At 51.7% G+C, this 69,935-nt stretch overlaps 1 protein-coding gene and 1 pseudogene across 3 annotated transcripts; both read left to right on the top strand.

Moving 5' to 3' along the window:
* Nucleotides 1-24,569: 24,569 nt before the first annotated feature.
* Nucleotides 24,570-25,357, top strand: LOC118975048 (60S ribosomal protein L10a-like; annotated as a pseudogene).
* Nucleotides 25,358-26,916: 1,559 nt separating this feature from the next.
* On the top strand, nucleotides 26,917-61,994 carry SLC25A37 (solute carrier family 25 member 37). Of its 3 annotated transcripts, none has more exons than XM_037028669.1 (4): nucleotides 26,917-27,126; nucleotides 56,850-57,078; nucleotides 59,036-59,092; nucleotides 60,842-61,994. In XM_037028669.1, the coding sequence occupies exons 1-4, from the start codon at nucleotides 26,917-26,919 to the stop codon at nucleotides 61,360-61,362; spliced, it is 1,017 nt and encodes a 338-aa protein (XP_036884564.1). In that variant the 3' UTR covers nucleotides 61,363-61,994. The 3 variants fall into 3 exon arrangements, with proteins under 3 accessions (XP_036884564.1, XP_036884565.1, XP_036884566.1); XM_037028670.1 differs by lacking the exon at nucleotides 26,917-27,126 and adding an exon at nucleotides 33,233-33,253; XM_037028671.1 differs by lacking the exons at nucleotides 26,917-27,126; nucleotides 56,850-57,078 and adding an exon at nucleotides 57,159-57,646.
* The last annotated feature ends 7,941 nt before the right edge of the window (nucleotides 61,995-69,935 follow it).

Genomic DNA, 69,935 nt, shown 5'->3' with positions numbered 1-69,935 from the left:
AAACCTTCCAGGATGCTGGGGGTGACGAGGGAGCAGGGCAAGGACTGTGTCCTCTGACCACTGCTCAGAGTTCTGGAGGGAAGGGTGGATGGGGGAGGGAAGGGTGGATGGAGGAGGGAAGTGGAAGCTCAGAGTGGTTTCTTTTACCCCACTCCCACCCCTCACATCTGAGGGTCCTGGGGCTTCGGGCTGAGCCTGAGTCAAAGGAAGAGCACAGTATGCTGCCATCTTTCCTCCTTCCTCTATGCTTTATAACCATTGGCCTGCACTTGGCCGTGCACTTGGAGGAGGGAGACCTGCTTTCCAGCTGGCTGCAGCAGAGAGAAAGTGCCTCTTTTTCCACACCTTCTCTCTGCCTTACATGGTGGCAAAAGTTAGGCTGCTTTGTATTTCTTCAGTGACTTAACTTAGCTGTGTAAGGGGACATATGTAGTTTACCTCAAAATAGATCTTATGTAATAAGAGACAAATTAATAGAAAACAATGCCCCCCCAAAAGGTGAGGTGGGCTGGGCCCACTGACAACAAACTAGTTGAAGGGGTTTCTGTGTTCTGGGAGATCCTAGCTTCTCTTCTACCAATAGAAGCTCATGAGGGTGCACCTTCCCCTACCCCTTGTCCCGCCTCCACTCTCCCCTGAAAATCAGCGTTTAGTTCCTGACCTAACTGACTATGGTCAGCACCAGGAATTGGGGTAACAGAGAAAACCGAGGTCCAAAGCTCTGTAATTAGGCCTAGATTTCATGCAGGGCCAGTTTGTGAATATGCCTGATTTTTCCCACCTGAAGGCAGCAGGAGAGGATCAGACTCAGGTAGGGAGGCTGCCAGTTCCCACTGCTGCAGTGTACCCTGGGGCCATGGCTCCTCAGAGGAGTCACTGTAGCCCGGGCCCATACCTGTGAGCCTGCTGGGGTGCTGAGGGCCTTGCTCCCAGGTGAGCAAAAGTGAGTGAAGGGGGGCACCCCAGGATGAAGCTGTCTGTGAATCAGAGGGAAGCTTCAGGGAGGGTCCGTCAGAAGTTCAGATCCCAGGATACCAAGGGTCCTAGATGCAGAGTAATTGGAGTCCTGTGTCTTAATTTCCATTTGGCACACACATAGACATAAACAAGACAGAAATGTCAGCTCTCACTGCCCCTGACCCGTCCTGAGAAACAGGAAGTCACACTGAAAAGTGGTGACAATGGGGCTATTAAATGCTCAGTCTGCCGGGCAGAGGCCTGTGCTGAAGTGAGGTCCCTGGAACCGATGGGCCAGCGGCATCTTCGCTCTGAGTGGACGGGCCCCCCGCTCTGTGACATACCCCAGGGACTTGGGCCCAGGCACAGGAAGCACTAGGTGGCCAGCAAGCCAAGTTAAGACCAGGTGGTCAGAGGAACTCATGCGAAAATGTTGTCACCACCTTCTTTCTACTCAAAACCTCGAGGCAGCTGATTTTATCTTCCTCTAGCTTCCTGCTTGAAGGACTCACGCAGATGTGCAGCTGATCAATGTTTGCCGCTGTATTAGGACCTTCCTGGGGTGGTGGTGATGGGCAGTAGGACATCTTGTCCTCGCAGCCCAGGCACCAAACGCAGTCACCACACAGTGCAGCTAGCAAGTGAAGTCCCTTGACCTTGAGATGGATAATTCTGCAAGCCTGCCTTTTTCTCAAAGCCCACCTTTTCATGCAAGCCCACTTTGTCCCCGCTCCCAAAAGCGGAGCAGAGCCAGCCCTGAGGCAGCTCAGTGGCCCTTCCCTTCCTCTGTGTGACCTCCCTTGTGCTCCAGCGCAAGCTCCGAATGTCCAGCTGGAAACTTCACCGGGTTCCCTCTCGACAGCACCAGTCACCCCTGAGCACAGAGGCTTCCACAGTCCCCACGTTCCACGACAAGGGTTCTCGAGTGTTTACATGGAAATGCCTTTTGTTTCCCAATTCCTGGCTTTGAAGCCTCCTCCAAAATTTCACCAAAGCCTGTTGTTAGGAGTTCATTGTCCTCTCGCTCATATGAAAAGGGCTGAAGCCATTCCTTTGGTGACAAGGCCAGCTAGCAAAAGCCGGGGTCTGTCACCTCCAGCACACACAGAAGCTTAGGTGGGTTCATTTAAAAAGTGCCCAGGGAGCAGTGAGCTTCTTCCAACCCACTGCACAGGTTAGATGGCATCTGGAGAGTCATATGAGTTTCAGAGTTTCGCTTTTCAAAGAAATGCGGGCTATTGGAACTGCATATCCGGAGGAGAAAGGCTGTGGAGAACTCTAGACCTGTGTCCTAAGAGGACTAGTTTGAGGAACTGGGAAGGGCAAGGCCGGGAGAGAGAAAACTGAAGGGGACCTGGGGGCTGCTTTCAGGGCAGCGAGGGCCTGTGTCGTCTCCAAAGGGCAGCACCAAGCAGGGGTGAGGCGGGGGAAACACTGGGAGATAGAGTTTGACTTTACAGTTGCAAGAAGCTTCTAATAATTTGGCTGTTTAAACATGGAAAGAGCTTGGCGAGGCAGGGCCCAGTCAGGTGGCAGCCAGGCAGAGTCTGCAGAATCCCCGCTCAGTGCAGCCCTGCAGGGGCGACCCTCACAGCGGAGGCCGGCTCTGAGAGCTTGCTGCCCAGTCGCTCTCCGACATGCAAGTTCTGGGCATCACACATTTGATAAAGGGATAGACTGAGAATTTTCAGTGTCTGCTTGGAAACATTTGGCCTTTGTGCTTACAGAAATAAAAAAATGAATGAAAGGGAGCAAAGGAAAACCATGGATAATTTTTCTAAGGTTACTTTCTGTACTCGATTTTGTGTATCTTGCATTCCTCTCAGTTTTCATATTCTGTTTTCTTTCTTTTACTCCTACCCATATGTTATTATATCTCTTTCTCTAGCTCTCTGTTTGCACAGGAGGTTTTCATTCATGCCTCTGACGGTGTGGATCTGGAGGAGTTTAAACGCTGGCTATTTGTGATATGATTAGAACAGCAAAAAAATAATCTATAATGTCTTGTCTAGTCCGGTAAGTATTTCTTTACATGGTTTCTCTCTTCTCCTGGCCAAGACCATGTCTGGGTTTAAGGAAAGTCAGGGGGACCCCTGGACAACTCTTGAGCGCCCGGGGGCCCCTCTGCCAGTTCCATCTTTGTCCATTGCTGACTCGGAGTGGCTTAATTTATATTCACTGCTGTGCCCCCTTCCTCCTCAGCCAGATATAGTACATGGGAGGCTCTCAGTGGTGGCGAAAATGAATGAATGAATGAATGAATGAATGAATGAATAATAAAGGAATTAGAAGAGAAAAAAGAGAAAAACCATTAATGCTCATACTGTTAGAAGTAAAGGGAAAAAAGCAGAGTTGCCAGAATGATTCTGGAGGAATTTGTACACATGTAAGTAAGACCAAGCTGGTGTTTCAACAAAGAAAGAAAAGAAATAATGAGGACTTTCTATAATACTAGAAATTACATATACCATAATTACAATAATTAACATTATGCTGGCAAAAGAATACACATCAATTAAAACAGACTCAGAAAGTTCAGAAACAGACTCAGTTTGGTATATAATTAAGGTCCCCTTTAAAATCGGTAGGAAAAAGAGGACTTATTCATGAAGTGACTAACTTTGGGAAAAACAGAGTCCCATCTCAGCCTTCAGACTAGAAAAAATTTCAGATATAAAATCGGGAAATACTGGAGGAAAATATAGGTGAAATTTATATAAATTTTGAAGAAAAGATCACCAAAGACAGAATTTAAAACAAGAAAGATTAATATGTTTGGATAAAAATAACTGTATACCAAATACAATAAATAAAATGTAAAGGCAAATGGCAAAGCAAAAAAGGAAGTATTAACAACACACGTGAAAAAGGGTTACTATCATGAATCTGAAGCTCTTACTAGTCAGTAAGAGAAAGAGGGATGTTTCAGTGGAGACAGAAGGAAGCCCATGAACAGTAAACCAACGGAGAAGAACCAGAGGTGTCCCCTGAACACGTGGCAATGGAGCTTTGTGGCCGATGGCTCATCCAAACCATGAGATTCCATTTTTTGCCCAGCCAGCAGACAACCTGTTTTATGTTTCACGTAAACACTGATGTTGGCTCCAGTGTGGGGAAGGAGACTCATTTGTGCATGAGTTGATGCAACCTTTTGGGAGGTATATTGGGCAATCTCAGAATATTTGGTATCTTGAAAAGTTTGACAAGATTCAGACTCTTTGACAAGAACATTCCCACTTAGGGAATTTTTTTTCCTAAAGAAATAAATTGTATGTGGGGTTTGCCGTAGGCATGTTTGTTCCAGCATCGGGCAGGCACTGGGCCAGTCCCAACATCTAACAACTGTGATCGGTTGACCCCATTCTGACGTGTCCTGTGTAGCCCTCACTGAGGTTGTAGCAGCACATTTAACCACATGGGAAGATTTGCACAGGGCACACTTCTGTTGCTGGTTTTGAAATAGCTGTCATTTATTTATTTTCTTCTAGATGGTTTGTTTAAAAAATTGGTTTTGTTTCTTGGTTTGTTTTGTTTTTTGGTTGCCAGATGGGGGTGGGGGTTGGGAGGCCGGGTGAAAAAGATGAAGGGGTTAAGAAATACAAATTGGCAGTTACAAAATAACCACGGGGATATGAAGTACAACATGGTAAAATAGTCGATAATGTTGTAATAACCATGTATGGTGCCGGGTGGGGTACCAGACTTATCAGGGGGATCTCTTTGTCAGTTTTGTAAATGTCTAATCACTATGTGGTACACCTGAAGCTAATATAATATTGAATGTCAACTGTTATTGAAAAAAGTTAAAATTAAGAAAAATTGGCACAATCTTTGAGTGAAAGAAGCGAGATGTAGTCTGAAAGCCCACAGAAGTGGAGCAGAACTGCTGCTCCCCGGTGCCTACTGTCTCAAATTGAGCTCATGGGCACAACCCCAGAAGCACGCGCCACTCTGGCCTGGACAGCGCCTCCTGCTCTGCCCTGCGCCCCGGAAGCTCCATGTCCTTGCAAACGGCACACGCGGCTGGAAGAGTGGGTGGCACGCCGCTGGCAGCACTCCTGGGAATGTGTCCCCGTCAGGTGCTCCTCTCCCATCTCCTTCAGGCCCGGAACTGTGCAAGGCACTAAACTGTAAACCAGGTCAGATCTGACCCCTGTTCCGGCCTCTGGTTTACGGTAAACATACCTTCAGGCACAGGTGCCCGGGAGCTGGCCACTATGCCAGTGCAGGCATGAGGCGCCTGTAGTCTTTTTGGAGAGACTCTGTTTTCTTCTTTTCTCCCCTTTCCTCTCCTCCCCTCTCCCCTATCCTCCTATCCCCTTCCCTCCAGTTTGTCCATAATCCTCTTTAGGGTGAGGCTTAGTCAGAGGGTGGGTTCCTGTTCCAGGAGACCCAGAGCCCCCACAGCCCTGGGTGGGCATTGTGAATATGCCTAAATGCCTGGAATGCAGAAAAGAGCCTGAAAGAACAGGTCCCTCATTCTACAGACACGGGAAGGGAGGCCCAGAGAGGGAGGCAAAGGGCCTTCTCTAAGGTCACACGGCTATTCCCAAATCTAGGCTTCGGTTGAGAAGCCCAGGGCCCTTTCCCAGACTTTCTCAAAGTGGGGTCCTCTGCTAGTGCAGAGCCAAATCAGCTGGTGTGGATGGTGGTGGGGCGGGGGAAGGGATGGGAGTGCAGGGGTGATGGGGGCTGTGGCAAGTTGCTAAAATGCAGAGTCCCGGGTCCTGCCCCAGACCCACTGAATCGGCCTCTCTGGGAGTGGTACTGGGGAATTTGTATTTTAGCATCAAGCAACTCTTATGCAGCCCTGCTTTATTTCATCAACACCTGTGAGCATTGCTTCTAAATGATCTATGTAGAGTAGCTACCCTTTATAAATTGTTTCCTAGGGAACATAAAAAGAACGTATGCTATTAGTTTCCACTGGCCAGCCATGCCCTTAATTAGCTATAGTGTCTGACAGTCAGCGCCTGTCCTTTAAGCCGCAATCATACAATTAAATATTCTGAACAACCTAAGCCAACGGGAAATGACCATGCCTGTGAGGCCCCTTTAAGAACCTTTACTGGCCCTGGGTTCTCGGATGGGCGTGCTCACTTCGGCAGGTCACCCCCCGGCTTATCTCACCGTTACTGCCACCGCTTTGATGAATCTTGCTTCATACGTGTGTCTCTGGCCTGAGACCAGATGTTTCCTGATACTGGCTGAACCACCCTTCCCCTAATCGACCCCAAAGACCTGGCAAGTCCCTGGGAGATAAGCGTGGCTGGGGTCTGCCCTGGAGAATGTCTTGGAAGGTTCGCTGGGGTGTGTGGACGAGTGATGGCCACGCCGAGGGCCTGCTGCACAACTTGGTCTGAGATGCTAAGCAGGCCCTTCTGACAGAATTAAACCAAAAGAGAAAACATCTGAACTCAGCTGGATCTGTGGGGCCTCCATGATGGCTGGGGTCTTGGGTGGGGTCTGTCTCCTAGGGGCCCTGCATCCCACGGGACAGACCCTACCCAACTTCTTGTCGCTCCCGCCTGCCTCCTGGCAGGTCCTCCCCTGACCTCAGAGACTCTGCAGCCCTCTCTCCATGGTCTGTCCGGCAAAGACGGCGCTGGGCTTCCCGAAGGGCCCAGTCAGGCAAAGCCACTCACTCCAAGACAACCTCCGCATCAGCAGGACCTCAGGGCAGGCAGGACAGGGCTACAGAAGTTTCCTTCACTTATTTTATTTTTTAAACAGGTGAGGTTTGGGGCTTGAGAGAATAGAGGAAGAGGCTGTTGTTTTAATCTATCTGAAAGTTGCCGTTGGCAAACAAAACCAGAGGCTCCAAGAGAGTGGGGAATGGTGTCCTGCACACCCAGCCCAGTGTCCAGCACTAACAACGCGCTTAAAAAATGACAGGTCAGGTGGATCAGCCACTATCTGGGTGTGGCCATCAGGGGGACAGCCACTTCCAGCTGGTGGCATTAATGAACATCGGGTGGCTGACCACACTGTCCAGGGTGTGGGCTGGAGACGTCCAGATGCACAAGCCCACTTCCGGTGGTGCCCCGGGAGTGCTTCCAAGTGTCAGGGCCTGCCTCGTATTTATCAAGCACACACACGAGGTTAACACGTGGGACTGGAATGCCAAGCTGCCTGTGAGGCTTTGATGTGCCTCGCCCTGGCGTGTTCTCTGTCGGTGGGCAGTCCTCTTCAGAACCCAAGTGTGACCCAGGCGGTGGCCCAGGGACACAGAGCCAGAAGCAGGGAAACTAGAGGAACCAGGCATCTCCTGACATCGAGACGACTAAGGGCCTTTACACAATCGTCCAGACAATGGCAGTGAAGGGCTGGCACACCGCTGGCCTGGGTGGCACTTGTGACTTGGCGTCCAGGGTGTGAAGGGACGGGGCACCTAGGCCTCCCCTCTGTCTTCGTCTCTGCACCGGCAGGTCTCTCTGTGTGTGACTCTCCTGTGACTCCGAGAGTGACTGACTTCACAGCCCTTTTTTGCCCCAGTTTTATGGAGATATAAATGACGTGCAACACTGTATGCAGCGCAGTGACTTGACTTACATACACTGCGTGTTTCCCACAATAAGCTTAGTTGCTGTCCAACAGCTCCTCTAGCCACAGAACTATTTTTTCTGTGCGATGAACGCATTTAGGAATTAGTCTCTTAGCACTTTCAAGTGTACCACCAGCAGTGTTGACTGCAGTGGCCGAGCTGTGCGTACCCCACAGTGGCACTTACACACCTGGTAGCAGGCAGTGTGTGCTTCCACCCAACTCCCCCACCTCCAGCCCTGCCTCCGGTGACCACAAATCTGATCTTCTTCTGTAAGTTTGGTTGTTTTACACCCCCCCCCCCACAAGACCCCACAGTGCCCCTAAGCACTAACTGGCAGCAGTGCCCCGTCGGGCTCGTAGACAGATCGGTGCAGGAACTTCTGTGACTTGTTCTCCCCGCCCTCTCCGTGCTGTGGTGTGTAGGAAGTACAAAGAGTCTACACAGATGGTGGTCAAAACCTCCAATGCCGGGTCCAGGGGCTGTGGAACCTGAGGAAACCCCTCTTGGTGGGGTGCTGGGTGGGGACAGGAAGTGGACATGGCTTCGGCCCACCCTGTGAATGATCGTTTTTTCTCCTCCCTGTCTCTGTCACCAGCAGGGACGCTCTAACCTGTGGAGGACCCTCTGGCTTCCTTTGGGAATAGAACTCTTCAGCTTGTGACTTCCAGCACACGGCTACAGGGAAAGCACCACCGGAAGTCAAGGAGAACACAAAGCATTAGAATCGAAGGAAGTGGCGATCAGATGGGGCCCAGAGCAGTGTTCAGTGCACACGAGGCACTCAACACTTACTGTCTGACTGACTGACCAACTGAATGAATGAATAAACCCGAATGGTCCAACTGCCTCTTCTTACAAAGGAGGAAACCGACCTAAGTCACTGGGAACGTTGGTTCACTCTGGGTCACACAGTGGAGGGACAGCATTTGGGACAGACTAGTAGGGGACTTGAGTCTCGGCTCAAGGAGAGCAGGGGTGGGGAGAAGGAGATAAGAATGAAAATGAAGACCCATAAAAAGAGTAAAATGATTTTAGACGATTACACAAGAAGAACCCAACCAACACCAACTCAGTGTTGGGTCCCGGACACTGCCGCCCCTCACACGCTCTCGTCCCGCTCCCCTTCCATCCGGGTCTCCTGGGTGAGCCTCTGTTATTTATATTCTCTTGCTTTCATCTTTAGTTCCTCCTTTCTTTATCCCCCATACTTGGCATACGTGATCATGCACCACACATTAATAAAACTCTCATAGACCCAGCTCACCTCAAAACCTGGCCTTATTTCTCTCCGACTCTTCACCATCAACCTCTTTGAAAAAGGGGATGAGACCCGCAGTGCTCGGCATGCTGGTCCCTGGCTCCACGTGGCCAGGCAGCACTGGCAGGTGGCCTGTCTGAACCGACACGTGCTTCGAGCACAAAACATGCACCGATTTCAAAGGCAGCATGAAAAAAGAGCATAAAATATTTCATTAATAACTATTTTGAGTGCCTTGCAATAATGAAACTATATTGCCAAGACTAATTTCACCTGTTCCTTTTTACCTGTTTGATGTGGCTACCAGAACATTTAAAGTCACACGTGTGGTATGCATTATCCTGTATCTGTGTTGGGTGGTTCTGGTCTAGACTCTGCTTCAAAGGGTTTAAAGACCATGCCGTGTATAAAGCACAGTGCCCATAAAGTTAAAATGGGCTTTGGTCTATGAAGAGCTTCTGTTGTCAAACCATCATTTACCACCTTTTAAGCGAGGGAACACAGAGGCTGTGACGTGGGAAATTGTGATGGAAATAACAAGGTGACTTGTTTCTTAGCCGGTAAAGTCCAGCCTGCAGGCACAGTAGTGGCGCAGCCGAGCTGGTGCAGGCTCCAGGCCTCTCCTTGGCCGGCCAGGCCGCACCCACACGCTCAGGCACGGTCTGCCGCGGGCCTTCCCGAGGGCAGCTCAGGGCCGCTGTGGCTGGCCAGGAAGGCCCCCAGGGGCTGGGAGGGAGGGCGTGTGTGGCTGCAGAGGGCCTAGAGGAGCCCCAGACAGCATCGGGACACCTGGGCCCTGTCACAGCGCCTCCAGGTCCCCTCTGCGTGCACTCTGTTCTCCAGAGCACAGGCCTGTCCCTGCGGTCCGCATTCTCCTTCCTCACACTTCGTACCCAGGAGGCCGGAGTGGGTGACCTGAGACGTCTAAGCCTTGGCTTCCCTGACGGGCACCATGATGGCGACCTCACGGAGTGACGGAGAGTCAGTGAGACAGCCTTCGCACTGTGAGTCTCAGCACACATTAATGAGAGCTGAAAGGGACCTTTGGGGCCCTCCAGTCCAGTTCTCACCTGAACTCAGGAAGGCCCGTGTGCTCTCCCTGCTGTCCACCTCCACTTGTTCACTGCCCAGGGGGGCCGGCTTGCCGTCCCAGACTCTCGCGTGCAGTACATTTTATTTATTTTTATTGTGGTACAATATGTGTAACATAAGAGTTCCCGTTTTAACCATTTTAATGTCCTGCTCCGTGGCATTACGTGTACTCACATTATTGGGCAGCCTTTCCCCCACCCATTCAGACCTTGTGCACCGCCCACCCTTTACTCATCAATACCAACTCGCGTTTCCCGTGTCCCCAGGCCCTGGTCGCCCCTGCTCTTCCTGTCCCAGTGATGTTTATGACTGCAGGTATCTTGAATAATTGGGACCCTACAGTATTTGTCCTTCTGTGACTGGATTATTTGACTTAAAATTATGTCTTTAAGATTCATCCACACTGTACCATGTGTCAGGGTTTCCTTTGTTTCTGAGAAAGAGGAATATTCCTTCCTATGTGCAGACCGCATTTTGTTTATCCGTTCATCTGCGGGTAGACCCTGAGTCTTTGTACGTTCCCGACGGCTCCTCCACACAGTGAGCTGAAACCTGCCTTCCCGTGGTTTGCCCAGCTCTGCCTGGGGCCACAGGATCAGACTGCCCGCCTCCTCCCACCACCCTGAGGAAGGGAGGTCCCGAATGCCTGCTTCCAGACACTTTGCCATCACGGTTTAGGTTTTCGGACCCACTTGAATGTCCTGATCTCCCTTTAAGTGGGAATTATCCTGCACGGGGCTGACCCGGACTCTCCTCTGGCACCAACCCCTCTCTTATCTGAGCCCTTTCCTAACACGGCCTGAGAACACACCGCCTGTTTTTGGCAGCCGAGTTTCATTAATTCGTGTATTGATCAAGTTTTATTGGGTGCCTCATAAAGCTGAGGCAGTTCAGTGCAGCCACTTAGAGCTTGAGCTCTGGAGCCAGATTTCCGGGATCAGATTCCAGAATCCGCCCCTCACCGTGTGCCGCTGGGCACGGCTCCTACTCCTCAGACCCTCGACTTCCTTGTCTACGGAGCAGAAACAGTATCAGAGCCCACCTGGCTGGGCTGTTGTGAGGATGGGACAAATGAGTATCTGTGGAAACACAGAATTGCGCCTGGCACTCACGAAACGTGCTGCTCTCTGTGCAGGACCCAGTGCCAGGGCCCGCGAGCCCAGCAGGCAGCCCGGCAGCCTGGCTGCCCGGCCGCCCGGCCGGGGCTCCCTGTGGCTTGTAGCCCACTGAAGTGGTTGGGCGAGTAAACCATGACATGACAGCTAGAATTTATTCATGGGCAAATGTATGATTAAAAGATACCTTCTTAAGTAGAAATAAGCCCCAATTACACTCCAGTGTATTAAGTCTTAGGATACGAGATTTACAGGGGATACGGAGCTCAAAAGTGGGGCGTCTAACTCGCCATCATTCACTCACTCGTCCATTCATGAAACATGAATACTGACGGTTGGTGGTTCTGGGAAGGCACAGTGGGATGGACAAAGATTTCTCTCTTAAGAAGCTTACATGCTCTTGATGAGAGACAGACAAAGGCATAAATAAAACTATAAATAATAAAAACTACACTATACATTAATGAATAATAAGTACAATTATATTTACCACCCACCCTGGTGGTAGAGGTGGCATGATTTTTTTAATCCTCATCCAAGGACATACTCAATAATTTTGAGGGGAAGGGAAAAAAGAGAGAGAGAAACATGGATGTGAGAGAGAAACATCGATTGGTTGCCTCCCACTGGGGACCAAACCTGCAACGCAGGTTTGTGCCCTGACTGGGTATTTAATCTGCAACCTTTCGGATTATGGGACAATGCCCCAAGCAGCTGAGACACACCGGCCGGGGCAATGTGATTTCTGATAGATGGCCTGTTTGATGAGAAGGACAATGAGGACATCTGGATGACTCTAGGGCTTCCGGCTTGAGCAACAGGAAGCCAGTGTGTGAGGTCTGGTGGCTTCCCTGGGGAGGGGCCCCTGCATGGGGCCTGGGGGGCGGCAGCCTCTGTCGAAGTGCAGGGCGCCAGAGGCAGAGCTCGCACCGGGCTTCTGGGAAACACACTGCGGTGTCTGTGGAGTCTTCCCCGTGCAGAAGTGCTCTGTCCTCCCAGCACATCCAGGATTTGAGGGGAAAATTTTGTTTCTGGAGATTTTAAAAGCAACCTTGACTTTCAGCATTCCAAGAAGCTGGTCTTCCTAGTATTGTGTCTTCTAAGAGGTTGATGAGTCTGCATTCCATGTTTATTTTCAGTAGCTGATTAAAAAAAAATAGTTGAGTCAAACTCGGTTAAGGACAGAGTCCCGTGTCACACCTCCCTTCCTGCTGATATTAGCCCCATTAACCAGCCCTCTCGGGGCACAGCCACAAATCAACTCAACTGTAAGATAATAGTACGCAGCCTGTGTGTCTCTATCCTACTCCCTAATAACAGCCCTGATTGTCACTGAGATACGGTGTGTGACGACAGTACTTGAAAGTTCTCCAGGGTTATGCAGATTGTCACTATTTACTATGATTCAACCACCGGGAAGAGAGAGATGGAGGGACTCAGTGAGCACACTGCTGTCATTGAACAGTGGGGCCATGCTATACTGTCATTTTCTTTGTACCAGGCCTACCGGCTCTGATCTGAGAGATTGCTGTAGCTCTTGAAGTTACTTTTGTGAATGTGAAACAACTGGTGAGAATTTAGATAGGTCCTTTTTATTATAACATTGAAATTAAGTCGAGTAAGTTGTGTTCTGCCCAGATTTTATATCCTTGCACTTTTGGGGGGAAAAGGTGGGGGGAAAGAACACCAAAAAGGAGAACCAACTGCTTCTTAAGAGACAGAAAATCTCTGGTGAACATGAATATGCTAGGACGTATGTCCACAGCTAGAGTAAGAGGTGACAAACATTTGTCAAACACTAAAGGGGAACTGACCCATGTATCATTTTTATAACTTCTCTTTTAATCCTGTGAATGATTCCTGTGGCCATTTATAATTGAGAAACTAGATTCAGAGATGCACAGTAATTTTTCCAAGGACATAAAGCTCAGTAGGAAGTAGTAAGTCAGGACTTCTGACTTCAAAGTTCACCATGTCTACTATGCTCTGTTTTCTTCCTAATCAATTGAACACAGGTTTATTGGCTTTCCTGCCATTTGCTAGGTTCTGGGGACATAAAGGAGCAAACACCAGGGACTCTGCTCGTTAGGGATTTAAGACCTAGAAAGAAGACAAAGAAAGCATGTGCTGAAAAAACTCCACAGTAGGTGGTAGTAAATGGTTAATTGTCATGTGGGTGGTGCAGCACACACATCCCTGAGAAGTTCAAGGGGGAGAAATGTGTGTGCACTGTTGGGGTTAGGGAAGGCTTCCTGGAGGAAGTGACATTTTATGTATTCTTTTGCATCTTTTTTGTGACAGCCCACTCTGTACCACGCATTGTCCTAGGCACTGGGGACAAAGCTAAAAGACATGACACTTGATGTCTATTCTCTTGAAGCTTACTGTATGTTGCGGGGGGAGGAGAGAGAAAATAAAACAAACAAGTAAGATAATTTAAGAAAGCACCGGATGTTATAATTTTTTTTTTTAATGATGGGAGACTGGTTTAAATTGTTTTCTCTGAGGAAGTTGACTTAGAGCTGATATTTGAAAAAATAAAAAGCCACTATGGAAGAGTTGGCACAGTATGAGTAACAGCAAGTACCGAGCCCCGAGGAGGGAGTCAGACAGAGTGTGTGGCTGCAGCCTGTTGTTGAGCAAGAGGCCTGGAGAGTGAGGAAGGTGAGATGGGCAAGACAGGCCGGGGTTAGACTCTGCAGGGCCTGGGAGAGCCGGCTTCGGAAAGTGTGGCTTTGGCTCTAGGGCCTCCTTAAGGCTGCTTGCTCCTTGAGCAACAATGAGTGGCTCGGGGTAGCAAGGAGGAGTACAGGTGTGTGTTGGGGATGTGAGGATTCCTCTGTTCCTAACTAGGGGATAATATTGGAGGGCTGGGTGGTGGTCATTCCAGATCTGATTCTAAAGTGTTGGTGGGGGAAGAGTTCTTCAGTGAGTTTTCCAGAGCCCTGCTTCCACAGACACCTCACCCTCACTGTTCGGAGAGAGCAAAGCAGATGAGTGGGTGTTTAATTCTGGATCTGTCATCTACAGGGCTCGCCGATACACCAGGAGGTAGCCTCATGACCAGTGTGGCTCGTTGGGTGGGCGTCATCCCACAAAATGGAAAGGTTGCCGGTTCGATTCCCAGTCAGGGCACAAGCCTGGGCTGTGGGCCAGGCCCCCCACGGTTGGGGGCGTGCAAGAGGTGACCAATTCATGTTCCCCTCTCTCACTGGTGTCTCTCTCCCTCTCTTCCTCCCTTTCTTCCCCTCTCTCTAAAAACAAATAGAAACTAAAATCTTTAAAATATACATGACGAGATATTGTATTTCCCCTCCAAAATATTTATTTCCACACTTGTAATTAAGTACTGACTTTTATATGTGGGGAAGTGTTGGAATCTCACAAATCCCCACCAAGTGGGCACACCCGTGTTGTCAGCGCCCGGGTGGAGAGGCAGAACACAACCGGAATCCCAGAAGGTTCCTCATGCTTTCTGCTGTCACAGGAAGTCACTGCGCTGACTTCCAGCGCTGACGTGCAGTTTTGTCTGCTTATAATCTTTATGTAAAAAGAGATATTTGGTCTACGTTTAGTGTCTGGCTTCTTTTGATCAGTACTGTGTGTGTGAGGTGCCTCTGTATTGTTGCTTCGGGCTGGTTATCATTCATCCTCGTTGCCGCATCGCACACCATCGTGCACTCCCGTCTGTCTGTGCATTCTTCTCTGGATGGACATTTGGGTGGTTCCATTTGGGACACATTGGGCTGCCGTGAGCATTTTTGTGCATGTCTTCTGGCACACACAGAGTATGCATTTCCTCTGGGTATACACTGGGAGTAGAATTGCTGGGTCAGAGGTTATGTGTATGTTCAGGTTCAATAAACACTGTCAGACAGTTTTCCAAATTGGTTGTGTCAGTGCTAGTTAGTTTAAAAAGCCAGCCTAAAAATACTCCTCATTATGTCGGACGAATACCCTGGGTTTTGGTAACCTGTCCTAGGTAGGCCTATTTCCTGGGACAAACTTCTACGTTGCATGCTGCTGACACAGACAGATTTTGTACATTCCCAAATTTGGTCTAAACTGAGTTTGTATTTCTTACATCGGACGGCACTCTGGTAACTAACTAAGCAGAGATAAGGACTTCACAGTTTGCACGTGTCAGGATTTCCCCACAGCCTGGTCCTTTAACTTAGGCAAGAGGTACATCCAGCCTATTCCATCATGATCACGTTGAGAGCCTTAGATGTGCATGCCCATCTCTCAACAAAGCAGCCAGGCTTGCTGGCTGGGAGCCTGAGAAAAGGGAGACCTGGCTGTCTCCTGAGGCCACGCGCAGGGCTCTTCCCGGCTCCCATTCATTCTGAAGGGAACTGTGGACATGGGTAACTCCGTGGTGATCCTTGGTTAACCTTCTCCCTCATCTGAGAGGTGCCCACTGCTAACTCAGCCTTTGCTTTGTTTGATAATGACCCTGGGCACCTCCAACAGCACCTGAAATGGAGGTCCACACTTGAGAGATGTTCCATGCATAACAGGATGCCATGGGCAGAGAAAACAGAAAGGGAACCTCAACAGAACATCACAGGGGTTGGTGCTCCAGATCATAAAGAAGCTATTTCTGACAAAGCAACTCTCGAAACAGCAGACATTTGGTTATTGAATCCCAGTCTGTCTCTGAAGCACATGCTTTTTACTTTTATGCTATGTCACCCCCATTCTCCTAAAGAGCACCTCTCCCACACTGAGCTGGCTACACAAGATCCTGCAAGTATGGCAGCTAAGCTGTTCGAAGGGTCCACTGTTTGCGATTGTGATCAACGAACTCATTAACGATGTGTAGAGCTCAGTGTAAAACTCCCCTTTGCTAACGCGCTGCGTCAGGTGAACTTGGCCAAGGTGAAGAATTGGTGACTGTTGATTTTTACCGAGTAGGCACTGAGATAACACTAATGACAGCAATAAAAGAATCTTATCAGCCTTAAGTTTATATCAAAGGTAGGTGAAGGAAAGAGCACTGAATGAGACTTGTGGGATTTTTTAATCCCACTTCTGCCATTAACCACGTTTGTGTCCTTGGGCAAATGACCTGACCTCTTGGACCACTCTCGCTCACCTGTGAGATGGGACTTACAGACTGCGTCGTGTTCTAGGTCTCACCCGTGCCTGTGCTTTGCAACTCTGTATCCCTAAGAAAAGACGCACCCTAGTTTAGTGTTTGTGATGTGCCCTTTGGAAGGAGAGAAAATGCCACTTTTCTCCTCTTTTCTCTGTGCACTGTGTCCAGAGCTTTGGGACCTAAGGTGCAACATGTTTTAATTTCCAGGAGATTATACACGTCTGCCATATTATATTATATTATATTATTATAATGCTATTATAGAGGGATATGGAGATCTTTTGAAGGAAACTCTTACTCCTTTTTCTAAATAATTCTTTATTTTTAATTACAGTTGATGTACAATATTATGTAAATTTCAGGTGTACAATCCAGCGATTACACAGCTGTATAGCTTACGAGCAATCACCCTGATAAGTCTCGTACCCATCTGACATCACACCCGGTTAGTTAGCACAATATTGCTGACTGTGTTCCCTGTGCTGCACTTAAAGCCTCATGAGTGTCCTGTGACTGCCGGTTTGCACTTCTTAACCCCTTCACCTGTTTTTCACCCATCCTCTCAACCCCTCTCCCATCTGACAACCATCAAAATATTCTCTGTATCTATGACTCTGTTTATACTCTTCTTGTGGTTTATTATGTTTCTTAGATTCTACATGTAAGTGAAATCATATGACATTTTTCTTTTTCTTATTTCACTGAACACAATGCCTTCTAGGTCCATCTGTGTTGTTGTGGCAAGATTTTATTCTTTTTTGTGGCTGAGCCATATTCCATTGTATATATACACATCACTCTGTCTTGTCCATTCACCCATCAATGAACACTTCAGTTGCTTCTATATCTTGGTTATTGTAAATAATTCTGCAATAAGCATATGGATGCATATATCTCTTCGATTTAGTGTTTTGAGTTTCTCTGGATAAATACCCAGAAGTGAAATAGCTGGGTCCTTATTGGTCTCTTCTTGTAGCTTTTTTTTTTTTTAGATTTTACTTATTGATCTTTAGAGGGGAAGGGAAGGAGAGAGGAAGAGAAATATCAATGTATGGTTGCCTCTCGTACGTCCCCTGCCAGGAACTGGCCTGCAACCCAGGCATGTGCCCTGACTGGGAATCGAACCGAAATCCTCTGGTTCGCAGGCCAGCGCTGAATCCACTGAGCTACACCAGCCAGGGCTTACAGCTTTTGTTTTAAAGTTGATTTTGTCTGGTGCAAGTACTGCTACCCCAGAATTTTTGTTTCTTTCCATTTTCATAAAATATCTTTTCCATCCCTTTACTTTCAGCCCATGTGTGTCTTTCAATATAAACTGAGTCTCCCGTACACAGCATAGGAAAAGGTCTTGTTTTCCTACACACTCAGCCATTCTGTGTCTTTTGATTGGAGCATTTAATCATTTGCATTTAAAGTAATTGTTGATAGAAATGTATTTGTTGCCATTTTATAGTTTGTATTTTTGATCTTCTTGTTAAAGAAGACCTTTTAACATTTCATATAATACTGGTTTGGTGGTGATGATCTCGCTTAGCTTTTTCTGATCTGAGAAGGTCTTTATTTGCCCTTCCATTGTAAATGATAGCTTTGCTGGGTAGAGTCATCTTCATAGTAAGTCTTTGCTTTTCATCACTTCGAATATTTTGTGCCAATCCCTTCTGGTCTACAAGTTTTTTTTTAGAAATCAGCTGACAGTCTTATGGGCACTATGCTGTAGATAATGAGCTGCTTTTCTCTTGCTACTTTTAAGATTCTCTCCTTGTCTTTAAGCTTTGCCATTTTAATTATGATGTGTGTGTTTTGGAGTGGACCTTTTTGTGTCCTTCTTTGGGACTCTCTTTGCTTCCTGGACTTGTGTGTCTTTTTTTATTCACCAGGTTTGGGAAGTTTTCTTCCATTATTTCTTCAAATAGGTTCTCAATCCCTCTCTCTCTCTCTTCTCCTTTTGGTACCCCTGTGGTGCAGGTGTTGTTGTGCTTCATGTTGTCCAGAAGTCCCTTAAAGTGTTCTCGTTTTTTAAACTTTTTTTGAGTTTTGCTGATCTGATTGGGTGTTTTCTGCTACCTTGTCTACCAAATCACTGATTTAATTCTCTGCTTCATGCATTCAGCTGTTGATTCCTGCTAGTGTATTCTTCATTTCAGTTTTGTTCATTTCTGATTTTTTATGGTTTCTGTGTACTTTTTTATGTTATTGAAGTTCTAAGTTCCTTGAGCATCCTTATAGCCATTGTTTTGAACTCTGTATCTGGTAACTGTCTTGCCTCTGTTTCATTTAGTTCTTTTTCTGGAGATTTCTCCTGTTCTTTCATCTGTGACCTGTTTCTTTGTCTCCCCATTTTGGCTGCCTCCCTGTTTGTTTTTACGTATTAGGTAAGATTTTTATGGCAAGATTTTATTCTTTTTTATGGCTGAGTCATATTCCATTGTATATATACATCACTCTGTCTTGTCCATTCACCTATCAATGGACACTTAAGTTGCTCCTATATCTTGGCTATTGTAAATAATCTGCTATATCTCACAGTCTTGATAGGGTGACCTTATATAGTAGGTCTCCTGCAGGGCCCAGTGTCCCTGGTCATTCTACCTGTATGCTCCAGGTGAGCCCCTGCCCCATATGGGCTGTGTGCACTCTCCTGTTGTGGTTGAGACTTTATTGATGTTGGCATGTCAGTGGGAGGGATTGACCCCCAAGCTGATTGGCTGTGAGGACCAGCTGAGACTACGGCAGACCCTGCTATACAGGCTGACTCCACAGAGCAAAACTTCAACAGGGCTCTGGTGCCTGCTGAGTCTGCCCCTTAGTATGTCTGGTATGGAGGTGGTTTGTTGGTTCTTCAGCTGTCCACTTGGTGGGCTGGCTGTGGGGCCTCTTGGGAGGTGCAGGCCAAGGTCAGCTGCCTCCTGTGCCCTGCCCAGGGCCACCTGGCATGAGCTCTACAGCAATCTGTAGATGGCTGCTCTTGTGTGGGGCTTGGAGGTGTCTAGGAGAGGCCAAGCTGTGAACAGAGTCTGGCTGCTGCTAATGCCAGGCGGGGGGGAGGGCACTTAATAAGAGATATAGGGCATGCAGAGAGCAGATGCTGCTTGTTTGAGGCTTTTGAACCTTTGAGAGATTTTAGGAAAGTCTAGAGCATGAACCAAGATAGGACATTTATGTGGAAAAGCCACTGGAAGCAGAGTGGGTGGGCCCGCATGTTGTGCAGAGTAGGGCCTCAGGGAATCACCAGAAGTGAGTGAACAGTGTGAGCCAGGTTGATGGAGACTCAGGTACGGCGCCTGCCTGCAGGCTCTGTAGGGGGAGGGCTCAGAAAAGGAACAGGGCCTCTGCCAGCAGTTCTGTCTGGGAGAAAGCTATCCCACAGCTCTTGCCCTGAAGCCAGGCAGTTCAGTTCCTCCCCGTAGGCATCCGGTGCCTTTTGAACTGCTGCCCTAGAGCTGGAACTCAGAGGAAGTAAATTGTGTAAGTCTGTGTGTGGGCTCTTTAAGAGGAACTGCCTGGGACTCCAGAAGCCCTTTGTCTCCCTCAGCATCTATCCCTGCTGGTTTTTACAGCTGGAAGCTATAGGGACTTCTCTTCCTGGTCCTGGAACCCTGGGCTGGGGGGTCTGGGGTGGGGCTGGGACCCCTTGCTCCTCAGGTGGGACCTTTGCAGCTGAGGTAGTCCTCTCAGTTTTAACTGCCACACATGGGTGAGGGACCAGCCCGTTCTACCAGTCTCAATGTGGCTGTTCCGTATGTCCTTAGCTGTAGGACTCCTGTTCAGCTAGATTTCAGGTGCTTTTGAAAGATGGTTGTTCTGTCGTTTAGTTGTAATTTCGATGTGGTCCTCGGAGGAAATCAGTACTGCATTTACCTCCTCCACCATCTTGACCAGAAGCCCTCTTGCTCCTTTAATAAATATGTATTGTTTACTCAATTTATATCCTCAAGGAACTTGGAATATGCTGGGACGGGAAAGACATGGCCTCTAGAGCCGTGGCCTGAGGTGGGAGGTGGCGAGGGCCATACGGATGCGTGTAGGAGTGGCGGGTTCAGTTCACATCCTGTGGGTCAGGGAAAGCTTTGTGGGAGGGGAACCACCTGAGCTGAGAAATGAGTACCATCTCGACAGATGGAGACTTGGGGAGCCCTCCCCTGGAGGAGGACATAAGGAGGGGACAGGGCAACGATTTAGGGAAATGGTTTTTGGATAGACAGTAGGGGGTGGCTGTAAGTAGTGTGAACTTTTGTCCTAATTTTCTCAAGACAGCCTCATTTTATTCCTCTGTTCTGGGGTGACTACCAACAGTGTCCCTTTTCACTCTTAAAAAGCGCCCCAGTTGGGATAAATTATGTCATCACCACAGCCATGAGTGACACTGTCTTGGGGGCCAAATCTATGCATGGCTAATAGGGTCTGAGAAGCAGCAGTGACTCTGAGCTTGCCAGCTGGTTGCCAGATAACAGAAAAGAATGTCATTAGAAGAAATTGCCAATTACAAGGAAAGATGGCACGAATTCAGTTTTAGATCAGAAAGATAGAGCTGTAGGGGTCCCTGCACACCATTGGACCTGAGCCCTCCCTTTGCAGGGAGAACTGGGCAGAGACGTTGCCCGGGACAGAGGTATTAGGCCTCCCGCCCTCTTGTCTGCAGTTTTGGCTTCTCTGCCTCATAGGACTGAGTAAGAGTCCCTCCAAATTCACAACTGCACGAAACAAGTGAATGTGACCTTATTTGGAAATAGGGTCTTTGAAGACATAATAAAGTTAAGAGAAGGTCACTGGCATAGTGTGGGCCCCTAATCTAATATGACACATGTTCTTATGAGAGGAGGGAAGTCTGGACATAGACCAGAGACACACAGGGGGAAGGCCATGTGACAGCAGGAGCAAAGATCGGAGTGGTGCGCCTGCAAGCCGAGGATGCCAAGGATCGCCCAGAGGTGCCAGAAGGTAGAAAGAGGCAAGGGAGCATCCTCCCGAGAGCCTTTGGAGGGAGCATGGGCCTGTCGACACCTCAGTCTTGGACGTGTAGTCTGAAGAGCCACAGGGGAGTATGTCTGTTGCTTCAGGCCAGCGGGTCTGTGGTCTTTTGCAATGGCAGCCCTTGGACACTGATACACTTTCTGAGCTCTCGGTTCAGCTGCAGCAGTCGGGTAGCGCTGTCTGGGAGGCCCACGGAAGGGTGGGGCTGGGATGCAGAGGAGGGCTCAGGATTTGAAACAGAACCAGGGGTGGTTGGTCACAGGGACATGGGAGTGGGACAGAGGCCCGAGGAGAAGTGAGGAGAGGCGCTCTGAGCACAGGGTGTGCAGTGGAAGGAGAGGCGGAGAAGGAGGTGGAGGGGCCTGTGGGAGGGGCAGGAGAGCAGGACTGAGAGAGGAATTCCTGAGGAGGCAGGGGTCATGTGGTCCCACTCGGGGAGTGAGCTGGTTGAGCATTCATGCCATGGGTAACCTTGTCACGAGCTCCTTTTAAAAAGAGCAGGAGTGAGAACCTGCCAGACCGAGTCTCCGTGAGTGAGCACACTGTGAGTCAGGAGAGACTGGCAAGGGGAGAGGGTTCTTTCAGGGATTCCAGGACCAGGGGAGAAGTAGGACCATAGCTTAAGAAATGCAGCAGGGAAGAAGGATTCCATATTAGAGAACCGAGTGTATTTGTGGGGAAAGGTGAGGAGAGCAGAAGCTGACGGAGGTAAGCTCTTGGGGTGGGTGGCTCAGGATGGCCCAAGGCCCACCCGCAGGAACACACGGGTTTGTCACACCCTGCGCAGAATTTGGCCAATGCGTCACCTTCACTGAGGTGCCAGCACTCCTCTGCCACCCCCTCTGTCCACCTCTGGGGCCTTTAGCCGCCCCGTAGGGGTAGACTCTTGAATGAGAGTGGACATGAGAGCAGTGCCAAGACAGGTTGACTGCTGATGGGACGAGGGGACAGATGAAATCGTTGGTTCTCGCCAGTGAAAGTGCAGGGGCAGCTCCTGAGGAGGACGGCACAGGAGTCCACCGACCGACTGGCAGCAGTGGGGCCCGGCCTAGTCCCACAGGACGACTGGGTTCTGAAGTGGCCAGCACTGCCCTCAGCCCCCAGCTCCGGCCCTGGCCGGTCAGCACCCTCCGTAAAGAACACCTGGTGAGTGAGCTGTGGCTACCTGCTACCCCTTCCCCACTTGTCCTGGGGCCCCGGAGTGGGGCTGGCTCTGTCTCTTCTCTGTTCATCTCTGTTTCTTTTTTCCTCAACGGGAGACACAAAGATAAGCTTTTAGGAAAAACAGTGCTGTCCCTGGGAAACCAAGGAATCCTAGGATGACAGGATTGTATGTGAGGGGAGACTTGCAAGTCCAGAGGCCCTTGAGGCCCTCCCCACCCAACAGAAACTAGACTTAAAACTCTGGGTTTGTGGGTGGCGTCTGTGGAGGAAAACAAAGGCGGAGAGCCCCGCCCCCGCCCCAGGGCCTTACCACTTGGTGCTCCGGGACGCCAAGCTGCTCCCACAGAGGAATGCTGGGGCCCCAGTGGGAGACGGGTTAAGTTCTGGGTAGGGTGTGAAGATGTCTGTGAGGCCAGGTAGATGTCCGGTCTAGAGCAATTACTCTGAAAAGGGTAAAAAATAGGATTGGGGAAGGCCAGGGCCTCTTCCTCTGCACCCATAATTCCTTTCTTTCTTCTTTCCTCCCAATACCTCCAAATGATATACTGCACCAAGAGATTTTATCCCACTTTTTTCTATATTTTATTTGCCTCGAGTTGAGTATCAGTGCCCGAGGTCATCGGACAAGAAAGCGTGCTTACCAGATGGGCCAGAAGAACACGGCTAGTGAATGGTAGCGGCCTAAAGGGTCGTGACTCAGAGGCCAGTGTGCTTCACCAGACACCCTCCCTAGCGTCCCTTTTCTAAGTGGAACTTGGCTCCCGGTTAGGCTAGGGCGGGATAATGACATCGTCACAACGCCCACGTTCGGGGACTTGATGTAAGACTCCAGCGGGACCAGCAAGTCCTTCTGAGTCTCCTGGCCCCACACATAGGAGAGGATCGCTGCTGTGGTCCCTCCTTGTTGGCAGTGTGACGGGAGCCTGGGGTTTCAGCGTCTGGGACGTCACCCATCTCTAAGCAGGCTTCGCCTACTGTGCACAAGATCGTTGGTGTGGACGAGGAACTGATCCTCTGCTGGGCCTCTGGGGATGCCTCTCAGATCCACAAGGTTCCCAAGGGAACCTCCACCACCCAGGTGAGGAAGGCCATCTACTGAAGCTACGGTGCAGGAATCAGGAGGTTGCTACCATCACCGCTGCTGCCCCCATGGCCCCTTTGCCGAGAACGTGGTGACCAGACCCTGCAGTGCTGACGCAGTAGGGAAGCCACTGCCCACCCCAGCTGCTCCTCATGCAAGGACGTGTCTAGGACATTGCTAGGCAGCGGACTATCAAAGCAATAGGAAGGTGGCCTCTATCTCCCTTCTACCTCCCAGGTCTTCCTAGTCCATCTAGTTGGCAGAATAGAAGTCACTCTAGACTCCCAGCTGCAAAGGAGTCTGAGAAATGTAGATTGAAATTTTCTGGGCACTGCTGTACAAGGAGGGGTTTAGGATGGATGCTCAGTGCCAAACCACCACACCTACCCCATGTGGTGAGGAAATATTGCTTGTAAAAATATTCCAAAGGTTTTCTAAATATTTCTGGATTCACATTCATTTTAAAAATGTAAACATTTATAAAATTTATTTATAAAATTTAAAAAAATCTTATGTCCTCGAAGATTATGGGCATGTTCTTATTTGCTAGGAGTCCTCTGAACCCCCCGTGAGGTGGCCTCTCTCCACTAATATCACCAGGGCAAAGTGCAGAGGTTTTCCCATCCATTGGGAGATTATATCCTAGAAAGAATCATTCATTTTCATTTTTTAACTATAAAAATAATGAAAGTATCCTTTAAGTATGAAAAATAGGGAAAACAGTTACTTGCAACCCTATATCACTATCATTGTAACCATTTCACTCTTTTGATGCAATATTTACATTTTTGTAAATGTAACTTTTAAGAGATCTTTTTTTTAACCTGATATGCATCCTCACCATTTCCCATGTTGCAAAATGTAACCACAATTTTTAAAGGCCCTGCAATATTTCTCTAATATGAGTCATAATTTAGCCATCTCTTAGCCATCTCTCTCTAGTTGAACATATAGGTCACTTCCAATTATTTATGACTATAAATACTGCTTTGAAGAATAGCCTCATGAATTTTCAGGGTTTTGTGTCACATTTCTGGAAGCAGGATAATGGGTTAGTATGTACTGGTTAAAGGGTATCTACTTTTAAATGAGTATCAACAGCTTTTTCTCCTTCCTTCCTTCCTTCCTTCCTTCCTTCCTTCCTTCCTTCCTTCCTTCCTTCCTTCTCTCTTTCTCTCTTTCTCTCTTTCTCTCTCATCAGTGTGTGGTCACCTCTAGCACCCCACCGCCCAGGACCTGGCCTGCAAACCTAGTCACGTGCCCTGACTGGGAATTGAACCCCCTGGTTCTCAGGCCAGTGCTCAATCCACTGAGCCACACCGCGAGCCAGGGCTCAATGTTTCTTAAAAATCTCCTATGGGCTCTTTTTCTGGTGTGAGGAACCAGGAGCAGCAAAGTCTCCCACGACACCCTGTGTACCCTGAACACCCTGTACAAGGCAATGCTAGAAGTCCCGCATAGGAACCAGCATAAGTGGCCCAAGTTTGGAGTGATGGTGGAGCTGCAGATCAGCTTGAAGAACTGTGACCCTCAGAAGGACAAACACTTCCCAGGCACTGTCAGCTTAAGTCCACTCCCCACCTCAAGTCCTCGGCTGCGTTCTGGGGGACCAGCAGCACTGTGATGAGGCCGAGGCCGTGAACATCCCCCACGTGGGCATCTCCCATGTGGACATCAAGGTGCTGAAGAAACTCAGCAAGAATAAGAAACTGGTCCAGAAGCTGGCCATGAAGTATGATGCCTTTTCAGCTCTAGAGTTTCTGATCAAGCAAGTTCCTAGGAATCCTGGGCCCAGGCCTGAACGAGGCTGACAGGTTCCCACCCAAAGTGGAAACATGGTGGACAAAGTGATGGAGTGAAATCCATGATCAAGTTCCACATGAAGAACTTGTGGCAGCCTGGTACCAGCCTGGCCGTGGCTGTTGGCCATGTGAAGATGACAGATGATGAGCTTGTGTACAACAGCCACTTAGCTGTCAATTTCCTGGTGTCATTGCTCAAAAAGGACTGGCAGAACGGCCAGGCTTTGAACATCGAGAGCACCATGGGCAGGCCCCAGCGTCCGTACTGAGGTACAGCTTACCAAACCATGCTGCTACCATTAAAAGAAGAGAGACACTTTTGGCAAAAGCAAGGACACTCTTCTCTAGCAAACACTAAACACAAAGCTTGTTTCTGTCTATCACATCCTCACACTCATGTTGTAAGCCACTATTGGCAGCTACCAAAAATGGGGCAATGGGAGCCCTAGGCCTTGACACCTCTATTGTTCACATCACTGTACCTCAAATTCCCAAGTGCTCCCAGGGTTGTTGTAACCTGAACCTTGGGACCAGAGTGAGGACAAAGTGTGGACACAGCATTCTCAGGGTCTCCTCCCTTTCATATCTTGGGGCCCAGCTTTCCCAACCAGAAGCTTTCTCTGGATAAGGTGTCTGGCGTGGCAGAAGTCAATCGGATAGGGCCAAATCTTCAGCCCCAGAACATGTGTGTATGTTTAGGCTTGCAAATACTATGCTTTCATGGTGACTTCCATAAACGATCAGTCCCTTATTTTCTGGTTCCTTCCCCTTCCCCCAGATGGAGCAAGACAGTACTAAATAGGTTAAAATAAAGAAGCCAGCTTGGGGTAATGAGTTTAAGAACTGGAAGACCAGAGTCTTAGAAGACAGGCAGATAGATGCAAGGCTGCAAGGTGTATTCTCCACCACTTTGCAGCCCTAACTGGGGATCAAGCCTCTGAAGACCTTCCACGCACATCAGCTCCAAGGAAAATGGTCTGGAGGTGCCTGCCCAGAAGGCCTCCATCTTGGTTATGACTTAGGGTCCTGGTCAGGCCAGGGCAGGGTGGATTTAGCCTCTTTGCGAGAGAGAACAAGGGGAGGAACAAATTTAGCTTTCTACTGTGTGTTTGAGGTGAGAGAAACAAATTCAAATAAATTGGGATTCCCCCTGCCAAGCAGCCCATCACAGGACCTTGAGTGTAAGTCCCAGCGCTGCACCGCTATGGCGCAGCTTGTCCTCACTTCTAGAACTCCCCTCCCACGTGCGACCCTACCTCTTCCTTCACCTCCATCCTGCCACCATAACTGCTCCATGGTGACATTTGCAGTAACTTCCTCCCCACCCCCAGGCCTTAGGAATGCCAGCGCTTACTCAGCAATACTGTTTGCAAAACCCTCGGCTCTGGGAACCTATTTCCCCTGAGCCGCTGCTCCCCTTCTTTCTCCAGCCCTACGCGTACTCCCTCTGTGGCCCGGCTGACCCTCTCCAGGGACCGCCCCTAGCCTGCCCCTGGAGAGGCAGCACCACCCTAGAGGTGTTACAACTTCCCGGGACACCCCAACGTTTCTTCTCGCCCCCGTCCGGTTGCTTGGAAATTTGCAGTGGACAGTGACGTCACACAGGGAGGCGGGTCCCCACCGGCTCCCACACCAATGGCGCGGTCGCGGCCAGCCTCTTCTTTTCCAGTGATTGGTGTCTCAGGCCCCTCCGCTCCACCCCAGCCCGCCATGGCGTCAGGCGCCGCAGCACCCGGGAGGTGGTTCACACTTTAAGAAGTGAAGTTTTTCGCCCCCTCCCCCTCCTTGCCCACCTCCTGCAGCCTCCCGCGGCCCGCAGAGCTGGCGAATGGAGCTGCGCTGCGGCAGCGTGGGGAGCCAGACTGTGGGGTGCAGGATGGATGGGGACAGCCGAGATGGCGGCGGCGGCAGCAAGGACGCCGGGTCGGAGGACTATGAGAACCTGCCGACGAGCGCCTCCTTATCCACCCACATGACAGCCGGAGCGATGGCCGGGATCCTGGAGCACACGGTCATGTACCCGGTAGACTCAGTGAAGGTGAGGCGCGAGGAGACTTTAGCGACGGAGCGAGCAGAGAGGAGAGCGCGCGTGCGTGCGTGGTTCTCGAGGGAGGCGATCGGTGCAGCTTTGCACAGTCTTACCATGCCAGCACACGCGATCCGAGGGTTTTGGCGTCCAGGCTCATCACGGCTCCTGCTAGTGCGCCCGTTGCCCGAGGCACAGCGAGAGGAGTCCGCCGCCGGTAATGGGTGGCGCGGGCTGCTCACACGTGCGCCGTTTCGGAGGGAGCTGGCAGCCCGGGAGCGCTAACCACGCTCCCGCTTAGAAACGTGGCCCTTGACGGGCCGCGTGCCCTCGGGCCCTGGCGTGTAGCTTTTGATCCTGGGGTGTTTTGGTGGTCGCTGGAATGGCAGGGCTTCTCCAGGGTCTTGGCAGCTCTCGAGGGTGCCTGTTTGGCGGCACCCTGTGTGATCACCTTTCCTTAGGGCGCTGCACCTCTTTCCCTGGAGTTTGGGCAACCGAACAGTAGAGAGGCAGTGAGACCTGTAAAGACATTTATTTGCCTTCTCTTTTTGGAGCAGGGAGATGGGCGAGCAGGGAGAGTGTGCGCTGCTGTACAGCTGACTGTGGGTTGTGTAACAGACACTCACTTCGCCAACTGCTTCCCCAGGTAGTTTTTTTTTTTTTTTAATGCGTCTCTGCAAGGAGGCAGCTTTAGCCAGGTAGATACTGTCTGTCTGACAGACAGCTGCCCTCTGTCAGCCTGTACAGGACACAGAGTGCCCAAAGTATAGTCTAGTTAGTGCAGGGAAGTATTACTACTATTGACACATTGCTTTTGTGGGCATGACTTGTCTAATTCTTACAGCAACCCTGGTAATAAACAGGTGAAGAACCCCGGGCACAGAGAGGTGCATGAATTAAGCTCCCCAGGCTCATGCTCCAGCTGTCTCCTCTGACTGCAACCCCACTGTGCTTTGGAAGATGGGGGCCTCTCTAGGTGGCAGTTATGGTGAAAGGCAGGGCCTACAAAGCCCCCCGGCCCCCAGCTATCTCGAATGCCTGAGGCTGGCCCCACATGAGCTGCCTGAAGGCCAGAATGTCCAACTCAGAGGGACCTGGCAGCTCTCAGAGCTGGCAGTCCGTGGCTGGAGAGGCACCTGCCCAGTGAGAGAAGGCACGGGCATACTGCTGGCTCTGAGCCTCACCCCTTCTGACCCTTATTGTCCCTGTGGGGAATTAAAGGAATGGTCCTTGCCTGCCAGGGTTAGGAGGGGACGGGGCAGATCTTGTCTCTTAGTGTTTCAGGGCTCCTCCAGGAAACACCCTGGACAGATACCAGGTTGCATTTTTATAGGAAAGAATCCCTCCTGTGTAGTGAAATTCCCCCTATTTGAAGCTGCTGTCTCAAGTGCCTTGGACAGAGTCCAGGGAAAGTTAGGAGCAGGGAGGTGTCATCTGAGCAGGCAGTGGACCCACTAGGTCGGGGCAGTGAGTGTTCCATTAGGGAGCTATGCCCCTTCGAGGCCCTTGGCCTCTGTGCTACGAGTTTGGTTTGGAGCATCATTTGAGCTTCTCTTGAGGACTAGTAAAAATTAGTCATGCCCTTTGAGCTCCCTTGGACACTCTAAGGAGGCATTCGTCTCACATGTTTGAATTGTTGCCTCGCTGCCCCTCATTTTTGACCCAGATGTCACTGTGTACTTAGTGTTACTTTCTGTGGCTATTTTCTCCAGTGGACAGGTTAACATGGTATGTGGCAGAAGGAGCTGATCCAGCTCTCACCTTAGGGGGCTTAACTGGAAAATGAAGCCTTGGGTCAGCGGATGCGTAAGGTCTTCTGGGGTCCGGGATTCTAACTCTGACTCTGAATAATGACCCACAGGGCTGCTTCTGTTTTTAAGCATGCAGGCTTGGTTTTGAAGCACCTCTCTTTTTTCGCTACATTTTCAGAAGGGGTAGGAAGGCTTATTCTTTTGCATTTTTTCAGCTGAGACGAAAGGCACAGAGAATTGAGCCTGTGAGACCCTGACAGGACGCCGGCAGGGCTGCAGCCGTGCCCAGGTCTGCCCAGATCAGCGTGCTTATCTGTGCCCAGCCCGAGGCACCAGGGACTCATCCATGCTTCAGCTGGGGCAGAGCTTCACTGGGAGAGACCTTGACTGTGTTTTTAAATGTTTTGGATGATGGAGACTGTGAGTGATTGACTCAGGAGCCCTGGTTTGGGTTTCAGACCCTGCCCCTAACTTGCTTCATGCCTTAGGCACTGTTCTGTCCCTTAGTTTCGCCACTGGTAGATAAAGTGGGGGCTGTGGACCAGTTCACTATTTCTCCCCCCTTTTAACCTGCCCCCCTTTCTATGAGCACAGAATACCCATTGTCCTCTTTTATGTTATTTGAAATTTTAAATAATTTTGTCAACTGAAGTCACATCAATGTAAAATGTGCCTTGGAAGAAAAAGTTTTCTTTAATTGTTCTAAGGCACGCATTTTTGACTTTGATGTTGTTCATCAAGTAAGAGTGTGGGGTGGGCCCTCTTTTTTGGATTTTTCTATCCTAGGTGGGGGGGGCTGCAGATTGTAAGCAAGCTGCTTGGTTTTGTGGTCATAAGTGAAGGCAGCTAGCCTTGCTAATGCTTCAAATTATAATAAAGTCCTGCCCCACTCCCAGGGTCACTCGCAGAACCTGTGTTTTTCAGAGTGGGGGTCGTGGTCCGTTGCAGGATCCTTTAAAAAAAGACGGGTTGGTGAGAGTGCAGGATGCAGTGCCCGGCATGCAGTCAGGGAAAGGGTTGCTCCACGAAGTTCTGCCTGGGCTTTGTGTATACATGTGTCCCTGCGTGGCTGTGGAAAGTGCTCTTTTGGCCCCCAGAGTGTGAACTGTACTGCACCTGAGGACGAGCAATATCTCGCGCTCCTGCTGTCATCTGCCTGGGCTGCCCCTTCCTGGGTCTCCCTCTCTCACCTGGTTTCACGGGATGTGAATGTTCACTGGCCCTTCTGTGAAGGGCCAGGCTCCAGGGACCCGTGGCTGCATGTTTTGTCCTGTTGGTTCTGAGCCCCCGCAGTGGGAGGAGGGACAGAGCATGGGGGCTCCCTGGGGCTTCTGCCAAACGGTTGGCAAGTCCTTGCTCCTTTCTATGTGGGGTTTGCAGCAGGTTTTCCATGACCTTCTTCCTGGTGCTCCAGAGGGGCAGGTAGACCGGCACTTGGGGTGGATGTGAGAACCTCTGGTCTGGAGTGCTCAAGACTGTGGGGAGAATGCCAGGTGGGTGGAGGAGGAAATTCCAGCCAGATTAGGCACACCGTGTAGGCCATGCTGAATCCCTCGAGGTGGTGAGAGCAGGGCCCACAGGAAACAGGAAAGATTTGAAGCGAGGGAACATCCGCTGACCCTTTCACAGCCCTTCTCTTGCTTTGCTTGTCAGGGAAATGGCTGCCCTGAACTCTGCTAGGAAGAGCCCTCCTTCCCAGCTAGGGTGCAGGTGGATGGCTGACAGCATTCTCTCCTCAAGGTGCTGAGCCATTTGGAAGCCTTGGGTTGGCCCCGGAGTGGGGGCAGGTTGCAGCCGGCCCTGCTGAGCCCTGAGCAGCACTGCGCCAGGCAGGCGTCAGGACGGCCCAGCGTTCCTCAGCTTCTGAGTCTGTGCCCGGCGGCCCGATCGGTGCAGGTTGACTAGGTGGACGTTGCTCAGCAGGGGGAAGGCAGCTTCCGGAGTCCTGTCCCACCCATTTCATTGCTTTTGAAACTAAGTACTGTGGTGGATCCCATTGGACTTCAAAAGGGCGTGAGATCCCACATTTTTCTAGTTCTTTGGATAAAATTATAGTGATTTTATAATTAACTATAATCACTCCCCTATCTTGTCTCCTTCAGATTCCTCCTCTTCTTCTAAAAGGTGGATTTGGGGGGTGGGGTGGAGTCAGAAAAGGAGCACTGTTAAGTGTCAGTCTTAATATGTGTGTCCTGAAGTCCCAGGCTGGGTGCTGGCACCCAGAGTTGCCACCCAGCCAAGGCCTGCATGGCTGCCACTGAAGGAGTGGGGGTCTCACCCAGCACTTGGCCCCACGAGGCCACTCTTCTGCCTGCGGCCGGCCTCCTCTGCCTGGAAGTGGGGGAGGGATAGGCTGGGCAGAGGTCTTGGAGGGACACCCCTAGCATTATAGCGGGTGGTGAAAGTGGCCTCAGGTGACATCCGCTCCTCCGTAGAGAGAGTCATGTGGAGTTTAATGGGGGGTTTAGGTGACGGCGACCACGCAGGGGTGTGCAGGTGGGTGTTGGGGGTTGCTGCGTGGAGGGGAGAGCGGCGCTCTGTGTAGGGCCCCCTCCCTTGGGTTCCACCTGGGTGTGGCTTTGCTCCCCGTGGCCATCTCCTTCATGAGGGCTGTGTCCTGCTTCCTCGTTCGGACAGGCTTGGGTCTTGATTCTTTTCCACCTTCAGGAGGTTGCCTTTCCTTAGCTCCCTGGATGAACTGGCTTGTGTTGAATGAAGCCTTTGAAAAGTCTCTTTTGAACTCTGAACCCTAGAACTTTCTGGGTCTTTTCCGATCTCCCCTAATACCCAACCTTTCCCTGTCAAGAAATTTTCTTTGTTTTTCATCTTCCACAAGTTGAAGTCTGGTCCCATGGGTGCTGGCCACAGGCACATTTGCTAGAGCACTCTGGGAGGCTGGGGAGCTCAGCCTCACCCAGAGCCCACCTTCCCCCTCCCCTGTTCCTCCCCCTTCCCCTCCCCTCCCCCACCTTGAATGTTCACAGCACGCACTTTTCACAGGAGGGATGTGCCTATCACTTTGTCTTGTTTCACTGTAATCCTTTCCTCTAATGCCTTCTAGGTTGGGATTTCTCACCGTCAGAGAACTACCTTGGGGAGATTCAGAGCCCAGTCTTTGACTTCCTGGTTGGGTAGGACACTCAGCTTTCCTGAGTTTTAATTTCCTTATCTGGGAAGTGCAGATACTAATTTTCTTCTGCTTTCTTGTCCGGGCCCAGCTTTCCGATGCTTCCTCCTTCCCTTGTTTCCCACTGCACCTGTGGGAGTTCTTGGTGACGAGCTCCCCACCTGCTGCTCTGAGTGGTGCTTCTGTCTCCCTGTCGGATAAAAATCCGGGGGGAGGCGGTTGCCATCAACTCAGGAGCCTTTTGGTCCACGACAGGGTGGGAGTGGGACCACTTCCTTCTCTCTGTTACTCCACCATCCTCCTGTGAACCTGTCCTTCGCCTCTGGGGCTCCTGCCATCCACTTTCACTTTCCTGTCACCCACTCACCTGAGAGTGTGGCCTGAGTCCTCCAGCCGAGAGGCAGGAGGTTGAACGGTCCAAGCGTGGTCCCTGAGCCACACGGCCAGCCGGCCAGGACGGGGTCCCAGTTCCCACTTAGGTCTCGTACCTGGCTGTGCCCGTTTCCCCAGCAGTAAAAAGGGGGAAAGAGGGCGGCGATGTCCCAGGGTGGCTGTGAGGGCTACATCCTTAAAGCTTTTAGCACTGTGCCTGCCTCCAGGGAGTGCTGTCAGGGTGTCGGCGTCATCACCCTCGTCACCCACGGGGTGCAGTTGCTCTCCATTCTCTGCACACTGTGGTGTGGCGCACAGAGTGCTTCCCCACGCGTCCCGTCATCACCCCGAGAACATCTCCTCTCCGACTCACATTCAGACCCTTCTGATCTCCCTGCCCCTCAGGTGGACGTTCTTTAACTCCTGGGGTCTGTCCTAACCCAGAGCCTTCCCGCCTCTGAAATCTTGGATTCGGACACCTCAAAGCCGGGTCACAGCCTTCTTGCTGTCACCCTGGGCCGGGTTCCCCCTCCCACCCTGTCCTGTCAGCCTCATCTGGCCTGGGCTCTGGCCCATCACTGCTGCCACAGGCCCGCCCTTTCTCTCTTTGCTTGTTCCAACATTGGCCGGCCCAGACCCCAGCCCGGAACAGACTGTTGGTGACTGTGTGCCCTGGGCCCACTGTCCGTCCTAACAGGTGTTCTGGTCAGGCTTCCGTCCTCCCCCACAGCGGCTTCAGACCCTGTTCTTGCTTCTGAAGCCCATCCCCTGCACTTTTTTCAGCCTCCGATGTGTGGCTGTGGCATCTTGCTTCCTAGTTCATAGATGAACCCATCAGAGTCATCTTCCTGTCACTGCCCTCTGACCCCCACCCCTCCTCCTATAGAAGGTAAGATGGTGCTTTCTTCCTCTTGCATGACATTGGGGGTAGGGAAGGGCAGTGCATGGGAGCTCAGTTTTCTTGTGTGAAAAGCGAACCCGTTGTTGCCAACGCCTGCCTGACAGGGTTGTTGGGAGAACTAAATGAGGCAACACACGCAGAGTCTGGGTGCACACATTCTCCATAAATGCCCGTGGAGGTAGCGATTTTGGTCGTCTCTCTCTTGAGGCACCCACTCCCAGTATCTTTTGCCTCGCTCCACCCCATTGGTTCCTTCTTAAAATCATTTCTCTAGGTCCGAGTCATTTATCTGTCCCATCTGAAATGAACAAACAAACCACAGGCAGCTCACCTTGGCCCCATGGGCCCTAAGGGCCACCCTCTTTCTTCCTGGAAACAGACAAAGGCTTATTGCTCTTTTTATTTTTCTGTCATTAAAATAATAGATGTTACAGAAAGATCTTGACACGGGGTCTCCCTCCCCTTGTCGCCCCCAGGCCCCTGGCGTGTGTGCCCATCACCCCGCCTCTCCAAGATGAGCTTAGTCATTGTTCTCCTGGCCCCTCTGCTGCCCAGACACCGCTCTGTGAGGGGAGCCTCGGGCCCTGTGGCTCCCTGTTTCCCCTTGGAGTCTGGCTACTGCTGGGTCCCTCTGCAGCCTCTGGACCTCCTCAGAGTGCTGCTCTCCACCCTCTTTTCTTCCCCAGGACACACGTCTCAGTTTTCGCCTGGGTCCTGATAACTCCCAGATGGGTGTCTGGTCCGGTCTCTGTGGGAGCTGGGTATCCAGTTGCCTCGCCGACATGTCCACTTCACTGCCTCATTGGCTGCTCGACCCCGGCCCGTCCAGTGTGGACGCCCTGACCTGCCCTCGGCCTGCGCTAGGCCTGGGCCCCTGTCTCAGACACGTGGTGGGCGTCCTCAGTTTCTCCCCGCCCTCCCCGTCCCCTCTCCTCACCACGTGCTTCCCAGACCTGGCTGGTCCTGCCTCTGTGACACCTTTTGAACTTGTCGGTTTCCCCTTGTCCCCACTGCTACAGCCTTTGTTCGGGGACCTGTCGCCTCCTTCTCACTGACAACCGCCCGACTGCCCAGATTCAACGCGGCACGCCTGCCCCGACCCGTGCTGCCGGGGGCCTGGCACGGCTTTGTTGTCCTCCACAGCACTTAGCGCCTTCTGAAGCACGGCGCCATTCGCTTACAGTCGCTTACAGTCATTAGTAATATTATTTATTTTGATTTCACTTAGGCTTATGTTATTTATTTTGTTTACCTATTTTGTTGGTTTCTGTAATGTTACTTATGTTGTTTATGGTGTTGCTCCCCTCCACCGGTAAGCTGTCAGTGGGCAGGAGTGTTGGCAGTCTGTTCCCTCTGGTGCATTCCCCTCACCAGAAACGGCCGTGGAGCCTAGTAGTTGCTCAGTGAAGTGTTTGGTCACTCAGTCACCACAGATGGTGTCAGAGCGGGTCCCGCTCACTGCGGCCTCAGAGCCCTCCAGCTTCCTGGCAGCTGAGGTTTCCTCTCCTCAAAGAGGCTGGAGCGGCGAGTTTTAGCCAGTGTGCTACAAGAATCTTTAAAACATGCAGTACCTGACTATTTAAATAGTCAGGGGCCCTGACCTCTTTCCCTTAGATTGTCAAAGAAAAAAATGACAACAGCCAAGAGAACCATAGCCGTCTGGTGTGAATGAATCAAAATTATACCTTGTTTTTGTCAGATCAGCCAAAAATATACGATAGTTTTTTGGGGGGGCCCCAAGGTTTTAGTGATTAGTGTACGTGTGCCGTGAGATGGAAAAGGGAGAACCTCGCGGGGCAGAGCGACGGTGCCCGTCCTGCCCACTGACTGCATGTGGGAAGGAGCTGCTGCCAGGTTCGCGGGGGACACAACTCTCTGCCTTTAAAAACTGTCAGGCTGTGTATAGGGGCCAGCTCGTGGTGTTCAACATCAACCTGGGGTCCCGTTCAAGGAAAATCCAGCCCCTTCTTCAGGGTGTAGTGTAGCCTGGGGGCGGGGGACAAGGGGCAGCCCCAGGTCTGCAGTTCCCAGCCCGGCACAGTCTCCCTGCCTGCTGCCTTCAGGGTAAGCCCTGGACTGCTGCATGGCCCAGATGTCCCCCCACCGACTCTTGAGCACAGCCGGTCCCCAGAGCCAGTCACAGGAAGGTATTCTGTGGGTCGGGCTGAGTGAGTGGAGGCACAGTTGTTTTCAAGAGATGTGAAGAAAAATGCTTTGAAACTGTTGTTAAACAAATGCTTGTTTTTATTCGTTGTGTTGTTTTTGTTGATTCCATGATGTGTCTTGGCCACAAAAAAGATTTTTCTGCCCTTTATTTGTCCCTTTTTTGGGTTCAAACCCCCAAGCCACAGTTGTATCCGGATGAGACTGTGAGTCCACCCACTGCGTTCGCTCCACAGGCACTGAGCCCCCTCCTGCTGGGCTTCGTGCTAGACGCCCGTAACACAAGTAAGTCCCCGTTCCCAGAGTGTGATTAGACCTGTAATTAGACCCTGAGCTTAGGTGAGAGAACTAGGTCCTTTAAAATAAAAGAAAGGCACAACTTGGTATTTACTTTTCAGTGGGTGTAAGGCCGGAGTTGCCTGGACCCTGGGGTGCTCAGTCTGCCGTCAGGTCCGGAGCCTGCTGGGACCATCCCTCGGGTTCTCAGCTGGGCACTCTTTAGTCACCGACACCCCTCCCCCTCCCTGTCCCATCACAGACAGGGGCCCTCAGTTCTACGGCTGCCCACCCCTTCCTCACTCCTGAGGTTGTTAGTCACTCTGGAAGCCAAAGTTGGTTCATAGAGGATGACTTTGCAAACATCTCTGACCCTACCCGTAATCCCAGACAGGCAGGAAGGGCCGTTGTCTGGTTACTACAAGGTGTTGTGGTTTCACATTCGTGCTTTCTCTCGGAAGAGAAAACAAAACATGTTGAAATAGAAATCCCAGCAGCAGCTTGGTGGAAGCAATTGCTGCACGGTAGGTTTAGGAAACGTCTGGCCGTTTTGGGTCAGGTTGGGGGCCTGCTTTGTGTCACTGACAGGACTTCCTTCGGGGCCACCAGCCTCTGCACCCATCGGGCACACCCGGTGGGAGGCTCAGAAATCTGCTGCCCCTGGGGTCTGGCTGCCAGAAGCCCCTGACCTGACAGCCCCACCCCCCGCCCCCCACTGGCAGCCACAGCTTTTGCACTCTGGCGTGGCCTTGAAGGCTGCCCTGGAGGCTTCTGTGGGCAGGGGTTGGTGTGGGGGGCCATGTGCGTATCAGGTCGGTGCTGGTGTGGTAGCCTCTAGAAAGGTCTCCAGACTGGGCAGAGGGAGTGAAAGGCCCATGAGTTAAGAGGTCCCACCATTAACCAGCTTTGAAAGCTTGGGCGAGCTACTCCTCCGGGCTGGTGTCTCCGTGTCTGACAGACGACTGTCCGTCTCCTACAATACTGTCATCTGTTTACCTGCTTGATGGGGCTGTTCAGAAGCCCAGGTGGGATCACGTTTGTGGGTGGCTTTCATCAGCTTTCCCCCGCCCAGAGGACGGCAGGTCGCAGCAGAGGCAGCATGCTCCACAGCTCAGAATAGAAGGGTTCAGGTCGGCTGTGCAAGTGCCGGGGCCAGACCTCCCGGGGTGGCGCCTGGCCAGGTTGCCAAAACCCCTCTGTACCTTATTTTTCTCGCCTGTGAAATGGGGATAATAACAGTACCCACTTGCTGCGATGGGAAGTAATTATGACACACCTAGGAAGTAAAGAATAGTGTCAGGTACATGATAAGCACTCAGTCAGTATTAGCTACTATCGTCATTTCTGGAAGTGGTGTTACTTGAATGCCTGGGTAAGCACGAATGTTGCTGTTGCAATTGTGTATTGCAACTTTTTGGATTGTTTCAACCTATGTTCTGTCATTTGATCCTCTTACTTCTCCTTTGAAGGTGGGAAGAAGCTGTCTCATTTCCTAGATAGGAAAGCAGCTTCAGCAAAATAACATGCGTTGGCCAACTCAAGCCTCTTTCTGCTACACCAGAGCTGAAAGGGGAGAACCAAGGAAGGGAATTGGGTAGAAGCAAGCAAATAAGGTGCTGGGGTGCGAAGTCAGATGTTAATGAAGGCAGAACCCTGGAGCTGGGTTCTGAGAGAGGAGAGCATGGGGCCCCAGCTGTGTTCTTGGAAGGGAGGGAGGGCTGGAGTGGAGGGAGTGCCAGTCTGAAATCAGAGCAGGGCATGGAACCTAGGGCCCTAACGTATCAGCAGGAGTTTCTTGGTCAAATACTCCAGTATGGAGGGCAAAGGGATGATGACAAGTGGGTATTGCCATAGAGTGTTTTTGGCTTTGCTGGAGGGCTTCTCTGCTATTGCACCTTCTCATATTTTAGGGGTCAGTTTTGGACTCAGTGTAATGATTTGAGTTTGGACTGGCCTGAAGATTTCTTTCCAGATCACAGCGTAAAATGACCCATTGGGAAGAGCGGTACATCAGAGCTCCGTCTGCTGGGCTGCAGTTTTCTCTTCTTCAACAGGGAAGAGTAACAGTGCCTGTCTCGCGCCCCTTTCAGGCCCGCTAACTACATCTAGGAGGAAAATGCAGCCAGGTTTGCAGTGAACACAGCTTCAAAATTGTAAAGCGTTGGTTAGGTGCCAGGCCGTGGAATTTAGATATTATCCAATTGGATCCTGTTAGAGGGGTGAGGGTAGCTCATTGGAATGGAAAATAGAGGCTCCCCTTCCAGGGACTGGAGGAGTCACTGCAGCTGTGTGGCCTTGGGCACTCACCCTCTCTCCTTACACAGTGCCTCCCATCTGTTGGGTAATCAGCAAGTTATACTGCGAGCATGCTCAGAAGTCCACTTACAGTTGACAGTGTTGGACGGCAGTGGGAGGAGTGGACGCAGCCGCTGTGCTGAGGCTGGTGAAGGACTAGGCCGCTGTCAGGAGGACGGCAGTGTGCCCAGAGCAGTCAGGGCCCAGTCCCCTCCGGTAGGGTTATTATTGTATGTTCCCTTTTACTTGCTGAATGAGTCTGCCCCTTTGAGTACCAGGCACACGAGGCTGGGGACAGTCCTCCTTGGTCCTTCCCGTCCCTGTTTTCCTTGTTTGCTCATGATCCTGACATAGCAAAGTATGAGGGGAAGGCGGTAGGACCCAGATGCCTTTGTCCTGGGGTCCCTGGTCTTCCTTTCCCCGTGCCGCCCACATTGAGAGGTTTGCTGGCGCCTGGCCTTGGCCCGGCCTGGCAGCATGCAAGGAAAGTGCAGGGGGGACATGGCCGCCCACAGGAAGCTCACCAGCCAGGCACTGCCTGGGACGCTCGGTGTTCCACTCCCCTGGAATAGAGGGTGTCCCACAGAGGGCCAGTGCTGGCCAGAACCTGGATTAGGGGAGCTGGGTGGCCGGCTGATGATCAGATCCAGGAAGTCAGACTGGAGAGGTGGGGAAGCCTTTCCAGAGGACAGAAGATGCCCCTGTTTGTGCGAGTGTGTGAGGGTGGGGCAAGCCCTGGGTGTGTTTTAACAGAAGAGACAAGCCTGCCTTCCCTTAGTCACTGTCTCCACAGCTCGTTTGCTAGATGTGGGCTTGTGTCGGCCTGATTCAGAGAAATCTGTCTACTCAGACAGAGTTGAAAGGTGTTTGCAGAAATGCAGCGTCATCCCCTGGTCTTCACTGAACGACTCAGTTAACCAAGGAGTGGGGTAAAGTCGTGGGACAACTTGTAGCAGGCACTAGGGAGCCAGGCAGTCAACGCCTCTGAGGTCTCTCCTCACCGAGGTACCCATCTGGCGGGGAGGGCAGTGATGAGCCTGTCCCCACGGGACCTGAACTTCAGGAAGGGGTCCAGGAAGGGGTCCTCGAGGAAATGACATCCCACCGTCCACATCTAGACGGAGGGGGACGTGGATGTTCATACCAAGCTGAATGATTCTCTCTGTCCCCCAGAATGCCGTGGCCTGACCCCAAGGGGCCTGACCATCATCAGGATACCTGCACTCCACGACAGTCTGGTTTTGGGGTTCTGCTCTGAGTCTTCTGACCGCGGAATCAGTTGAGAAAGTTCTGTGGTTTGGGGTCACCATGCTAGGGCCTCTGGGGGGACCTGCCCTCCTTTTCTGGCATTTCTTCTTCTCCCCCCATCCTGACCTCCCTGTTTGGCCACCAGACAACTCTGTGTTGGCTCCCAGACAAGCCTGGCCTCTGCCCTGGGTGGGGACACTCACTGCTGATCCCAAGACCAGAGGAAAGTGGGGTGAGGAGAAAGGGGAGAGAGCTGTTGTGTCAAAGGCCCGTCTGCTCATAATTTGTCCCTACTAATGGTTGACATGAGTGGCACATGCCCGCTGGAAGTGCAGCTGTGTGATTTGTGGAGGTTCAGGTGTTGACTGCGTGACCTTTACCCACCCCCCCCAAAACCGGTTTACAGAGTGACAAACGAGAGCTGACAGACTGTGTAGGTGACCACTGTGCTTTCCCAAGGACAGGGATGGGGCTGGAGACTGTGGCACTGTTCTGGCACTGCTCAGCTATGTCTCTGGTGAACCCTCCTATGAAAGGTAGAGGCCTCGGCCCCCTGAGCTTCTCCATTGGTCTCCATGGATTGAGATGAAGGGCCTGAAACTGGGCTCTTGTAGATCTTCCTCCCGGCTCCTGTATCAGTCCTGGGTTCAGACAGGTGTTCCTGGATCTTACAGCTTGGGGGAACTGAGTCCTGCTCCTCCCAAAGTCCTGTTCCTCCTGAAGTCCGGTGATATGGGTGAGAATGGGCTGACCCCAAGGCCAGCCCTCCATGTCTGTGTCGGCAGGCTCTGGGGGTCAGCCCGTTCTACAGGAGGTCACAAGAGGTCCTCCTTACTAAACCTGTTTGCCGGGTGCTTTAGGGGGAACGTGTGTGGGCCTTTTCCAGTGTCGTCAGACAATACTGAGCTGTTACCCAGACAGAACAGAAGAGAAAGATTTGATCTGGTTTAAGCGACCCACAGAAAACACCCCGTTAGGAGAGAGGGGTTGCCAGTGAAAGGGTTGAATACCCAAGGTGTGTGCGAGACTAGGGGGCTCTCCTGTAGTGTCACTGGGTTTGAATTTTTCACCTTGTATCCGGACTTCTCAATCACTGATGCTGGCCAGGAAGGGTGACACGCCAACTAGATTTGCTTTGGAAATGACGGAAGGTTCCCAGTTAGTCAGGACAGCTTCAAGAATACCAGCTTCAGAAACATAAAAACAACAGAGTGACAACCAGAAATACATTGACAAGTTAAAATGGCTGTTAGCTCCTTGTTTGCTTCTAAAACAAGTCTTTCCGGTTTTGGAGGAAGGTGGAGAAGAAGGTTGATACCCAGTTTGTTGTGATGGGGTGTGAGCTAGTACAATCCTAGGTGGCCACCGGGTCCACTTATCCTTGGAATTAGTGCTGTTTGCCAGGGCTTCGGAGAGGGGGCTGGCCAGGGACGCTTCTCCTGGCATTGGGAAAGAATTAGCTTTAATAAACCTCCCTGGAGTGTCTCTTCCAACGGTCTTTTGTATTTTCTGATAATCCAATCACAAGACAGTCTCTGAAATTCTCTTTCAGACCCTAAAAACGGAAAGTTACCACAAAGCTGGGCCTTTACCGGAAGCCGCTTTACACTGAAAACAGATACCCGATCTCCGAGCAGCCGGAGTTGGAGGGACGGGGAGCGGCTTTGTCAGCCCAAGAACCACGGCACGGGTTCCTGGGTGCGGAGGGCCAGGAGGGGGCCCTGGAGAAGCAAGGCCAGAGCGGGCCATTTCTGTGTGAACTCAGGAATCACACTTGGGTTTCCACTGAGGGGTGAATTATAGTCAGGTCCGGAGGACTAGAGGCTTGCCAGCCGCTCGGCCCTGGGGGGAGCTGGCCTGAGGCTCGGTTTCTGCGTCTGTGGAATGGCAAGGCAGAACTCAAATTCAACCGTCTCCCAGGAAGTTTCCAGGTCTAAAATGTTCACTCCCTATTTCCCCATGGAGCAGTGTACCTTTGGGGCACCTTCTTCTTCTTTTAATTCTCACCTGAGGATATATTTATTGATTTTTTTTTTTTAGAGAGAGAGGAGGGGAGAGAGAAGAGAAACATCAATGTGAGAGAGAAGCATCAGTAGATTGCCTCCCGTACACACTCTGACCGGGGGTTGAAACCCCAACCTAGCTATGTGTGTTGACTGGGCATCGAACCTGCAACCCTTTGGTGTATGGGACAATGCTCCAACCAACTGAGCCACCGGGCAGAGTGGAGACACACTCTTTTGATTTTGGTTTAGGGGACAAATGGAGCCCTTCTAGAAATAGTTACAACAACTTTGAGTGTGTAGTGCAGACTTACAGACACCTTTTTTCCCCCCGGGAGGAAGCTGGGCAGACCCCCGCCTGCAACCCTACCTGGGGCTGAGGAGCAGGGAGAGGACCCAGCTGCTGATAGACCATTTGGGACCCTGCACCCCAAAGTGCCTGACTGGAAATGGCCTTTTGTTTAAGTTTTTGAAACTTCCAACCACAGCACTTAAAGACTGCAGACCATTCATTCAGGCAATTCCAGAAATGCTGACTGGCCAGAGCCCCACCCTGGAATCTACCGGAGCTGGGAGCAGATACTTCTGGAAGGCCCTGTTTATAACTCTCTGACTCCTTCCTGACGGAGGACCTTTTACAAGTGTTCTTCCAGGAAGCTGAGTCATCGAGGGGGTCAGCCGGCATGGCCAAGGTCGGACACTCAGCGCTGCCGCCGCAGCACAGATGGGGTTGGGCTGGGTGCCCCAGAGTTTTGGGGTAGCGGTGGTGGGAGTGACAGGCTGGGGGAGGCCCGCAGCAGCATCTCCCCCCCTGGTGACAGGAACACCATCGCTCCTTCGGTTTTTGCTCCCTTAGGTTTCGCAGTGAGAAACGTCTTGGTTCATCTACCTCATTGTTTCCCACCTTCCTTTTCTGCTCACGAATCCAAGGTGGGAGGCCAGGACCAGGCAGACAGACACACAGTTTGAAGGCCACGGTCTTTAGGGATCAGCATGGTCTCTGTGTCCTTATGCCCTTCCCAGACTCACCTCCTGGGACTCAGCAGGCTGCCAGAGACACCAGCCTCTCAGGCCTCTGTCTGCATCCCACGTGCCCTACCTGTGTCCCCAGGAGCCCCTTGGCTCCCACGCTTCACCTGCCCTACTGCCCCCAGCCTGCAGGTCTCCATTTCAAAGTCACCTTCGGGCCCCTCCCCGAATCTGACCTAGCTAGGTCCCCTGCCGTTGCTGTCGCAGCCCCTCCATCTGCTTTGCTTCAGGACGTTTAGAGTTCTCCATTATTTATTTGTATGATTTTTGGGTTACTCATTTCACCCCAACTAGACTAAAGACTCCTCGAAGGCCGGGACCTGGGCTCACTCTGCTCGCTCCCAGCACCCCTGAAGATGTGCTGACACTTACTGAGTCGGGAGAACTTTCTGGTGGAACTTTCTAGTTACCGACTTGAGGCTACTGCAGTCTGGTGCCTCACCTGAGTCCCAGGCACCCTCTCTTCTGAAATCCGTCATCAGACGGCTGCGGTTCAGATCATACACCCCAGCTCTTGTTTCCAGGTCAAGGGTTTGAGTCAGCACGAGATCTCACCCAGGACTGAGGGCTCCTGCCCTTCCTGTTGGCTTCCAGTAAAACTTAAAAATGACACCCAAAAAAACTTGTGAAATAATTTGTTTCTGTAAACATTTATTTGTACAGGCAAGTGGATCCCAGAGTCTGAAAAAGTGACTCTTTAGATGCTTCCTTTTGGGGTCTTTCCCCATAGACCCTGGGAACATCGGGCCTGGGGTTTCTGGTGTTCTATCGTCTTTCCTGTTATTGTCTGATAGGAAAGGTGTGTGAACAAAGCAGGAGAGTGTCCCCTCCTGCTGTGACCAGGCCCTGCCTCCAGGCACATCGTCCAGCATTACGGAGATAATGGAGCAGTTGTGTTTATGGGAAATCTGGCTTCGGGAATATCTGGGAGATTTGCCTGGACATCCACTGAGTTCACTAGTGTTCCCTGAGCCCTGGAGCCGGCCCCGATGGGGCTTACGTCCTTGGCTGTACCCCAGGTGGTAGACCCCAGAAAATGGGCAGGCGCACCAGACTTCGCAACTCGGATGCGTGCCAGGAGGAGAGCCGTTTGGAGAAGGGGCTCCCAGGGCCTGCTTTGTAAATGCCTGTGGGAGAAGTTTAGTGCGTGTCTGAGCCCTGGACCGTTGTTGCAGTGCCTGTGTGAGCTGAATCGTCGTGCAGGGGCCGAGACCACCGATGGACGAGGCTGCCCTTTCCTGTGTGTGTTTCTCAGACTTTAATGGGAGACAGGCCTGCAGACACATCACCCGATGTAATGACAAGTAGAGGAATGAGCAATAGAAGGCTGGCGACAGGGCTGCTTTGAAAAGCCCTTTTCCTGTGGATAATAGGCTAATAGTGGGGCCTGCCTCGGAAGGTGTGGCCCTCTGTGAAGGGTGCAGGCGCCGGGCTTGCAGAGGCCGGCAGGACCACACTTGACTTGAGAACCAGCCGTGCCTGGGCCCTCTGAGTGGCGCAGCTCCCCGGGCCTGTCCACGTAGGTTCCAGGGGCGCTGTTACCCCTGGCGCTCGGGGCTCCTCTGCTCCCTGGCTCTGGTGGCTGGTTTTTGGCAGCTACGTCCCTGTCTGGGCAGCTGGAGTCCTGGTTCTGGGAAAATACCTCTGGGTGGCACAGGGCAGCGAGTACCGTAGGGGTGTGGGGACAGTATGTGGGAAAGGGCAGGGATTCAAAGTCTGCATCTTAAGCATTTCTGCTTCCCGTTAAAGTGTGACCTTCCGACCAAGAGCCCCCGGGCTGACCTTCCAGGTGCTTCCTTCCGAGGAAGGATCTGCAGCCAGAAATATTGCTGTGTCCAGGGGATCGCATGGCGTGTTTGGGACCACCATCCCCCCAGCCCCCAGCTGCCTTTGCCGAAAACAGACAGACACCGAGGAGATAAAGGAAACCGAGGAAGTTACTTGATTGTGACAGGGTTTCGGACTGTGAAATGCATGCGGAAGGCGCTGTTGCCTAGCTTTAGGATTGTCTGAGGGTTACTCTCTTAACCTCTTTGAAGTATGCAGTTCAGTAGTATTAGTAAGCACATGTACATTGTTGGGCTGCCGATCTCCAGAACGTTTTTGTCTTCTCAACCTGAAACTCTGTGCCCATTAACAACAGTCCCCTTGCCCCCTGCCCCTGCCCCTGGTACCCCACCCCCCATTCTAACTTTCTGGGAATAGGTAGAATCATATGATGCCTGGCTTTTTGGATAATGGCTGCCGAGTTGCCTAAGTAGGTGTCAGAATTTCCTTCCTTTTTGAGGCTGAGTAATACTGCACGGTACATATCTACCACATGTTATGCCTTCACCCACGGATGCACACTCGGGTTGCTTTCACCTTTTGACTGTGTGAATACCACCGCTACAAACATGGGTGTGCCACTGTCTCTGTGAGTCCCCACTTCCAGTTCTTTTCCATATGTAGCCGGAAGTGGGATTGCTGGGTCCGGGTAATTCTCCGTTTAATTTTTTAAGGCCCCTCTATACTGTTTTCTGTAGGGGTCGCACCCTTTTACCCTCCCACCAGTGGTGCACAAGGGTTCCAGTTTTTTCCGAAAGGGTGGAATTTTTTTTTTTTATGCGGGTGTTTTAAAGCTGATGTGTGGATATAGAGATCCAGTTCCCTCCAAACAAAACGTACCTGCACGCACTTGTTTTTCGAGGGCTTCTTTACTGGTGTCATAGATTTAGAATGCTAGGAGCCGAAAAGAACTTTCTTAGAGACAGCCTATTAACTCCATTTGTTCATTCGACAGATACTGGCAATTGTCCTATATGGGTGAACAAAACAGAAGTCCCCTGCCCTCGTGCGTGTACCCACCGGTGGAAATTCCTGTTGATGCCCGGCCAGCTGGAAGGGCCGCTTGGAGTTCTGCGAGGATTTGGAGGCAGAGCTGATGGGAGGTCGGGTCTCTGGCTCTTAGAACAGGGCTGTCCGTTCTGTCGTGCTCGCATGCATTTCGGTGCACGTTTCGGGGGATCATCCCTGTCGGGAAAGTGAGCCACACTTCTTGGAAACATCCCGTCCTGCGGGTGAGGGAAGCGTGGGGAAGGGAGCAGAGCCCACGGAGAACTCCCCGTGCCCAGGCTGCACGATAGCTCAGCTCAGCCCCATCTGGCTGTTTCTGACAGTTTAGAGGCCAGTGAGTCCTTGAATAGCCGGACCTCTTGGGAACGGACGCCAGTCAGCTGTCCATGTCAGGGAACCTTGGTACTTAGGTCCCTGTCCGGCCTCAGCCTGGCACCAGTTCAGTGTCTGCAGAACTGCCCTTGGCGCTGAGCAGTCAGACCAGGTGAGCGAGCTTCTGCAGCACTGTCATCTTGGGCCCCTTGTGCCTGTGTAAACCTGGCACAGGTGACTTTTTCCCCGACCTCTCTAGCTGTCTCAGTTTCCTTTGTTACACAAGTAGGATCGAGGTAAGCGGCTGGCGCACTCCTTTAGACAAGGGAGGGAAGAGAGGTGACTGTGGGAAGGGGTGGGGGGACAGAGTCCCTTGTGGGGCTGCTGTGGGCAAGTCTCCTCCCTTTCCCGGGCCTCAGCTTCCCTCCTGTCAAAAGGGGCTGCTCAAGAGGTGGTGGCAGTGGCTGTAGTCGCCCGAAGTCTCGGTGTGCGGGTTGCTGGGGGCTCGCTCCCCAGCAGGCCCGATCCCTGAGAAGGAGTTTTATGAAGGAATTAGAGTCAATGTGACACATCTTAGGAAGTCACTGTTTATGCAAAACCCCCCACCAAACCATGATAAAAGCAACAGCAGGCGTGTGCCAGCTCCCAGGCAAGGGGCTTTTCATTCACTGTTTCCTTTAATACTCCTAAGTGGAGTCTTGAGGAAATAGGTGCCATTATGCATTTACTGATAAAGAGCCAGGGTCCGAGAGGTCCAACCACACGCCTGCTAATGTGCAAAGGTGCACAGGTAGGAGCAGGAGCAGCGCCCTGTGGCTGGTAGCTGCCTCTGGAACGCTGGGGGCCACTGTGTGGTTTAGTGCCTGTCCTATTCTGCAATCTAGCGATTCAGTTCAAACCTGTAATGAGATCCTTTGTGTCACACGGCCATTTATCAGCAAGCAGGGGAAAAAGCCCACACTTGCTGGGCAACAGCAAGCTGGTTTTGGTGGTGGTTCTCAGTATTTCAGAGCCATTTGTATTAGCATAGGTGGTGGTTCAGGGGACATACAGGAGCCTGTCTGGAAATAGTCACGATGGTGGTAAACGTCTGTGGAGCACCTACTGTACTATACTGTACTGTATTGTACCAGGTGCTTGACGTGGCTGGGTGGTTGGTCGCTTGGTCATTCATCCATCGAAGTTAGCACGTGAGACAAGAGTTTTCACGGGTGAGGGAGCCGCAGTTTATTTAGTGACTTCTCCACGTGCACCCAGCTGCAAAACATAAGAGGATTTTATGGTGAGGTGGTTGAGGACGGAGGCCATCTTCGTGTCCAGGTCCTAAAACGGCCTCAGGCATGGAACAGAAAGTCAGCAAGTAATTGTTGAGTGAACAGATGGACTTCCGAGCCCAGGGAACTGTCTGAGCGTTGGGTGGGTAGGTGGGAATGAGGTTTCTTAGAGATCTGTGGTTGGGCTATTCGGCAAACTATGGTTGAAGGATGGTCCGGTGGGCAGGGTCTGGGAGCTGGAGTGCTCTAGGATCCTGGCTCAGCAGTGACCCGCTCTGGGAGCATGTACAGGGCACGTAACTGTTTGCTCACTAGCAAAGCAAAGCAGGGGTGAAGAGGCTAGGGGGGTGGCAGAACTCTGAAAGCAGACGGAAGCCCATAGGGAGCCCCACCATGCAAGACAGACGAGGCAGAGCTGCTCGGGTGAAGTAGGGAGCAGGGGACAGCGATTGTGTGGAGGATTGGAACAGCCCCAGACTCTGTTCTTCATCTGGTAGGTATCCTGGTGCTCGGGTGGCTTCATGTTCTTCTAGGGAACTCTTGTATTAAAGCTTGGTCTTCCACGTGGTGTGATGATGCTGTCACGAGTTTACTCCTATGCCAGGAAAATGCAGTGCCTTTGAGAAGGAGATCTCTTCAGTTCTGCCTCTGACATCATGTCCTCACCTCTTGGTGGGGTGTTTAGAAGCCAATGCCATGGACAAAGCTGCTGCGTTGGGGGGCCTGGGAAGGCAAGGTCACTAGCAGTGAATTCAAGCAGTCTGGCTGTTGACATATTCAGTCTTAGCCCTTGAGTACTGGTGGAGTGCCAGGCCTCCATCAATGGGCAAATGGTTCACTCTGGGTGGGCAGATGGTTCGTGCACTTTTCAAGGAGAGAGAATGGGTGTGTGTTGAATCAGCCAGTTTCATCTGGAACCAGTGGCCAGGCTGATGACTGGGGTCAGGAAGCAGTGAAGCTGTGACCTTCGTGGCACTGTGCCTGTGACTGTAAGTAAGTGCGCACTGCTTGAAGGGGCCACGTAGACAGGCCCCATCAGGAGCTGATCGACTTGGGAGTCTAGCTGACTTTGACCTAGTCCAGCCTACTCCCTCTTCAGAAAGCATGCAGGGGGTGGTGTGCAAGTGCCTTAGCGGGTCGTAGAAGAGGTTGGAGATCTCCTGTGACCCCTTCCAGTCCACCCTTCGGTGAGAGGCTGTGTGGCCTTGTGCTTCAGGGCCTGGCTCTGGGGCCAGATGCCCGGCTTCCAAATTCTGTCTGCACTCCGTGACCTTGGGGCAAGTTGCTCATCCCCTCTAAGCTTCAGTTTCCTTGTTGGTAAATGGGGATAGTTAGCTGCTTATGTGATTATTTAATTATGGGTGTTTTGTGAGTAGAGGCATTTGAGCTCCGAGGAGCAGGTCGGCATGCCCAAGGTCACACAGTCTGTGAGTTGCCAGTCTGTGGGACTAGACCCTAGGACCAAGGCCCCTGCTGCTCTTGCAAGGTTCTGTTACGCCTCCAGCCCAGCTCCGCTTGTCCTTTGGTCTCGCGGCGAGGTCACCGATCCCACCCATGCCACATATCTCTGTGACGGGGGAGCTTGGGAATTTGCCCACCTGTAGAGCTGAAATAGTTTAATCCTCTGGGTGGGCCTCACACTGAGTGTGTCCTGGGTACACTGGGCCTGAGCCAGGCACAATCTTTCATCCTTCCCTCCTTCTGCTGTAGAATTTTCTAGAGAAGGGGAGGAGTGACCAGGTTTAGCTCGTAGGATAAAGAATATGGAAATGGTTCAACTGCAGGCAGGGAGGTAAGCTGCTGCCTGAGGGTGGGGATGGAGACCTCCCGGGCATCACAGTGGGATTGCAGGCAGCCACAGCTCTGAAGAGACCCGTGGGGAGGGCTTGTGCGGTGAAGGGAGGCTGGCGCTCCCTTCTCCCTGACGCCGGGAGCCCATTGGTTGGTCTCGCTGCTCAGCTCTTCCCGGCTCCCGGTGTCCTCTGCATTAGGTAACCGTGGAAAACACTTGACCATTAAGTAAATTCCAAACTCCTTAGCAAGTTGTGCAGGGCCTCCCGTAGTCCAGCCCCGACCTGCCTTTCTCCCTTTTCTCAATAAAAGTCAGTAAAAGAAGACTTTTATTGACCATCTTGTGCTCAGCCACCCTCCAGAGTCCAGGGCTCCCCGTCCATCCGTGCCTCACCTCTGCGTCCCACACACCTCCCAAAACACTCTACCCTGTTTTCATACCCATCAGCATATTCACATCCCTCCTCAGCCGGAGTTGCTCTCTTCTTCTTCTCTGTGCTCTCTTTGCCTTTTGGGGGGGGGGGTTCCAAAGTCACCATGCACACAGTAAAAAAATCCAGTGGTATAGAAGGGATTGTAACAATAACTCCATTCCTTATCTATTGCAGTGTCTTCCCTTTGTCTGGGGCCGCTCAAATGCCCCTCCTCTGCCACCCTTCCCGGCTTGCCTGTGGTCTGGGGTCTGACTCCCCCCACGGCGGCCTCTTCCTCGGAGGAGTGGTGTTTGGTGCTGTTGAGGCTTCTTTCCTGGGGCGGGGGGTCAAGGAACTTGGTTCTGGTTGTGTTGGATGGACTTTGTGTTTTCTGCCAAATTCATGATGAAGGTTCTTCACTTGGTCATTTTGTTGCTAGAAACAGCAGTGTTCCCTTATGTCTGCTCCTAATGGGCCGTGAAGGTTTCAGGACTGTGTGTGGAGAGTGTTCATGATAGGTGTGAACCCTGTGCTGTCCAGGCCCGACCTCAGAGACGGCAGGTGACAGGAATGTGAGAGCGTGGCTGATCTGTTCAGAAGGGCCAATGTGACTTCTTTTTTTTGTTTGTTTTATTATCTTTCATTGATTATGCTATTACAGTTGTCCTGATTTTCCCCCATGCCCCCCCCCACCCAGCACCCTCCACTCAGGCAGTCCCCCCACCATTGTTCATGTCCATGGGTCATGTGTGTAAGTTCCTTGGCTTCTCCCTGTCCTGTCCTGTACTGTACATCCCCATAGCTATTCTGTGACTACCAATTTGTACTTCTTAATCCCCTCACCTCTGCACCCATCCCTCCATACCCCCCTCCCATCTGGCAACCATCAAAATGCTCTCAGTATCCATGATTCTGTCTCTGTTCTTTTTGCTTGCTCATTTTGTTTTTTAGATTCAATTGTTGACAGGTATATATTTATTGCCATTTTATTGTTCATAGTTTTGATCTTGTTTTTCTGAGATGAGTCCCTTTAACATTTCATATAATAATGGTTTGGTGATGATGAACTCCTTTAGTTTTTTCTTGTCTGGGAAGCTCTTTATCTGTCCTTTCATTCTAAATGATAGCTTTTCTGGGTACAGCAATCTCGGCTGTAGGTCTCTGATTTTCATGGCTTTGAATACTTCTTGCCAATCTCTTCTAGCCTGCAAAGTTCCTTTTGAGAAGTCAGCTGACAGCCTTATGGGATCTCCCTTGTAGGTAATGAACTGCTTTTCTCTTGCTGCTTTTAAGATTCTCTCTTTATCTTTAACCTTAGGCATTTTAATTATGATGTGTCTTGGAGTGGGCCTCTCAAAGAGTGACTTGTGACATCTGGGCCTGCGGGGGACACAGGTGAGAAGGCTGAGCTGCCTTGACAGTCTGTTCTCCTTTGTGTGAGCCACTCCCTCCCGCCCTCCCAGCATCAGGGTGACCTGGAGACTCAGGGCTTTCCGGGACCCCTGCGAGAGTCGAGGAGATTGGCGCTGCTGCTATTTACCTGCCACCTCTCGTCCTTTCTCTGTACAGCCCTTCGGCCCGATCCTCTGTTGAGCCGGCCCTTTGCTTACTCTAAGGTCATGGCTCAGCAGGGTGTTCCACACGCCTAGTCCCGGAACTGCCCTGCATGCCTGCCACTTGCTTCCGATGCATAATCATCCCCCAGCGCCCCCTTTTACTGGGGGGCAAGGACTGTTTTTGAGGAATTGTTTTTCTCTTGCTGATTCTGAAACTTCAAGAGGATCGGGTTTTCCTTTTGGTTAAAGGAAGAGAAAGACGAAGTGTATTCTCTTCGAGCACATTGTTGCCAGTTTGGGAGATGTAAAGAGATGTGACTGGGACATTTGAACTTGTGACTACCCTCGGCGGTGCTGTGGCGTGCTGGGAGCGCCGGCCCCACTTTGAGGACCTCTTGCATGGAGCCCTTCCTTCGTGGCTGCTATGTGTGTGGGGATGAGGCTGGATGGTGTCCTGGTGCCTCCTGTTGGGTGACTTCTGCCTGTGTCTTCAAGGGCCAGGCCATGACTGTTGGAAGCACCACGAGGAGTCCGTCTTCTGTAATGAGTATTATCGGGTGCAGGTTCCAAGTCAGCGCAGGTGGTTTTGAACTTGAGTGCTGGAAGTTTTCCTGTGCCCGGTTCTCCTCGATGTGGGTTTGTGCCTCCAAGGATTCTGGAGACTGAGACAAGGCTTGTCAAGCCCTCAGTGAGACCCGTGGCTTTCTTCCAGAAAACAGTCTTCTCCCACAAAGCACTGTGCCAAAAGTGCCTCTTCCTCCCGGCTTAGCTGTAATCTGTGGGTGGTGTCTCATTGAGTGAGGCCTCGTGGGAATGGGCTTTCTGGCCCTGCGCTGTCTGCCCTGGGTGGTCGTGGCTGGGGCCGGGCGCATCAGCAGACCCCAGTGCAACAGGCACACAGTGCCATGGTGGATGGGCCCTGGGAGAGCTTCAGCTTGCAGGGTTCAGAAGAGGCAGTGACTCTGGGTCGGGCCCTGCTGTCCGGCTTAGACATTTATTGTGGTTTGACTTAGTGACTCCGTGCTGCTTGGCAACAGCTGGCAGACAGGGTAGAATTAAGCTTATCAACTTGATTTCTGATTCTGAAGCAGCTACTGGGTGGCAGATGCTAACATTATTTGGCATCTTTGTAGCACTGTCTAGGAGCCTGGACCTTCTTTCCTGTCTCTGAGAGAAAGTCTGGAACAGAACTGCTGGCCAGCCTTCTGGTCCCCAGGGGGCAGGGGGAGGGGGGGATCTGTGGCTCTCGCTGCACTGGATCTTCACTTGTTCACGGGACCTGGGAGCCTCACCCATGCCCCGGCCCCCTGTTCACCTGCCCCAGTGTAGGCCCTACACAGATGCTTTTGAATGGGTCAGTGGGCAGATTTTGTGTTGCCTTCTCCTTGTCCTTGAAGTGCCTCCTGGGTTGTACTTTTGGTATGGGAAGTCTTTTATACTATTATTTGTTTGTTATTTTGAGAAGTTTCAGAAAGGATGGTTGGGAATCCCCAGCCTTGTCCAGGTCGGGGTGGGGGGTAGACCCTGGCAGAGTTAGGTTGCAGGGTCTGGGCGGGGCTGGTATCGGCCAGGATGCCATCGGAGGAGGTCTGAGGTCTCCCTGCGGGGCTCAGCTTGCTCAGCTTGCTCCCGTCGCTTTTCTGCTCTGGTCCTGGCCCAGATCCCAGATCCCAGATCCGTCCCTCCTTATCTGTATGATCTTGGGCAAGTGGCTTTCCTGCTGGGGCCCCAGTGTCCCATCTGAAAAGGCAGGCGCTGAAGCTAGATGTGCTTTGTGCCCAGGGCCCTCTGGGCTCCTGTCATTTGATCGTGCAAGCTCACCTAGGACAGCATGCGCATTTTCCATCCTCTCCCCCCCACCCCCCTCTCAATACCAGGACAGGCCAGCAAGGCTGGCTAGTTCTGTTTGGTCTTCCTACGAGAGAGTTTGAGGACTGGCTTGCCAACCCTACTCTGGGCCGGGGCCAGCTCAATGCAGATACAGAGTTTGTATGGGCGGCGTGGCGTCACTGTTCTGGAGCCAGAAGGGACCTGCTCAGTGAGGTCCCACAGTGAGTGGCAGATGCAGGCCACAGGCTTGGGTCTTCCTGGTTTCTGGGCCAGGGCGCTTTCCTCCCTCCGTTTGGAGGGCGGGCAGCAGTTATGCAACCTGTGTGGGGTGACGCAACACCGCAGCAAGGGCTCCCGCTGCCTCTGTCCACGTTCTTCTCAGGCCTTGTCCTCCCGCTGCTCTTGTTCCTGCGGACTGCTCTGCGGGGGCTGCCGGGGGTCCTTCCGACGACACCTGGAGCCGAGCCCTGTGCTTCTTGCTTCCCTGGACCACCGTTGGCTACAGCTGTGCTTTCTCAAGTACATTCTGCAAGGTGGAACTGGTCATTGAATGAGCCAAGGCTTCCATTGCTAAAGACACAAACATTTAAGAAGGGCCTTGTTAAACCAAGTTCAATGGGCTGCTTTCCTGAAGGGCCTGCGGGAGCCTTTTCTGCGCCCATGTGCACTGCGACTTTTTAAGAGAGGCGAGTTAACATGCAGAGAGTGGGAATTTATTATAAGGAAGTGGGAGAGCCGTGCAGCTAGGTCTGGGCAGGAACTGAAACCCAGGACTGGAAAGAAAGGTGCCGTGTGAAATTCTGTCTCTGTCTGTTTGTTTGTTTTGTTTGTTACTGTTTTTTCCCCAGCTCTGCCCTCTCTCTGTGCATCCTACTTCCTTTATTTTATTTTTCCTCTTCTCTACCTTCTCCCTGGCTTTTAAAGAAAATTGAGGTACACTGCACATACCATCACAGGTACCATCCTAACCGTGCGAAGTGTGCAGTTTGGTGCCCCTGAGCCCATTCGCCGTGTTGTGCTCCCATCCCCACCCTCCCTCCGTAGAACTCCGCCAGCAGCAAAGCCACGCCTTTGTCCCCCGTAAACACTCACTGCCCTCTCCCCGTCTCCTCAGCCCCTGGCACCCGCCCTTCTGCTTTCTGTCTCTGTGAGTTCACTGCACTAGGTGCCTCTCAAGTAAGTGGAATCGAACAGTATTTGCCTCTTTTCGCTGTGTGTCATGTCACTGAGCAGGTGACAGAATGCCCTTCTTTGGTAAGGCCGGATGGACCTCCGTTGTGTGGCTGGACCACGCTTTGCTGTTCATGCCTCCCCCCACTAGTGAAGTTTTCTCCAGCTACCCCTGGTTTTTTCTTCTTCTCCGGTCCTCGAGTGGATGCGGAGTGCCCAGCTCTCAGTTGCACGGGAGAAAGAGAAGCTAAACTGATGGTTTCCTTTCTGGCTCTGGCCCCTCGTGCCTCACTTCTCACCCAGCTGCCTCCGGCCCCTCATGGCCTCTCTGCTGAGAGTCTGCTGTGATTGTAATGGTGCAGCTTGGTCCCTCCCAGTCGCTCCTCTGAGCTTGCTTCTTGGCACTTTGGATGGTCTGCGTCATTCTCCCCTTATCTCGCACTTTCCTTTTTCATTATCTGCTTCTCCGGTCTGGGTCCTGGTGTCCGACCCTGAGAGGGTGCTCCCTGCAGGCAGGTGGGAGAAACAAAGGTGCCGCAGGACAAAAGAGGCTCTGGCCCCAAACCCAGCCACCACGGCTGTGATGGGCCCAGGTGGGCCTTGACTGGGTCCTCCGTACTCACGGGCCACTGGCCTCTGTTTTAGGCGTGTGTCATTAAACATGGTCTGCCCACCGCCGAGGATGGAGAAGTCCCCCGAGTGTGCCTCGATACCCTCTTCCCCGTAGGAGGGTGGTGCGCTTTGCTTCAGTAACATCTCCTCCAACTGCCTCACTCCTAAGTGTAAAAAGGGGAGGTGAGAAATCAGGCTGAACTTTCCCTTGTAAGTTTACGGAAGCAGCTCTGTAAGGGAGAGAACCTCCTGAGGCCTTTGCCTACATAGAGGGAGAGGGTTTGGTCATTGTTGGCTGCCTGTCCGTAGCAGGTGTTTCCCATCATTACTGCAGCCTGCCAACGGCTCTCTGGGGATTACTTCACACCACCCCCCTCCCCCCTCCCCGCCCCGATTAAGGAACCTACTCGAAGAGCCGCTGCTAGAATTCAGTGGTGGCACTGGCTTGGCACCATGTGCCCCACTGCCTTCTGCTGCCACCCCCTCCACACACTGTGCCCTCCCCCATGGCCCCTCTCCCTGGCCCCTCCGCGCATAACCGGGGGCGCCTCTCTCACTGCACAGGCTGGATGGAGGTTGTAATTAAAAAGTGCAGGGACCGGGGCAGGCCTTTATTTAGTGGTTCTCCCTTTATTTAGTGATGGTGGAGACTGGCAGGTCCAAAACCTCCAGGCCGGCTGGACACCCGGGGAAGAGCTGGTGTTGCAGCTCAAGTCCACAGGCTGCCTAGACTTTCTTTCTTCCTTTCGGGGGCGTGCGTGGTGGGGAGGCACTTCATATTTTCCTCTTCAGGCTTTCAGTGGGGGCCCGCCCGCCCTGTGGAGGGGAACCCGCTTTACCCAAAGTCTAAACAGTAACCTTCCCAGCGACCCCTAGTGTCTGACCACACTTGGAGCCCGTGTGGGTAGTGTGGCCTCACCAGGGCGACATGTAAGATTAAGTGTCACGCCTGCTCCAGCACCTGGGCAACCTGGTTACGCTAACGGGGGTGGGGAGAGCCGGGTCTCTGCTGCAGGGGGTCAGGGCTGCATAGGGGAAATTAAGAACAGGGCTGTTTATATTTAGATGCCGTCTTGTAAAGACAAAATGGAAAAAGCATTTAGAGGAAATGAGGGTGGTTCCAGGTATTTTTGCCATAAACGTTTGCGCTGGCACACCTAGTTGACAGTATGGCTTCACGCGTTTAATTAAGCTAGTTGTGAGTTTGGTTTCACTTCTCCATCTACAAAGTTCTCTGAGTTACTCCCAGTTTCAGATTTCATAAATCTCAGCCCTCCTAATGGTTTACACAGTGACCAGTAGCCCAGGCGGTCTTAAAACAGTGGGCGATGGCACAGGATGGTGACAAGCACGTGCCAGAACAGATGACAAAATTCTGTGTGAAGCCGGATGACATCCTATTCCAGAAAATGATGACGTATCAGTTCGCAGACACTTCGGGGACCATGTTCGGCCTTCGCACCCCTCAACACCAACAGTTTATCTAGCTGCACAAATATCAAAGAGGTTGCTACCTCATTCACAACAGTCTCCAAGAACATTGTGGATTCTGTGGAAACGCAGACGTCCCTCAATGAAGGAAGAGATTGTAGCGAGAAGGAAAAGTCATGATGCTAAATGAGGAGGTGAATTAACAAGCCAAGAAACGTATCATACCAAAGACATGGAAGACACCGTGGTTTCATTGTTTGCAATAAAGTCTTTTTAATTTTTCGTGTTTCATTGTGTCTGTGTTAACGCCCCTGCTTTATTTTTTGTTAGTTTTAGCCTTTATGGCAAAATTGCCTCATGGCCAGTTAGTTGTGGTGGGGAAATGATCGTCACAAAGATGTTCATGGCAAAAATACTTACCGCGAACATGCCAGCCCCGAGCACGAGCCTGGTGGGGAGACCTCAGGGTCGGGCTGAGCAGGCGCTTTCCCAGCCTGGAGTCTCAGATCCGCCAGGGCACGGGAGGCGTCAGAACCAGAGTGGCAGCCACAGGGTTATGGTAATAGTGCGAGATTCTTAAAATTGACTAGGTCTCTGAGTTTATTGGGGATTTTCACATGCACTGTTTTATTTGATGCCCATGAAAACTCTGTGTTTCTTTTTTTTTAATCCACCAATTGCAGTTGACATCCAGTAGTGTATAGTTTCAGGTGTACAGTATAGGGTTAGACACTTATATCATTTATGAAGTGGTCCCCCCGATAGTTCCAGTACCCACCTGGCACCATATGTAGTTATTATGGTATTATTGGCTCTGTTCTCTATGCTGCACTTTACATCCTTGTGACTTTTTTTGAATTGAGGACCCCGAAGCCTAGAGGGGGTAAGGGGCTCATCAGCAGTCACCCGAGGACATTTTTTCCCCATTGCCTTTTAGAGAGAGAGGGACATCGATTGGTTGCCTTCTCATACGCACCCTGCCTGGGGATGGAACCCACAACCTGGGCATGTGCCCTGACTGGGAGTCAAAACCATGACCTTTCAGTCTTGCTCCAACCAACTGAGCCATACCGGCCACTGTGAGAGGTCTTCCTTCTCCAAGCCCAGCCCCTCGCCCCTCCTCTTTCCCCCCTTTGCTGGGCGTAACAAAATCCCTGTGGGTGTGTTTGTGTCTGGGAGAGAGGCCCGGGAAGGAGTGAGCGATCCAGGAAGGAGTCAGTGTTTTCTTCACCAAGATATTCTGTGAAACTATGAAAACGGGCTGTTTTCTCTCACTCTCTCTGGGTCTGCCCTCCTCAGCGCCCTCATTAACACCCACGTGTTTCTTGTTCTCTTGCTCCCCGCAGACACGAATGCAGAGTTTGAACCCAGATCCCAAAGCCCAGTACACGAGCGTCCATGGAGCCCTGAAGAAGATCATTCGGACTGAAGGCTTCTGGAGGCCCCTGCGTGGCCTCAACGTGATGATGATGGGCGCAGGGCCGGCCCACGCCCTGTATTTTGCCTGCTATGAAAACATGAAAAGGACTTTAAATGCCGTTTTCCATCACCAAGGAAACAGCCACCTAGCCAACGGTATTAGAAAGCGTTTGTCTGGAGTTAGAGAGCTCTGTCCTCAGCAGACCTTCCCCAGGGTCTTCTCCCTGTGACCCAGCAGCCTGCTGCCTCGTCTCCGCCACGCTTGCTTTGAATAAAGAACTGTAGAGTCGTGTGTGCACACACCCAGACACACTCATACACACACGCCTTTTCCGTCCCCCATCTTCGCTTTCTGAAGCCAGGGGAGATTGGTGATGGAGGGGTTTCAGTTTTCACTGTTGTGTGGCTTTTTCGTTTCTTTTTTTTCTTTTTTCTTTTTTTTTTTAACATTCTAAAGCCATTAATAATGATCAGATCTAGGAAAAAAACACCCTGAATAGAAACGAAAACTTTTGAATGCTGGATTCCAAAAAAAAAAAAGTTATCTGGACAGCTTCTTTGAGACTATTTAAAAACTGGTTCAACAGGTCTCTACAACGTCAAGATCTAACTAAACTTTAAAAGGTCAAGAAGTTTTATGGCTGACAAAGGATTTGCTCCAGCGCAGACGACCTTTCCCGCCTTAAGCTTCTGGGGATATGGGAATTTCGCCCCACGCTCCTCTGTTTGTCTGAGTTGCCTCTCTCTGCGATCAAGGGCTGAAAGGGCTTTCTCTGGTGGTTCTGAGGGAGTGGGTGGGGGCTTGAGTCTGGCGGGCAGCTCCGACCTAGGCATGTCTTCCTGGGTCCAGCTGAACGGTTATTTTGGCTTCTCCTGTGGGGTTGGGCTTCTGTTGGTCTCTGTTTGGGTGTGAAATGGGACCATGGGTGGGATGATACAGTGTTTTTATTTGAACAAAATTAATCATTTGGCCACGGAGAGGTGGATGTGACCAGTAACAATTTTTTCCCCTTCTCTTCCTGTTCTGCCCAGAACCAAACGCGTACCTCCCATCAGCCAACCTGGGTAATAATAAGTATACCTGGCTGATTTACAGACGCTTGTTTTGCTTTTCAAAAACTGGGCGTCAGTTGCACTTAATGAGATGGTCGCTAAGAGCCCCTCTGAGGCCACCCACGAGCCCGTGGCTGTCTGTTGGCAGAAACTGCCCGTGGAACAGCTTAGGTCCTTGGTTGGGGACCCTTTGACTGAGGTTTGATGGCACCTGGTTTATACCCAGTTCTGCCCTGCGCCATGACTGCTTCCCTGTGGTGTGTGTGGTGGCACTTTGACCTTTCTGGGGGCAAGCACAAGTGTGTGTGGAGGAAGGGGGGGGTGTATTTCGGAAGCCGCTGTTCCTCATTCCTTTCGCCTTCCAGCGGTTACCTGAATTACTGGGCACGTGATCCACAGAGGGAAAAAACCCGAATCGAAAAGCAAAATTCCAGGCTGAGTCAGGCTTTTGAAATTCCTGGTTCTTGAAACCAGATGATTGGACTGCCATCTCTCAGACAAGTCATCGTCGCAAATTAACTCTGAAAATCTACCATGTGCAGGTCTTTCTGGCACTCTCTTCCCATGCCCATTTGCTTTAAAGTGCCCAGGTTTTATTAAAGAATTTTCTTAAAGATTTCTTTTCTCCCTCTCTGCCGTATACACGGTGTCATTCTGTCTGAAGGCCCCAGCGTAGCCGCTGAGTGAGTCCGTCTCTAGACAGAGGTGAGGGATGAGCTAGAATGAACACCTAGAGGGTGGGAAAAGCCAGAGTCCGCTTCCTGGGTGCCATCCAGCGTGAGAGGGGCTAACCTTCGCCTGGGATTGACTGCCAGAGAGAAAATGAGGTTTCTGCGAGGAGAAAACGTGGGTACCTGCCCCTGTGCTTCCTTCCCCGTTTTTATCTAATAGTTCCATGATCCCTTTAGGGTTTTAAAAGTCCACGCTCCCCCAGATGGTGTCTGTAGCAAATTTTGCTTCTTAGAAAGGTGTGCCCAGGGTTCTGTCTGATTTTCAGGTTCCAGGAAGTTTCTCAGAACGCCTGGTCCCAGAGGGTAATTTTCTGGAGTTTGTTTTGCAGGGATAGCTGGGAGTCTGGCCACTTTGCTCCACGATGCAGTAATGAATCCAGCAGAAGGTAATGTTCCAAGGTCCCAGGGAGTGGCAGGAGGGGTGTCAGGGGGCAGGAGGGGTGGGGGACAGGAGATCGGGTGAGTGGATTCCTGGCTCCCAGGCAGAATAAGCAGGGGAATTTATTTTAACCACATTTTATTAAAGGTCTCGAGAAGGGGCCTTGGCTTTCGAGCTTTGGGCGGCCCTGTTCTCTTCAACAGGGCTGTGCGTGGTGCGGCCTGGGGAATCGCAGCCATTAGCGTTCTGGGGAGCACGGTAGAAACACCGATTTTCAGGTCCCACTCCGGACCACCTAAATCCGCCTGTGAGGGTGGGGACGGGGACTTTGTGTTGATGAGCTCCCCCGGGGGTTCTTTTGGGTGGGTCTGAAATCTTTGTGCGTGCGTGTGTGCACACACCTCCTAGCCTTTCAACCCTAGACAGATTTAGGGGGTCCTGGCAAAATGCAGTTTGCTTTTTTAAAAGAAATTTGAGATTATGGTAAATTTCAAACACTTGTGAACCTAGAGACGAGAGTGTTAAGAGTCCCCTCTGCTTCGTGAATGAGCATTTGGCCGATTGGTTGTAGCTTTCTCCTCCCACATTATCCTTTTTGTTTCCATCGGAGTTGGGGGCAGTAGGACAGCTGTCAGCTGTGCAGGCCCAGGCACTGGCGGCCTTGCTGTGTCCCCAGGCCCTTGGCCGCCTGCTCTGGACCTCGAGAGTTCTGGGACCTGGTCCTGGGCCTGCAGTCAGCCAGGGTAGTCTCCAAAGACGAGGGCCTCTCTCCACCTACCCCCCTAAATGGCCCCTTTCCAGAAGGGAGAATCAGAAGTAAAAAATGTCAACACTTTTAGTCTTATAAGCTTTTCTGTTCATTGGCTCCCCGCTGCCTCCCATGCCCTAGTAGACAGGGGACTTGCCCTGTCCTTCAGGGATGTGACGGGCCCAATGGGGAGGCAGGCTCCTCTCTGTGTGTGTTTACGGCGACTCCTACAGGCCCCGACCTGGTCAGTGACCACTTAGTCCAGGTCATCTAGGCGAGAATTTTGCTTCTGTATTTTAAAGGAGAAATGAGTTCAACTCCCACCTCCTCTCCTTGACATTATATTAATTTAAGGACTTCATTTCTTGAACAATAAAGAAAAACACGCCGTATGTGTTCATTTTGGCAATGTGTGGGGGTGATCACAACCCACGCCTAGGGGACCACAGTTGGCCTTCATTTGTCTCATGGTCTCTGGTCCATAGATACTTTTGTGTTAACAAAGTGGGCGTTTTCACCGGAGGTGACTCAGTTCTAGTGTCTCTGGCAGGAGCACTGTGATACAGAAGCTTAATGACACTGTCAGGGGCAAAGACCAGAACAGACAAGACAGGACGTGTGACCAGGAGATGTGTTAGGACAGAGGAGGGCAGAAGGGCCAGGGGCGGGGTTAAGGTTTGTGGTGGGTATGACGCCCCAGGCAGCTCAGGTCAGGGAATTGAAAGTGGCGGCTCAGTGTCGGGACCACCATAAACGAGATTCAGGCTGGAGAAACGGTAGGGAAGAGCCCCTCACTGGCCTGGGGCCGGGCTTGCCTGGAGCTGGCCCTGTGTGGTCTCAGGCTGGGGCTGTGAGTGTGCTGTCTCTGGGACCTGTTACCAGCCTGTCTAAACTTGCTTGTTTCTCTTTGTGGCTTGGCTTCCCATTTCACTCCGACGGGGTGGGGCCAAACCAACCACCTGCCCCTTGACCGCCTGCTGTTGGCTGCACCCTGCGGCCCGCCCACAGTCGTGAAGCAGCGCATGCAGATGTACAACTCGCCACACCGGTCAGCCCTCAGCTGCGTCCGGACGGTTTGGAGGACTGAGGGCTTGAGGGCCTTCTACCGGAGTTACACCACGCAGCTGACCATGAACATTCCCTTCCAGTCCATCCACTTCATCACCTACGAGTTCCTGCAGGAGCAGGTCAACCCGCACCGACGCTACAACCCGCAGTCCCACATCATCTCAGGCGGGCTGGCCGGGGCCCTGGCCGCGGCCGCCACCACCCCCTTGGACGTCTGTAAGACCCTTCTCAACACTCAGGAGAACATGGCCCTGAACCTGGCCAACATCAGCGGCCGGCTGTCAGGCATGGCCAACGCTTTCCGGACGGTGTACCAGCTCAATGGCCTGCCCGGCTACTTCAAGGGCATGCAGGCCCGAGTGCTGTACCAGATGCCTTCCACTGCCATCTCCTGGTCCGTCTACGAGTTTTTCAAATACTTCCTCACCAAGCGCAAGCTGGAGAGTCGAGCGCCATACTAAAGGAGCAGGCCGAAGGCCGTGAGTCCAGCATCTTGTGTTTTTAAGAGGTTCTCCCCGCCTGCTTGCACCGCCTCACCCTCGCCCTGAAAGCATTTTTGCAGGCTGTTTTCAGGGTGGGCCTTCCGCTCCACGGTGCCTGAGAGGGGCGGATGAGACAGCTGCTTACATGCAGGCCCTCCGTGGGGACATCCGAGGTGGTGGCAGGTGGGGTGAGGCTTCAGAAGGGGGCACTGCCTCCCCTCGGGAGTGCAGCTTTTCTGCTTCAGTGTGGCCGGCCCCTCCCCTGGAGTTGCAGGGTCATGGGAGGGAAGAAGATGTGCAGTGACTGAGAACATTAAAAGCAAAACAAAAATTACGGATGTAAAAGTTCCAGGACACAGTATAAAGTAGATGGATGGCATTTGTTCTTTGTTTTTCTGTATAGCAGGTTTCTGGGGTGTGTGTGCGCGCGTGTGTGAATCAGTGTGGCAGCTGGGACTGCAGAGTTGGTTTTACTCTTCCACTGGATAGAGGGAAAAGGCACCAAAGTAATCTCTGAAAGTGGCCTAGGAAGTGGTCAGCCCCCAAATGGAAGTGTCACTTGAATGCAAAATAATGAATGTAAAATAATAAATATAAGTTTATATTTTGAATTTTTCTTTTGATGGGGGAGAAAAGTTCCCTTGAAAAACAATCAAAATAACATGTATCTTCCAGCTGCTTTCTTTTATCCATGCAGTTACCTTCATGTGCCTTTAGCTTTTGTCTTTCCTTAAAATTCCGGACCAGAGGCCTGGCTCTGGGATGCTTTCTGTTGCAGTGTGCACGCACACGTGCCGGTGACAGGCACCACACTGGAGGACAGTGGTCCCTAGTGACCGTCTTACACCTGCTGAGGCCGTCTCCTTTCCTGCTGGCGTGAATGCGGCCTCCCTGGGCCAGCTCTCAGAAGCCCTTGAAATGCCCGCAACTGGCCGCCTGTAGGCAGGATGAGTCCTATTCCCCTAGGACTTCTCTCTGCCTCCACCTTCTGACTCAGGCACTTCAGTGGCTCTTGTTTGTGTGTGTTCTGACTGAACTCCCGATCTGTTTCCCTGTCAGTTTTAGAGATTTTAAAAAACCCAGCAAGTGTATCTAGGCGTTTGTCTGTCCCCTGCCACAGAGCCTCCCCACACACAGCGACCAAGTTCCAGCCCTCTGGCCAGGGCCCAGCTGCTGAGGGCCTCGGTCCCCAAGTCAGGACACCCCGGGGCATCTTCAGCCTCTGTGGGTCCAGGTCAGCTAGACCCTGAGGCCTAACTGCCATGTTGAAGGGCCACATGATCACAGAGAAAACTCACAGAGAAAACTCAAGCCTGCTCCCTCTGGCCAGGGCTCTCCATGGGCTCCCAGGCTGTGAGGGGAAGGCCTGATGGCTCCCTCTCAGAGCCCAGCTGTGTACAGGTTCTGGAGGCACACTCCTGGGTGTGTCCCTGAGGCTCAGCCCTGGCTCCTGTAACTCTGGGAGAAACTTCGGTGGCACCGGGACAGTTTGCATCTTGGGGCCCTGCACCCAGTCCTCGGCATCTCATCAGGGACAGGAGAGTGGGCCCTTTCTCCTGGGCCTGGGGCTCAGATGCTGGCCTGTCTCACCTCAGGGTTAACGCCTACAGTGGAAACCAGTGGCAGCAAGCATCCGTCCCACTCGGATACAAAAGCCCTCGGGGACCACGCTGCCTTGGGAAGTGTTTACATCTCTCTAAAGATGGCCTGTGTCAGTGTTAGATTCTGCGGCTGGAAAAACCACAGATTGGATTCTAAAATAATTATCCAACCACTCCTCTTTGTCTACTTAAGCTTGGTACATTGTTGCAAAATGTTTATTTCTTACAGGATTTTGTTTTTGATAGAAAAGCTGCTGGCTGCTCTGGGAACACTCCTTCGGGTGGGCAGATTCGAGAAGCGGAGGTGAAGGGTGCATCTCAGAGCCCTGGGCTCAGAGTGGCAGGTCCCGTCCTGACGTCCCTCTCACGGTGCAGCGGCCACCTGCCCCGCCTTCCCCTCCAGGTCTCCCTGGGGCTGAAGGAAGGCTAAAATACAAGTGGTCGTTTATTGGGGGGGAATTTATCTCCCCCACTTGCCCTGAGCCCTGCTCTGAAGTGTGTCCTGTTGCCTTGTGCAGACCTCGGTGCAGTTGTGGATTTTGACTTTGTCCTTGTGAAGTGCTAAACAGGAATGTGTTCTCCCCAGCCCCAGTGATGGCCAGCTTCGCAGCACCGTGGAGTGCGCTCGGCGGTCAGTGTCTCTGGGCTGATGTCTGCAGCCAGGCAACGCCACTGAGTACGGTCCTCACTCCGGGGTGTCCGACCTTTTGGCATCTCTCGGCCACACTGGAAGAAGAGTTGTCTTAGGCTACACACTAAATGCACAAACACTAACAAAAACTGGGGAGCAGGGAGAAAATGTTTTAAGTAAATTTTCGGTTTCTTGTTGGGCCATATCCATCGCCATCCCGGGCCACGGGCTGGCCAGCCCTGCCGCCCTGCATGTGCAAGCACGAGGCCGTGTCCACCCGTGTGAAAGCTCTTCCGCTCAGACCAGGGTTTGAGATTCAGCCACTTGTACATCAGAGTTTTATTTTCAAATAAAAGGTTGACTTCCTTTTCAAATGGGATAAATGTTCAACCCAGGACTATGTTTTTAAAATTTAGTGTTGTACTGGCCTACATCCTTTTATATGGTTTGTTTCTTTTTCTTTCTTTCTTTCTTTTTTGTTTTTTTTTACCGCTGGTGTCTTATTCTAAACCCTGTTCTCCAAAGTCCCTGAAGGCTGCATCTGAGACACATGGTAGTGCCAGTAGCTTTGAGGCTGATTGTGCCTTTTAAATGCTAATGGACTGCTGCTTCCTACCTGCTGGGTGCACCGTGTACCAGGATGAGCAAGTCTAGTTTCTTAAACACCTGTCGTAGTAATCGCTGATTCCACCTCTCAGCTGTTGCCAGTTCCTCGAAGGGAGAAATGTGTGTTTTTGGGGGGGGGGGGCGGGGGGATTTCTGATGTGCTGCTCCAGCTGGGACACAGAGCTAGAGACACAGCCTTGGTCTATGATGAGGTGGGGCTCTGTGGTGGGAGTGCTGAAGGAAGAGGAAGGATGGAGAGAAACACCCAATTCTTGGGGCTTGCACCTCTTCCAGGCCCACACAGGAAGGACCAGGATCTGTGACATCGACAGAAAGGTTGCTTTCTGCCCTCTTTTCAAATGGAAGCCGAGTGCCATGGCGGCCAGCCTGGAGAGGTCACGTTGCCGCCCCAGGACAGCGCCCCGAGGCCGCCTGGCTTTGTGACTTGTGCCAGGGAGTGTAGCGGCCGTTCTTTCCAGTGTGGGCGCCTGAGTGTGACGCACGGCAGTGCATGATGTGGACGCCCAGGTGCATGCTGCCCTCATACCTGCTTCTCACGTACTTACCAATTAGCCCCTTTGTGACCCTCAGTCCCAAAGGGTCCCTCCATGAGGCAACCCCTCGGGGGACAAGAAACCACACCTGTTTCCTAAAGCTCACAGTGCAAGGCAGAGAACTGAGCCTTTTCTGGGCCGGGAGTTGGCAGAGGGAGGTCTTGGAGCTCTCTGAGAAGCCAGGGTCAGGTCCTAATCCTGCACATAGTTTTGGGGTAACAGTGCCTGCTGGCACTGGAGGCTCTAGCAAGGGTGGAGGGTCAGAACTGAGGTTGGGCTGAGAGCCAGCCAAGGGCAAGGGTGCCAGGACGTGGGAAGGGGGCGCTGGCTAGAGGGTGCACAAGGCTGGAGATATATTTCCTGCTTCATAGTTTTACCCAAGACCAACCTGTTCTTCTCAAAGCTGACTTGTGCCTTCAGTTGCTCCTCCCACTTGGGTGGGTGGGAGGCAGGTGGGGGGGGCTGTTTTCAGTGGGTGTGTGTGCATCTGCTCAGCAGACACTCCTCCTCCCCTGCCCTATGAAGTCGATCTGCCAATGAATCTGAAGTCCTCCCAAGAGCAGAGTGCTGTTCTTGGCACTGTGGGGACAAGAGCCAAGTGCAGAAGGTGGCTTTTGTCCTTTCAGGCCTTAGAGCCTCACAGAAGAATATGAGGGAAGCCACAGACTTCCTTAAGGCAAGGAGACCCAGCCCCACCAAGACGGCCCTGGAGGCTACCGTGGAAATGTTGACTGCAAATTAATATTGACTAAGTGTTTCATCTCCATAAAGGATTTATTCAGGAAAAAGAAAGGGTCGCCACCCAGAGCGCACAGACATGGCCAGCCGTGTACACACACTGGCCTGCCCGCCGAGGTGGAGGAGTGTTAATGGAGGGGAAAAGGAAGTTCTGGGAAGGGGAAGCTAGAACCTGAGAGCTTTATGGTCAGCATCAGGTTCTGCCCGTAGAGTTCTTTGTGTGTTCTTGAGATTGCCTGTGGGACTTCTACAGGCCCTAGCCCTTCCCACAGACTCTGGGATGCTTGCGTTTTCTTAAAGTTCCAGTTAGTCTTTGTAGAAATCAGAGTAACATGATGCCACTAGCCAGGTCATCCATCTCATTCATGGCTCTACGCTCTGGAGGTGAGCTGGAGCAGTCCCTCCACCCCCTGCGAACCCCCCTGGAGCTTCGCATGCGTATCTGCATTTGGCAACGTCATGTTGCTAGCTGGAAGTCAGCAAACCTAGGAATCTATACCGCTGAAGCAGACAAGTGCTGTAATCAGGGCTCTTTTCCAAGCCCAGTGTTGGAAATGCATTGGATCTGTAAATGCATTGGCTCTACCAAAAAGTCTATATAGTCTGTTCCGTAAAATAACACATTTTTCATTTTCACCAATAACTTGGTTGATTTGGGTATTTTGAGTGTGGCCACTGTCTTCTGTGTGGTACAACATTGACTGTTCTCAGTAATGGCTTGATTTGGTCACTATTAACTTCAGTGGGTCTATCCGCCCCCGGAGCATCATCCGGAGAGAAATCTCCAGAACACAACTCTGTAAGCCACTTTGGACACATTCGATCAGTCACAGCACCTTCACCGTGTAATACACTGCATAAATCTTTCTTTGCATTTTCAGTTGCATTTTTATCTTTCTTGAAGTAACAAAGTATAATATGTCAAAAATGTTGCTTATTTTCTTCCATCTTTAGTATTTTATTTGGCTACAGAAAAATTCTGATTTTGATGTTTTTTAATGCAAATTGATAACGACAGCTGTCACAACACAATCTAACAAAATTGTTTCGAGTGAAGTTAAAGACAACTAAGTGCTCCCAGAGCCATCTTACAGAAAAAAAGAAACAAATTTTTGGCCAACCCAATAGAGGAGACGGCCACTGGGAGGGAGGAGAGGTGGGCCGGTACTCCTGGCAGGAAAACAAAGGGGCGTTGGGTCCCCTCGCCAGACTGCCATCGTAAGGAGGTTGACCTTTAATTGGTAGGTAATGGGGAGTCATTAAGGGTCTTTAACAGAGGGCATGGTGGCAGGCACTCAGCGTCTCAGCGTCAGGAAGAATCATCTGGCAGAAGTGGATAGGGCGGAGTGGAGAATGAACACGGAGGGGGCCAGACCCTTGGTGTCACAGTGAAAGTGTCCAGAAGAAGGGCGACTGAGGGAAAGGCAGGGAGACTGGAACAGAGTATGTGTAATGGATGAGCGCACAGGTGGAATCAACAGGGACTGAGTGTGACAGGAAGGCAGGTGACAGCCATCTGTCTGACGGGAGTGGTGGCCTCAGGAGGAAGGCCTGCTGGGGGAATAGCAGGTGGAGGTGGAGAAATGGTGCTTTGTTTCGAAATCCAGTGGCCTCTCCTTGGGCGTGCACCTCGCTGGAGCTCTGGGCCCTTAGCTAATAGCTCCCACTTCCACTCCCCTTTCTTGGTTTCCACTTCCCTGCCCTTCTTCAGCTCCCCCCACCAGCTTCAGGATGGCTGGCTGCTCTGGAAGGGGCCGCCTTTGGCCCTGCTGTCTCCTCAGCTCTAGTGCTGATCTGTCTTTGCACCTTCAGCCGGCTCTATGGAAAGACAATTCGTGCATGTGGCCGGAGCACCCCAACTTCTCTCCTGAGCTCCAGACTTAAATGTCCAGCCGCCTGCTGGACATCTCCCAGATCTCGACGCTTGCCCCTCCCTGCACCACCACCAGCCCGAGAGACTCCTGCCCTTGCTTCCGGAGGCCTACTCACCATCTTCCTGAGACAGGACAGTGAGAAGCTAGAAAAATTCCCTCGTGAGTGGAACAGGGACAGTGAGACACATGGCTGAACACGATGGCCAAGCAGTTTACAGCCAGGTGCTGATGGTCACCAGGGCGAACGTCCCAGTGCCTGGCAGCGGTCAAAACTGGGAAAACAAGGGCCTGGCCCCCAGGGCACCCTCTCCTCCCCAGACTTTCCTCCCTGGAGACAACATCTGGGCCTCAGTTGTGTTTCGACTTCAGGCTCAGAAAAGCGGCAAAACCAGGTGGACGAAGCCAGAACCACTTGCAATGACTAAACACCACCTGCCTCATCACTTACCAATCTGAGGATGACCCTAAAGGGGCACACCTGGACGACTGGTGAGTAGTCCACTAAAGTGTCCCCTGAGGCCTCCCCTAAGATTCCGGCCTGCAGGAGATAAAAGCCTCCAGGCGAAGGACCCAGCCTGCACTCTCCCTCTGGGGAGCAGCCTGTGCCATTCCCTCTTCTCCCCCCACTTCTTTCCTCACAGGCTGGTGTCTCCCAAACTCTAAGGCAATGGGCAGCCTGTCCCAGGCTGACCCCCTGAACCTGTCCCCAAATCCCCCTCTTCTTTGACTTCCCAGGGAGCTAAGGCAGCCCAGCCCAGCCTGGGCTCTCCTGTTGCTTCGTCCTTGTCTCACTGTCCCCAACTTTAATAAACGCACCCTCACAGCCACCTGGACTCGTGTTGTGGAATCCTTCCCACACAAAGTCAAGAACCCACATACTGCAGCTGACCCTCAGCAGACCCGCTCAGGGCCAGGCCCCATCCAGAAACATTACTTGCTCAAAACCTTAAAGGGCGTCATTGTTCAATGAATTTAGGAACAGGCTCCCGTACATATGCCAGTGTCCAGTGTCGTTTTGTGTGTGAGGCAGTAAAGAGCAACAGTCTAAGAGCATCCTGCGTACAGCTGGGATGCTGCCTGTACAGACAGCAGATGTAAGGACACAGACTGAAAGTGCAGGGATGAAAACATTTTATGCAAATGGAAGTGAAAAGAAAGTGGATGTAACTATACTCAGCAGAAAAAAAACTAGACTTTAAACAGACTGAGATAAAAAATGAAGAAAGGGCATTACGTAATGATAGAGGGGCCAGTCCAACACGATGATACGTTTGTAAAAACATATGCACCCAACATAGGAGCACCAAGGGTGATGATGCAAATATCAACAGAACTACAGGGAGAAAGTGACAGCAACATGTAGGAGACCATTCTGCATGATGTGGGTCCAGGCCCCAGTGGCAAACATTTACTGCAAAGTAACTTCCTAAAATCCACACTAAACCTTCCAAAGACCAATGTAACAGATTCAACCACTTTTACCCTTTTCATTTGCAAATATCCCTTTTCTGTGATGTGATTAGCGGCATTGGCTCCTTTTCCTGTTTTCTGTAAGAAGTAACCACCTAAAGCAACCTATGCATAGTAAATCAGGACCATCATGTAATGTGCTGAGAAACCCAATAAAGGCCGGTCACGGAAAGGGCAACATAACTTTGCTCCCCTTGAGAGAAAAGTTATGTTGCCCCTTTTCCTCCACCAGACTCGGTAGTCCCTGTGAATGTCTCATTTCATCCATAATGACGCGGACACTGCGGGCCGGTGTCCACACCAGCTGGCGGCCACCAACAGGGACCCAGGGGCCAGGAGCCATCATCGTTATGGATGACACACCAGCTTGGTTGGAGTGTGCGCGTCAGCCCAGGTAAGGGCTGCCGACCCCGAGTGCTGTTCCGGGATGTCGTGGGGTGTGTAGGATTACAGAGGAAAAGGATCTTTCCTCTTGGGTCGCCCTCTCTTGCGACCGTTTTGCAGCTGTACCTTCTTTCGCAAGCAGGAGCCTTGCTCCCTCTCCCAAGCTTTTGCCACAACCTTGTGGGCACGGATTGAGCAGTTAAGAGCCACAAGGGTGCTGGCAGTAACACTGTAAAAACACCCACAAACCGACCCCCGCAGCACAACCCCCAACTAGGTCTCGGCTTGGGAGAAAGAGCAAAGATTTTCCCTTTAATCCGCTTTAAAAACATCAACTAGTTACAGGACAATTTACAAGCATCTCAGCGAATTCTTTCTTTTAAGCTGCCTCTTGCGGGCCCTTAAGTTTTGCCTTTTCCCTCCGTCCGCCTTATACTGGATTTAAAGGTGCAGGTGGAGAGAAAGCAAAATCGAGACTGGTTTTGTAATCGCCATGCTTACGGCGGAAAGAATTTCAGAAAAGGTTCTTTTATTTGTTAAAAAATTTCTTTGAAGGTTTCTGCAAACCCTCAACCTTGGGGAACGGGCTCTCTAAGGAACGAGAGTAATGTTTTAGGTTGAGCAGCATTTTAGGGCTGCTGAATGTTTCCTAGATTAGGGATCTTTCCATTTTGGAAGTATGGAAGAGAGGGGA

This window comes from Sturnira hondurensis, unplaced genomic scaffold, assembly GCF_014824575.4.
Source record: "Sturnira hondurensis isolate 20B ecotype Veracruz unplaced genomic scaffold, ASM1482457v3 Scaffold0020119, whole genome shotgun sequence".
NCBI lineage: Eukaryota > Metazoa > Chordata > Mammalia > Chiroptera > Phyllostomidae > Sturnira > Sturnira hondurensis.
Note: the sequence above shows the minus strand (reverse complement) of the source record. Positions and strands in the feature narration are given on the sequence as shown.

Coding starts and splice junctions, on each gene's coding strand:
- SLC25A37 (XM_037028669.1), top strand. CDS start 26,917: ATGGAGCTGCGCTGCGGCAGCGTGGGGAGCCAGACTGTGGGGTGCAGG. Junction 27,127..56,849: donor ACCCGGTAGACTCAGTGAAG/GTGAGGCGCGAG, acceptor TGCTCCCCGCAG/ACACGAATGCAGAGTTTGAA. Junction 57,079..59,035: donor AAACAGCCACCTAGCCAACG/GTATTAGAAAGC, acceptor TTTGTTTTGCAG/GGATAGCTGGGAGTCTGGCC.